At 41.2% G+C, this 72,089-nt stretch overlaps 2 protein-coding genes and 1 pseudogene across 2 annotated transcripts in view; 2 read left to right on the forward strand and 1 right to left on the reverse strand.

The window, feature by feature from the left end:
• Positions 1 to 9,766: 9,766 nt before the first annotated feature.
• On the forward strand, positions 9,767 to 30,784 carry IFNGR2 (interferon gamma receptor 2). Its single transcript, XM_007469149.1, is given in 7 exon segments — positions 9,767 to 9,803; positions 11,485 to 11,617; positions 18,361 to 18,569; positions 22,880 to 23,025; positions 26,699 to 26,858; positions 27,258 to 27,415; positions 30,578 to 30,784. Coding segments are annotated over 7 exon segments (1,050 nt in total).
• A 6,401-nt stretch (positions 30,785 to 37,185) lies between these two features.
• Positions 37,186 to 37,568, forward strand: LOC103079828 (histone H2A.Z pseudogene; annotated as a pseudogene).
• Positions 37,569 to 46,897: 9,329 nt separating this feature from the next.
• The window catches only part of TMEM50B (transmembrane protein 50B), a 34,470-nt gene continuing 9,278 nt past the window's right edge, over positions 46,898 to 72,089 (reverse strand). The window contains exons 2-7 of the mRNA XM_007469144.1: positions 62,094 to 62,233; positions 60,573 to 60,685; positions 58,656 to 58,723; positions 54,530 to 54,622; positions 51,551 to 51,608; positions 46,898 to 48,341 (exon numbers count right to left, since the gene is read on the reverse strand). Coding sequence (XP_007469206.1) covers positions 48,296 to 48,341; positions 51,551 to 51,608; positions 54,530 to 54,622; positions 58,656 to 58,723; positions 60,573 to 60,685; positions 62,094 to 62,192 — 477 coding nt within the window. The 5' untranslated portion in view covers positions 62,193 to 62,233 and the 3' untranslated portion in view covers positions 46,898 to 48,295. The remainder of the gene's footprint in view (positions 48,342 to 51,550; positions 51,609 to 54,529; positions 54,623 to 58,655; positions 58,724 to 60,572; positions 60,686 to 62,093; positions 62,234 to 72,089) is intronic.

Raw genomic sequence — 72,089 nt, forward strand, 5'->3', positions numbered from 1 at the left:
GAAGCAAGTAGAGTGGGGCTTTGTACACACTACTTAGGACTGTGAGCTTTTATCTTGTAGGAGCTGGGGTGTCATTAAAGGTGTGGTGTCCACCTCCAGGGACTGTATTAGTTTCCTGTTGTTGCTGGAACAAATGACTACCAACTTGGCACCTCAAACATGTTCGCCGCCTAACTAATTGGCCATCAGGCGATTTTGCTCTAAAAGATAAAATAACTGGTTGATAGTTTGGTTTCAAGTGGTTGAAATGTGTGAGCATTTCTTCCAGTTAGTGAAGTTACTGATGACTTTATCAAGCTGACCGATGATGATGATTTGTTTTCTGATTTTGAAACACACTACCTTGGAAGAGAAAGAGACCAACGGCCTTAAAGGTGCAGCATTGAACCAATGTTTCCCATAGAACTAAACGTTTATCAAGGGACATGTGACAATATGCCAAGACCACACAATAGTGTAGAGGCTTTCACAACGCAGTACAAAGCTCAGTTACAAACATGCGTCCCAGTGTTCAGAAACTGACACCTCGCTTAATGAAATACGAAATCTTAGTGAAAAAGAGAAAGCATGAAACAAGTCAATATGCAAAAAACAAAATAAAACAAAACAATGTATAATATGATGAACGAAAGACTTTGAAGACAAGGGCTTTGTAAAGCCCACAAAATAAAATCAGTTGTTTGCGCAGTATTGCCATGCATCTACACACATTTTCAAGGGATTCAGATATTTTGTATTTTGCAATAAAGTCTTCCAAGTTTTGTTATCACTTTTCATGTTTCATTATGTCTTACGTAGTGTCTCTCTTTTATTTTTCATTATTTTACTTTTTAGAGCTAAATTGCCTTATGGCAAATTAGTTATTTGGCAAAAATGTTTGCAGTGAAAATGCTGTGGCAAAAACGTCTACGGCAAAGAAGCTTATGGTGAAGATGCCTAGAACCAAATTTAGTGTCTTACAGCTCTGGAGGTCAGCAATCAGATGCAGCTTTCACTGGGCTAAAATCCAGGTGTTGTAGCGATGTGTTCCTTTCTGAGGGTTCTAGGGGAAGAATCATTTCCTTGCCTTTTCCAGCTTCTAGACAAACATCCTTGTGGTGATGTTGGGTCCACCCAAATACTCCAAGATATTCTGTTTTTAGGTCTTCTGATTAGGACCCTAAATTTCTTTCTTTCTTTTTTTTTTAACATCTTTATTGGAGTATAATTGCCATACATATACATACATCCCCATATCTCCTCCCTCTTGCACCTCCCTCCCTCCCACCCTCCCTATCCCACCCCTCTAGGTGGTCACAAAGCACCCAGCTGATCTCCCTGTGCTATGTGGCTGCTTCCCACTAGCTATCTATTTTATGTTTGGTAGTGTATATATGTCCATGCCACTCTCTCACTTCATCCTAGCTTCCCCTTCCCCCTCCCCATGTCCTCAGGTCCATTCTCTACAGCTGCGTCTTTATTCCTGTCCTGCCCCTAGGTTCTTCAGAACCTTTTTTTTTTTTTAGATTCCATATATATGTGTTAGCACACGGTATTTATTTTTCTCTTTCTGACTTGTCTCTAGGTCCATCCACCTCACTACAAATAACTCAATTTCGTTTCTTTTTATGGCCGAGTAATATTGCATTGTATATATGTGCCACATCTTCTTTATCCATTCATCTGTCAATGGACACTTAGGTTGCTTCCATGTCCTGGCTATTGTAAATAGAGCTGCAATGAACATTGTGGTACATGACTCTTTTTGAATTATGGTTTTCTCAGGGTATATGCCCAGTAGTGGGATTGCTGGGTCATATGGTAGTTCTATTTTTAGTTTTTTTGAGGAACGTCCATGCTGTTCTCCAAAGTGGCTGTATCAATTTACATTCCCACCAACAGTGCAAGAGGGTTCCCTTTTCTCCACACCCTCTCCAGAATTTATTGTTTGTAGATGTTTTGATGATGGCCGTTCAGGCCGGTGTGAGGTGATACCTCATTTTAGTTTTGATTTGCATTTCTCTAATGATTAGTGATGTTGAGCATCCTTTCATGTGTTTGTTGGCAATCTGTATATCTTCTTTGGAGAAATGTCTATTCAGGTCTTCACCCATTTTTGGATTGGGTTGTTTGTTTGGGTTTTTTTTTAAACTAAATTTATTTATTTTACTTATTTATTATTTTTTAGCTGTGGTGGGTCTTCGTTGCTGCATGTGGGCTCTCTCTAGTTGCGGCGAGCAGGGGCTACTCTTTGTTGCAGTGTGCAGGCTTCTCGTTGCGGTGGCTTCTCTTGTTGCAGAGCACAGGCTCTAGGCAGACGGGCTTCAGTAGTTGTGGTGCGCAGGCTCTATAGAGCAGGCTCGGTAATTGGGGCACACGGGCTTAGTCGTTCTGCGGCATGTGGGATCTTCCCGGACTAGGGCTCGAACCCGTGTCCCCTGCATTGGCAGGCAGATTCTTAACCACTGCGCCACCAGGGAAGCCCTGGTTGTTTGATATTGAGCTGCATGAGCTGCTTGTATATTTTGGAGATTAATCCTTGTCAGTTGCTTCATTTGAAAATATATTCTCCCATTCTGAGGGTTGTCTTTTCGTCTTGTTTATGGTTTCCTTTGCTGTGCAAAAGCTTTTAAGTTTCATTAGGTCCCATTTGTTTATTTTTGTTTTCATTTCCATTTCTCTAGGAGGTGGGTCAAAAAGGATCTTTCTGTGATTTATGTCATGGAGTGTTCTGCCTATGTTTTCCTCTAAGAGTTTGATAGTGTCTGGCCTTACATTTAGGTCTTTAATCCATTTGGAGTTTTTGTGTATGGCGTTAGGAAGTGTTCTAATTTCATTCTTTTACATGAAGCTGTCCAGTTATCCCAGACCCACTTATTGAAGAGACTGTCTTTTCTCCATTGTATATTCTTGCCTCCTTTATCAAAGATAAGGTGACTGTATGTGTGTGGCTTTATCTCTGGGCTTTCTATCCTGTTCCATTGATCTGTATGTCTGTTTTTGTGCCAGTACCTTATTGTCTTGATTACTGTAGCTTTCTAGTATAGTCTGAAGTCAGGGAGCGTGATTCCTCCAGTTCCGTTTTTCTTTCTCAGGATTGCTTTGGCTACTCGGGGTCTTTTGTGTTTCCATACAAATTGTGAAATGTTTTGTTCTAGTTCTGTGAAAAATGCCAGTGGTAGCTTAATAGAGATTGCATTGAATCTGTAGATTGCTGTGGGTAGTAGAGTCATCTTCACAACGTTGATTCTTCCAATCCAAGAACATGATATATCTCTCCATCTGTTTGTATCACCTTTAATTTCTTTCATCAGTGTCTGATAGTTTTCTGCATACAGGTCTTTTGTCTCCTTAGGTAGGTTTATTCCTAGGTATTTTATTCTTTTTGTTGCAATGGTAAATGGGAGTGTTTCCTTAATTTCTCTTTCAGATTTTTCATCATTAGTGTATAGGAATGCAAGAGGTTTCTGTGCATTAATTTTGTATCCTTCTTCTTTACCAAATTCATTAATTAGCTCTAGTAGTTTTCTGGTAGCATCTTTAGGATTCTCTATGTATAGTATCATGTCATCTGCAAACAGTGACAGTTTTACTTCGAATATGTTGAATAATAGTGGTGAGAGTGGGCAGCCTTGTCTTGTTCCTGATCTTAGTGGAAATGCTTTCAGTTTTTCACCATTGAGAGCAATGTTGACTGTGGGTTTGTCATATATGGCCTTTATTATGTTGAGGTAAGTTCCCTCTATGCCTACTTTCTGGAGGGTTTTTATCATAAATGGGTGTTAAATTTTGTCAAAACCTTTTTCTGCATCTATTGACATGATCACATGGTTTTTCTCCTTCAATTTGTTAATATGGTTTAATCACATTGATTGATTTGCATATATTGAAAAATCTTTGTATTCCTGGGATAAACCCCACTTGATCATGGTGTATGATCCTTTAAATGTGCTGTTGGATACTGTTTGCTAGTATTTTGTTGAGGATTTTTGCATCTATGTTCATCAGTGATATTGACCTGTGGTTTTCTTTTTCTGTGACATCTTTGTCTGGTTTTGGTATCAGGGTGATGGTGGCCTCGTAGAATGAGTTTGGGAGTGTTCCTCCCTCTGCTCTATTTTGGAAGAGTTTGAGAAGGATAGGTGTTAGCTCTTCTCTAAATGTTTGATAGAATTCGCGTGTGAAGCCATCTGGTCCTGGGCTTTTGTTTGTTGGAAGATTTTTAATCACAGTTTCAATTTCAGTGCTTGTGATTTGTCTGTTTGTATTTTCTATTTCTTCCTGGTTCAGGTTGTCCATTTCTTCCAGGTTGTCCATTTTATTGGCATAGAGTTGCTTGTAGTAATCCCTCATGATCCTTTATGTTTCTGCCGTGTCAGTTGTTACTTCTCCTTTTTCATTTCTGATTCTATTGATTTGAGTCTTCTCTCTTTTCTTCTTGATGAGTCTGGCTAAGGGTTTATCAATTTCATTTATCTTCTCAAAGAACCAGCTTTTAGTTTTATTGATCTTTGCTATCATTTCCTTCATTTCATTTTCATTTCTTTCTGATCTGATCTTTATGATTTCTTTCCTTCTGCTAACTTTGGGTTTTTTTTGTTCTTTCTCTAATTGCTTTAGGTGTAAGTTCACGTTGTTTATTTGAGTTGTTTCTTGAGGTAGGATCATATTGCTATACACTTCCCTCTTAGAACTGCTTTTGCTGCATCTCATAGGTTTTGGGTCATCATGTTTTCATTGTCATTTGTTTCTAGGTATTTTTTGATTTCCTCTTTGATTTCTTCAGTGATCTCTTGGTTATTTAGTAGTGTACTGGTTAGTCTCCATGTGTTTGGTTTTTTTACAGACTTTTTCCTGTAATTGATGTCTAGTCTCATAGTGTTGTGGTCAGAAAAGATACTTGATACAATTTCAGTTTTCTTAAATTTACTGAGGCTTGATTTGTGACCCAAGATATGATCTATCCTAGAGAATGTTCCATGAGCACTTGAGAAGCAAGTGTAATCTGCTGTTTTTGGATAGAATGTCCTATGAATATCAATTAAGTCCATGTTGTTTAATGTATCATTTAAAGCTCGTGTTTCCTTATTTATTTTCATTTTGGATGATCTGTCCATTGGTGAAAGTGGGGTGTTAAAGTCGCCTACTATGATTGTGTTACTGTCAATTTCCCCTTTTATGGCTGTTAGCATTTGCCTTATGTATTATGGTGCTCCTATGTTGGGTGCATAAATATTTACAGTTGTTAAATATTCTTCTTGGATTGATCCCTTGATCATTATGTAGTGTCTTTGTCTCTTATAATAGTCTTTATTTTAAAGTCTGTTTTGTCTGATATGAGAATTGCTACTGCAGCTTTCTTTTGATTTCCATTTGCATGGAATATCTTTTTTCATCCCCTCACTTTCAGTCTGTATGTGTCCCTAGGTCTGAAGTGGGTCTCTTGTAGACAGCATATATATGGGTCTTGTTTCTGTATACATTCAGCCAGTCTATGTCTTTTGGTTGGAGCATTTAATCCATTTACATTTAAGGTAGTTATCGATATGTATGTTCCTATTACCATTTTCTTAATTGTTTTGGGCTTGTTATTGTAAATCTTTTCCTTCTCTTGTGTTTCCTGCCTAGAGAAGTTTCTTTAGCATTTGTTGTAGAGCTGGTTTGGTGGTGCTGAATTCTCTTAGCTTTTGCTTGTCTGTAAAGATTTTAATTTCTCTATTGAATCTGAATGAGATCCTTGCTGGGTAGAGTAATCTTGGTTGTAGGTTTTTCCCTTTCATCATTTAAAATATGTCCTGTCACTTCCTTCTGCCTTGCAGAGTTTCTGCTGAAAGATCAGCTGTTAACCTTATGGGGATTCCCTTGTATGTTAATTGTTGCTTTTCCCTTGCTGCTTTTAATCTTTTTTCTTTGAATTTAATTTTTGATAATTTTATTAAGATGTGTCTTGGCGTGTTTCTCCTTGGATTTATCCTGTATGGGACTCTCTGCATTTCCTGGACTTTATTGACTATTTCCTTACCCATCTTAGGGAAGTTTTCAACTATAATCTCTTCAAATATTTTCTCAGACCCTTTTTTTTTCTCTTCTTCTTCTGGGACCCCTGTAATTTGAATGTTGGTACGTTTAATGTTGTCCCAGAGGTCTCTGAGGTTGTCCTCAACTCTTTTCATTCTTTTTTCTTTATTCTGCCCTGTGGTAGTCATTTCCACTATTTTATCTTCCAGGTCACTTATCCGTTCTTCTGCCTCAGTTATTCTGCTATTGATTCCTTCTAGAGAATTTTTAATTTCATTTATTGTGTTGTTCATCATTGTTTGTTTGCTCTTTAGTTCTTCTAGTTCCTTGTTAAACATTTTTTGTATTTTCTCCATTCTATTTCCAAGATTTTGGGTCATCTTTACTATCATTACTCTGAATTCTTTTTCAGGTAGACTGCCTATTTCCTCTTCATTTGTTAGGTCTGGTGGGTTTTTCCCTTGCTCCTTCATCTGCTGTGTATTTCTCTGTCTTGTATTTTGCCTAACTTACTGTGTTTGGGGTCTCCTTTTCAAAGGCTGCAGGTTCGTAGTTCCTGTTGTTTTTGGTGTCTGCCCCCAGTGGCTAAGGTTGGTTCAGTGGGTTGTGTAGGCTTCCTGGTGGAGGGGACTAGTGCCTGTGTTCTGGTGGATGAGGCTGGATCTTGTCTTTCTGGTGGGCAGGACCACGTCCGGTGGTGTGTTTTGGGGTGCCTGTGATCTTATTATGATTTTAGGCAGCCTCTCTGCTAATGGGTGGCGTGTGTTCCTGTCTTGCTAGTTGTTTGGCATAGGGCGTCCAGCACTGTAGCTTGCTGGTTGTTGAGTGGAGCTGGGTCTTAGCGTTGAGAAGGAGATCTCTGGGAGAGCTTTCGCTGTTTGATATTACATGGGGCCGGGAGGTCTCTTGTGAACCAGTGTCCTGAGCTTGGCTCTCCCACCTCAGAGGCTCAGGCCTGACACCTGGCCGAGCACCAAGACCCTGTCTGCCACACGGCTGTGCACGCCCCGCGTCCTCCTCAGAACCCTAAGTTTCATCCCCTCCCAAAGATTTCTGTGTTCTGTGAATACATTAGGACACAGACATCTTTGGGAGGGGCCACTGTTCTGCCTACAGCAGGGTCAGACCATTGAATACAGTGATCAGCATGGGGCTGGGCCCCCTGTTGGTGGTCGCTGAAGACAGGGTCTGGGTATCGGGTTGCGGCTCGCCACCTGCAGAAGCATCCATCCATCAGATCACCCTGAAATGGGCACGTCTTAAAAATCACACTTAGGCAGCAGTGTCTGCTTTGCCTTTCATTCGTGGTCCTGCATTTGCCCCTCACTGCATCTCTGGGAGAGATGGTATCATTTCACTATTCATGGGGAAACTGAGGCTCAGGTGGGGTCGTGGTAGGATCCCATGGCTCTAGGTGGCAGGATCAGGATTCTAGCCAAAGCCCTTTGTCCAGAAATTCTCTTCCCTTCCCACAGAGCCTTTGTCAACACTGTTGACAGCAGGTGCTATGGCCCTAAATACGTTGACCCTTTAGAGCCATCCAGATAAGTCCATAGTCCAGAGTTATACCCACTCCCTGCCCCAGCCTCTGAGACCAGAGAAAAGGCAGGACTTACACATAAAGCAAGGAAGAGAAAGAGAGAGTGAGATTAGCGTGGGTTTTGGGTGGACAAATGCAACACCGAGGACACAGAAACTGGCTACATAATCCCTGAAGCAACTCAGGCCACTGGCCTGCAGGCCACTCGCTCCCCAGATCCTGCGTGCCTGGTCCTCCAGGCACTGGGGATGAAACAGCCCCCAAGTGTGGCAACACCCAGCCCTCCTGGAGCTCGCTGCTCTAGTGTTGGGGGAGACTGTCAGTGAGCTGCTAGCAAGGAGGAGGGGAAACGATCACGTGGTGCTCGCACTGTTCTCAGCACCGCATGTGAAATTAACCCACTCATTCCTCATAATAACCCTTTGAAGTCTGCACTGTTTTCGTTTCCGTTTTGCAGGTGAGACAACCGAGGCACAGAGAGGGAAACAGCTTGCTCAAGGTCCCGCAAAGAGCGCGTGGCTTTGAACCCAGGCAGTCAAGTTCTGGAATCCATGCCTCTCACCACTGGGGTGTAAACAAAGGACGCAGGTGGTGGGAAAGCCAGGAGAAAAGGAAAGCAGGAATTGGGAGTCCCCTGCCCTGGGCTTCGTAGGCAGGAATCTGCTCTGATAAGGTGGCATCTGAGCAGAGACATGAAGGGAGCGGGGGAGAGAGCCTGGCACAGGGGGAGAGAAGGCTCCAGAGAAGGGCAGCAGCAAGGGCAAGGCGAGGTGGGAGGGTGCCCGGCGCTTCCCAGGAACAAGGAGGAGGCCACGGGAGGCCGTTGAGGGCCGCGCCTCCCGAGAGGCGTGCAGAGCCGGGGTTGAAGCCGTTGGTGTTGATGAGCGGGCGGCCTCCGGTAGTTCACTGTGAAATCTACAGCCGTAAGACTCATTTTCTTCTCTGAACGTGGGGAGACAGGGGAGTCCTAGAAACTCAAATACGAGAGCAAAACTGCAGGTCTTCTCTCCACGCCTCAGTAAAATGAAAGTTGAAGAAAGTGGAAGACTTATCTGGAGACCCCAGCTTTTCCAGAAGGCTTTCTTCTGGTCCACGTGCCAGTTGGGGTGGAAGACTTCGCTGGTCCCCTGTCGTTCCCTTTCTCAGCTGAATGTTTAGACGGGGAAGAGGGTGCCAGGAGAAGGGCGGAGGGAGGGGGAACGTCTCTGGCCCCTCCCCAGAGATGGGGAGGTGGGGAGGAGTCCTGGGTCAGGCTGAATAAGGGTGTCCACATCCTCATCCCCGGAACCTGTGACCACGTTATCTTACATGGCAAAAGGGATTTGGCAGACGTGATTAAATTAGGGGTCCTGAGCTGGGGAGATTATCCTGGATTGTCGGGCTCTGTGGGCCCAGTGCAATCACAAGGGTCCTTGGAAGATGGGAGAGGGAGGCAAGAGAATCAGAACCAAAGAGACGACAGCACAAGAAAGACTCAGCCCAGCATTGCCGGAGGCAGAGGCCATGAGCCAAAGAATGTGAGCAACTTCTAGGCAAGGAAAAAGGCAAGCTTCCAGAAGGAACAGAGCCCTGCCGACACCTTGACATGGGCCCAGTGAGACCTACTGCAAACTTCTGACCTCCAGAGCTGTAAGAGCATAAATCTGGGTTGTTTTAAGAAACTACATTTGGGGTCATTTATTTCAACATCAGTAGGAAACTGGGGACCTCCCTGGTGGTGCAGTGGTTAAGAATCCGCCTGCCAGTGCAGGGGACACGGGTTCGAGCCCTGGTCTGGGAAGATCCCACATGCCGTGGAGCAACTAAGCCCGTGCGCCACAACTACTGAGCCTGCGCTCTAGACCCCGCGAGCCACAACTACTGAAGCCCGCACTCGTAGAGCCCGTGCTCCACAACAAGAGAAGCCACCGCAATGAGAAGCCCACGCACCACAACAAAGAGTAGCCCCAGCTCGCCACAACTAGAGAAAGCCCGCATGTAATGAAAATCCAATACATCCAAAAATTAATTAATTAATTAATTTTTTTAAACTAGAAAACTAATATAGACAGTAGAAGGTCTCCGGGATGCTCTGATGGGTGCCCAGTCCTAACCAAGCACTCACCCCTGAGACCCTGCACATCCCTCCCTGGAAGCAGAACTTCATTTCTCAGCTCAGCTTTGGCATCCACTGGGCTATAGCAGCCACAGTGAGTGAGATGGGCCTGACCAGGAGACCAGCCTCCCGCCATGCTGCGCCTTTGGCCCAGCTTCCATGAGGCCTGGTGTGAGTTGGCAGCAGTGCTGGTGAGCTGCTTGAATTAAGATCTAGAATGGAGGTCAGCCCAAGGTCATAGCTGTGAAGACAGTGGACATTCTGTAAGTAAACAAGTGGCCACAGACTCTAGGTAATGTACCTTTCAGAAAAGAGTAGCAGGCCAGGCTATCAGCTGATCCGGGCATCCTTTTTTCTTTAAGATTGGATGCATTTACTGAAATTGTGTGGTTTGAGTTTCCTGCTTTGAATTCTGGAACGGCATGTTTTTCAAACTTTACTTTCCACCTCTGGGTGTTTCTCATTAATGTTTTTTTTTGTTTTTTGTCTGCTGCGTCAGGTCTTTGTTGCTGTGCGCGGGCTTCCTCTAGTTGCAGCGAGCGGGGGCTACTCTTTGTTGCACAGGCTTCTCGTTGCGGTGGCTTCTCTTGTTGCGGAGTACAGGCTCTAGGCACGCAGCCTTCAGTAGTTGCAGCACACGGGCCCTACAGCTCACGGGCTTCAGTAGTTGTGGCGTACAGGCTTAGTTGCTCTGTGGCATGTGGAATCCTCACGGACCAGGGATCGAACCCATGTCCCCTGCGTTGGCAGGCGGATTCTTTACCACTGCGCCACCAGGGAAGTCCCCATTAAGCTTTAAATCTCAGAGAAAGTCTACCATTACAGTCTGTTTTCTTACTAGAGAAAAGGCTCCCGTGCGGGCAGCCTCTAGCCCAATCCTGTAAAGCACCTGCTTGGAGTTGTGTCTCCCAGGTCACCCCAAAAAGGGGGATTCAGATCTTGGTGGCAGTTCCCTGGGGAATGTGTTATTCTATCGTTTGTAGTTCTCAAACTTCAGTGTGCATGAGAATCAGCTGGGAAGCTTGTTGAAAATGCAGAATTCCTGGTCTGGGGTGGTGCCTGGGAATCTGCATTTTAACTTCAGTGCTTGTGATGTTGGGGGGTCTTTGAGAAACACAACGACTCTGATGAAGCCCAGAAGACAAGTCCTCACCCTCCCAGGTGTCTGTGGGCTTTGCACGCCTGGTTTGGGGTGTGTTTCTGTGTGTGTGTGTGTGTGTGTGTGTGTGTGTGTGCGCACCCATGTTTGTGGAAGTTTACCAAACACTCCTTTGGTATAAGTCTGGGTCTAATGCATGTCAAGTGGTCATCAAGTTAATTTTCTCCACGGCCTTCTGCAGTCTACTGTTATTTATTCCTTATTCCTGACGAAGAAACAGAAGCCCGGGCTGTTAAGTTACCCACACTTACTAAACATAAAACAGGCATTCTGGTTCAGCCAGACCCCATACCCAGGACCCATTCATAAGGACTGGAACCTGCAAGTGGAAAGGCAGCCCCAAGCCCCCCTTTTTCCCACGGTCTGTGTCAGTAGTGCCGTCTTTAGTCAAAGGCTAAAGGAGTAGGGGAGAACGGGTAATACCAAAAACCGAGGCGTAATGGGAAGGAAATCCAAAAGAGGGGATATATGTATATGTATGGCTGATTCATTTTGCTGTTCAGTAGAAACTAACACAACATTGTAAAGCAACTATACTCCAATAGCAATTAGTTAAAAAAAAAACAAAAAACAAGGCATAGGAATGGTCTGGTAGAGTGCATTGGAATATTTTTGTAATCGATTTTTCTCCTCTTGACCCTCCCTTTCTCTCCCGCCTCTCCCCGCCTTCTCTTATTCTCTGTCCCTGTCAAGACACTCCCTTCCAGCTGCCTGCTCCTCAAAACCTGAAGGTTCACCTGTACAACGCCCAGCAGGCTCTGAGCTGGGAGCCCGTGTCCCTGAACAATGACACAAGGCCGGTGGTCTACCAGGTGCAGTATAAATAGTAAGCGACATTTCTGTTGGCATTCTTACTGGGAGCTGGGGTTGGGAGGTTGTTACGGAACCTGAGGCCAGCTCCTTGTTCTTGCCTCTTGGCAGGATTGTAAGCAAATCCATGGGAAGCAGATAGTTCTCTTGTGCTTTTTACATCTCCAAGGACAGAGATTTCACAACACCCCACTTATCTGAAGGCTGAAAGGACACCGGCCATCAGAGAACTCAGCTGTCTAACCACATGACTGCTTAGTTTGGTGAAAGTTGATTCATCAGTTTCAAGAGAAGATGTATAAAAAGCCTTCCTGTCTTGAAAGGGCAAGAGGCATCTTTTGGTCTTCATCTTTTTCAGGTGTCAAAATCTGGTTTATTTAGGCTTGTGGGCCAAATTTGGTCTAATAAGGAAGTTATTCATCTAATGAACTATTAATTCTCAGTTTCTAAACTGGTGTTCCATTTTGCATTTTATTCCGGCCCCTCATTCTGTCTCTCACCTTCTTTTCAAGCTTTTTTACAGTTTGCCATCACTTGATTTGCAGTATAGACGCATAGGGGAAGAAGAAAGACAAAATCCAAGTCCTTGTTTACCTTGTTAAATGAATTAAGTGGGGACTAAGTTAAAATTATTGTGGGAATTCCCTCACGGTCCAGTGGTTAGGACTCCGCTTTTCCAATGCACAGGCCGTGAGTTCAATCCCTGGTCGGGGAACAAAGATCCTGCATGCCACATGGTGCGCAAAAAAAAAAAAAAAATTTATCGGCGAAGTCATTTTTAGATTACTAAATAAGCAAACTTTTTAAAAATAGGAATGCTGGGGGCTTCCCTGGTGGCACAGTGGTTGACAGTCTGCCTGCCGATGCAGGGGACACGGGTTCGTGCCCCGGTTCAGGAAGATCCCACATGCCGCGGAGTGGCTGGGCCCGTTAGCCATGGCCGCTGAGCCTGCGCGTCCGGAGCCTGTGCTCTGCAACGGGAGAGGCTGCAACAGTGAGAGGCCTGCGTACCGGAACTAAGATCCTGCAAGCCACGTGGTACAGCCAAAAAAAAAAAAAAAGGAATGCTCAGTGCTTTTGAGAATGTGGCTGGTGGATACAGTGCTGGATCAGGATCAATTATGTGCACAGCCCCCTTAGAAAATAATTCTACTCTTCACTTTGTCGTAGGGATGTCCATGTTACTTTTATCCTAGGCAGACAATACGACCGCCCCATCAGGAAAAAAAAACAAACTTATATTCATGAAGATATACTGATTCATTGAAGTGTCTATTCATGTCCATTAGCAGGAAGGTGGCAAACTGTGTCAAGTTTTAACTTATGGATGAACCCTTAGGTGACCAGTAAAAAGAGTAGTTATGTGTCACATGACAGCAGGTGCAACTGTATGCGACATGGAATGAGTCTGTGGTCAAGAACAGGCAGGCAATGTAGAAAAATTACAGACGGTTAATTTGTTAGAGGAGTAGTTTCCAGATGACTTCGTTTTCATCATGAACTGTCCATTGTAACAATACTTGCTTAACAAAAATAAATTCTGAACTGGGATTTGAGTACTATCTCTGGATCGCATTTATCTGAATAAATTACTTCTGAAGTAATTATAAATTACAAACATGATCATCTGTAATAAAAGGACCAGTCCATGAGGACCGGCTACATAATTTGTGGGGCCCGGTGCAAAATGATAATGTAGGGCCCCTTGTGCAAAAAGTATTGGGAATTTCAGGATGGTAAAGCAGAGCTTCAAACCAGGTGCCCTCCTAGGAGTACAGCATTGTGCCACTGCGCAGGTCACATGCCCGTGAAGGTGGCCCTGCTTGGCATTGAGTAAATATGGTATCCTAGAGCCACACAAAAAGATTTCAGTTAAGGGGAAGTTACAGCTGATCTGTTGACTAGCATTCCTTAGCCTTGACTGGGGAAGTGTATTTGTGGGTTGACAGAGCACCTCTAAATATTAGAAGTATTTGTTAAAGCCTTTGACAGTTTCACATCACAGACCAACCTGTTTCACTGTGTTTTCTATTCGGAAAGTATTTTGTAGATATTTTATCAGGTTAGAGGTTGGTTTTGGATGTGATGTGTTGAATGTGAATGTCCCTATTTGTAAAAGCTGAGGGGGGGTCACTGAAAACTCAAACAGCAGTTAATTTTGTTTTCTTTTCCAATTACAGATTTGATCATGGAAGAGGGCCTTTGCTTTTTTTGTTGGTTTGTTTCTAGATACTTTCACATGTTTAGGACATTTTAGTTACATTAAATAATTTAATTTTGAGGCTCCGGGGACTTAAAAGTTTCCATTCTGTTTCTCTCCAGTAAAACATCACTATAATTATAAATAAACGTGCCTCTGTTTTTTGACAGTCACAGTAGCAAAGCCAAAATTACATAGAGCACTTTGTGGGCAAATTTTAAGTTTACATCAGAAGTTGCAGATCATGTGGCCTAAAGTCTGTGTTTGGTCCACAGTGTTTCATTTTTTTTTTTCCAATTAGTGCCGACATTTAAACATCTGGAGATTTCACTTAAATAAAAAAAAAAAAGAACCGAATTTCTGTTTTTTCTTGAAAATAAAGACAGGCAGACAGCAGGGCCCTTTCTAGGTCACATCCCACTTGCCCAGTCTTCCCAATGCATTTTTAAAATTTCATTGTTTTATAATTTTAATAGCAATACATTTTCTTTATAGAAAATGTGGAAAACCCAGAAAAGTAAAAAGAATAAAATTAAAACAACCTGCTGTCCAAGAAAAATCACTATTCTCATTTTAGTGTATTTCTCTCTAGACGTTTTTTTCTAAATACATGCAGTTGTTTGCAAATGTGCCAGCATTTGTGTAAGACTGAAACAAAACTGGGGTTATGCTTCTGGGTCCTGTTTCCTTTTTTTCTTTCCTTTTAACTTAATGTAGTTAAGCATGTAGCCACTTTTTTCATACAGTTATTTCTGTGTGAACATTTTTATTCTATGTTCTGTTATATGATGTATCACTCAGGATTTTTTAAACTTTTCCTCACTCACGAGTGGTATAAATAGTTGACAGTTTGTGACTGTTATAAGTAATGATCTCAAACATAAATTGTGTCGGATTGTTTTCTTACATTTCTGGAAGATGACTTGCTGGGTTCAAAGGGAAAAAACTTCATCATTTTTGGAAGTGATGTAACAGAGGCTGGACAGTGAAATCATCGGTTGCCCAGGTGTTTAACAAACATTGAGATGGTGCTTACTAGGCACCAGGCCCTGATCCAGGCACTTTCCTGGTGTCCACTGTTTCAACTGTCAGGACAACCCTGAGAGTCAGATGCTATAGTTCATCCCATCTTATAGATAAGAAGACTGAGGAACAGAGAAGTGAAGTAACTGGGATTTGAACCCAGGTAATCTGGCCCCAGAGTCCATGTGTTCAATCATTATGCTGTTCTCCCTCTCATGATGAGGTTGCTTTCAAAATTAGGTAAAAGGGACAGAGGCCATCCACATGAGTACATTGCCAGGAGCCAGGACTACTTGCTGGGTAAGGCTCAGACTGGCTGATTCAACATAAGCCTGGGCAAGAGGGTGGGAGTCCAGACATGGGGCAGTGCCATGCTCGTGAGGCTGTGTCCATTTCATTATCCATTTAAATGGGGCCCACAGCACCTTATTTTTACCCTTTGCAATTAGATGGGGAGGCCACCTTCCAGAACTCCACTCCCCCCCCCCAAACTGCTGACCTTCATGTGTCAGCTGTCATTTAAATTTGGATGGCTTGTGCCCTTTTAAACCCCTTCTTTGAGAAACACTTTTAAAAAGTAGTTCTGAAATTCAACGGATTTCTGTGTATTGATTTTGTAACCTGCAACTACCAAATTCATTGATGAGCTCTAGTAGTTTTCTGGTAGCGTCCTTAGGATTTTCTATGTATAGTATCATGTCATCTGCAAACAATGACAGTTTAACTTCTTTTCGAATTTGGGTTCCTTTTATTTCTTTTTCTTCTCTGATTGGCTAGGACTTCCAAAACTATGTTGGATAAAAGTGGCGAGAGTGGACCTCCTTGCCTTGTTCCTGACCTTAGAGGAAATGCTTTCAGCTTTTCACCCTTGAGTCTGATGTTAGCTGTAGGTTTGTCATATATGGCCTTTATCATGTTGAGGTAGGTTCCCTCTACGCCCAGTTTCTGGAGAGTTTTTATCATAAATTGGTGTTGAATTTTCTCAAAAGCTTTTTCTACATCTATTGAGATGATCCTGTGGTTTTTATTCTTCAATTTGTTGATATGGTGCATCGCACTGATTGATTTGCAGATATTGAAAAACCCTTGCGTCCCTGGGATAAATCCGAAAGGGGCAAGCTTGGAGGTGAGGGGAGGAGATGGAACATGGGTGGTCAGTTCCCTGGCAAATCAGGGAGAGGGCCTTTTGCCCCAGTTCAACAGCTGGGATTGGCAGGGAGAAGGTTATAGTACCTTTAAGTATCTGTATAACTTAAAAATCACTTACCCCCTTGTGAAGCACACCACCCCCAGACTGAGAGGGGGTGCCTGTGGTTTGTGGTCCCTTCCCCCATTAGGGCCTGTGACCCCAGGGCGTGGTGGTATGTGAGTATGGTGGGCATCTTCTGTGGAATCCCTGGCCACACATCTTGATGTGGCTTTCATCTGGTCACCCGCCACATTAGCAGAAGATAAGTCTCGAGGCAGCGTCAGAGGTACACTTAGAAGCACATGTGTTGTGTGAGAGCTGGTGGCCGTGACCCCCCAGCCTCATTTCTCCTGTCTCCCCTGGCCTTGCTTTCCAGGCCAGAGTTGCTGTCCAGGGCACAGCCTGTCCCGAGAGGGGACAGTGCCTACTGCCACACTACTGAGGCTTCTAGAGCTACCTTCCTGCCTTTTCTCAAGTCAGTCACCTAAGGACAGAGCTCAGAGTCAGCGAGTAGAATCCCACATAGGCAGGTGGCATTGGGACTCTGGGGAATGCATTCTCACTTACAAGGATGCATGGCCTTACATTTGGCAAAGTTTTCATGTGGCCAAGACTCTCTTTAAATGGGCAGCTATGGGGTGAAAACAAACTCTACACCAGCAGGAAGTATGGGTATGGTTTGTATGAACACAGTATCATTCCTAAGACATAGGCTACAGAGGCTGAGTTTGAAGCATTAAAATCAGCTGTAGAACAAAATGGCAGAAAATGTTTGCAAATCATATATCTGATAAGGGACTTGTATCCAGAATGTATAAAGAACTCTTACAACTCAAAATTAAAAGGCAAATAACCCAATTAAAATATAGACAAAGGATTTGAGTAGACAGTTCTCCAAAGAAGATATGCAAATAGCCGATAAGCACATGAAAAGATATTCAACATCATTAGTCACCAGGGGAAATACAGCCACTTGGATGGCTACAATAAAGGCATGGGCTTCCCTGGTGGTGCTGTGGTTAAGAATCCGCCTGCCAATGCAGGGGACACGGGTTCGAGCCCTGGTCCAGGAAGATCCCACATGCCGCGGAGCAACTAAGCCCGTGCGCTACACCTACTGAGCCTGCGCTCTAGAGCCCGTGAGCCACAACTACTGAGCCTGTGTACTACAACTACTGAAGCCCGCGCGCCTAGAGCCCTTGCTCCGCAACAAGAGAAGCCACCGCAATGAGAAGCCTGCGCACCGCAACAAAGAGTAGCCCCTGCTCGCCGCAACTAGAGAAAGCCCGTGTGCAGCAATGAAGACCCAATGCAGCCAAAAATAAATAAAATAAATAAATTTATTAACAAAATAAAATAAAAAAGGCATAATAACAAGTGTTGGTGACAATGAGGAGAAATTGGAACCCTCATACATTGTGGGTGGGAAGGTAAAATGGTGCAGCTACTTTGGAAATCAGTTAAAAATAGAGTTACCATATGACCCGGCAAGTCCGCTCCTAGGTATACACCCCACAGAACTGAACATAGTTCACAAAGAAATTTACATGTGAATATTCTTAGCATTATTCACAATAGCCATAAAGTGGAGACAACCCACGTGCCCATCAGCAGATCAGTGGATAAACTAAACGTGGTATGTACATACAATGGGACATTATTTGGTCATAAGAAGGGATGAAGTACTGATACCTGCTACAACATGTATCACACTTGAAAACATACTAAGTAAAACAGGCTAAGTGAAGGGCACTAGTCACAAAAGACCACATAGTTTATGATTGTATTTCTATGAAATGTCCAGAACAGGCGAATCCATAGAGATAGAAAGTAGATCAATGGTACCGTAGGGCTTGGGGGGTGGAGGAAACGGAGAGTGATCGCTATAGGTGCAGGGGTTTTTAGGGGATGATGAACATGTTCTGAAATGGATTGTGCTGAGTCTGCACAACTGTGTGAATTTACTGAAATCCATTGAATTGTACACTTTAAATGGGGGTAGTGTATGGTATGTGAGCAATGTCTCAATCAAAAACATCGAATTAAAAACTCATCTCTGGGGCTTCCCTGGTGGCGCAGTGGTTGAGAGTCCGCCTGCCGATTCAGGGGGCGCGGATTCGTGCCCCGGTCCGGGGAGATCCCACATGCCGCGGAGCGGCTGGGCCCGTGAGCCATGGCCGCTGAGCCTGCGCGTCCGGAGCCTGTGCTCCGCAATGGGAGAGGCCACAGCAGTGAGAGGCCCGCGTACCGCAAAAAAATAAATAAATAAAAACTCATCTCTGGGGAAACTGTTATATGTGATCAAAGAAGAGACTTATGCAAAGTAAAATCCTTATTCCCTTTGCAGCAGCAGTAGTAGTACCTGGTATGACGTCAACAGAAAAGACAGCAGGGTGGACTGTACGAACCTCACCGGGACAGAGTGCAACTTTACCGCAAACAGCCTCTCAGAGGGCTTCCCACGGCATTTCAACATCACTTTACGCCTCCGAGCTAAGCTGGGGGACCTCGTCTCTGCCTGGGTAAAGGCGCCTTGGTTCGAACACTATCGGAATGGTAAGACGACTTGGGTACAAACTTCCTTTAACGTTTGCAGGTTTTCTTCACTTTCCTCTTCGCTGAGCGGTACTGACTCCATGCCCCTCCGTCCTGCCTCTCACCCTAAATAACCAGCACCCAGGTGGGTATGATGGTCAAACCAGAGTACTGACCACGGAAGCTGGGGCTAGGGGAGGGTGATTTGCTAGGCCTGGGTGTTGTCACACCGCAGCCTGCAGGTCAAATCCCGCCTGCCAACCGGTTTTTGTAAAGTTTTATTGGAAAGAAAATGTGTTATATATGTACAATGGAATGCTACTCAGCCATAGAAAAGAATGAAATAATGCCATTTGCAGCAACATGGTTGGACCTAGAGATTATCATATAAGTGAAGTAAGTCAGAGGAAGAAATATTGTATGATATCACTTACATGGGGAATCTAAAAAAATGATACAAATGAACTTATTTACAAAACAGAAACAGACTCACAGACATAGAAAACAAACTTACGGTTACCCAAGTGGAAAGGGGGGGAGGGATAAATTTGGAGTATGGGATTAAGATATACACACTACTATATATAAAATAGATAAACGACAAGGACCTACTGTATAGCACAGGGAACTTGTAATAACCTATAATGGAAAAGAATCTGAAAAAGAATACATGTATAACTGAATCACTTTTCTGTACACCTGAAACTAACACAATATTGTAAATCAACTATACTCCAATAAAAAAAAAAAAGTTTTATCGGAATGCAGTTTCCCCATCTTTTCATATACTGTCTATGGCTGCTTCCAAGCTGCAACAGGCGAGCTGAGTAGTTGCAACAGGGGCTGCGTGACCAGTCAGAGCCTAAATTCACTCTGGTGCTTTACTGAGAAAGTTTGCTAACCTCTGTGCTGGAGGGAATACTAGCATATTGGCTTCACTGGTCACTGTTACATGGCACAACTTCTTTTCCGTTCAGGAAGGATTTTAGTTCAGCCTTGAACAGTACCTGGCATATAAGAGAAAATATCTGTGGAATGATTGAATGAACAGATATGCTCCCAGATGTTGGAAGGGAGCATGAGAGTCGTCAGACACTAGTTTATAGATGTGTTCCTTCAATTATTCATTTTTCACATGGTCAGCCGTGCCTAATGTTTCTCCGGTGTCTATGCAAACACAAAGTATGGAACTTCGTGGGATCCTGATTCAAATTAAACAGAGGTATAAGACAATTGGGGAAATGTGATCACTGTCTAGATCTTTGATGATTTATAAAGCAATTGTTGCTAATATACTTTAGGTGTTGTAATGGTATTTTGTTATGTTTTTTTAAAAAGGCGGGGAGTCTGGTCTTTTCAAGATACATACTGAAGTATTTACAGATGCAATGATGTAATGTCTGAGATTCCTTCAAAATAATCCAGAGAGTGGGAGGGGCAAGGTGGTCCTTACAAGGTGGATGGGCACAGGAGAAACAAAACTGGTCAGGACTTGACGGTTGCTTTAAAGTTGGGTGATGAGTACATGAGCTTTGTTTACAGTCTTCTCTCTACTTTCTATATGTTTGAAAATTTCTGTAATAGAAGCTAAGAAAGGGACTTTCCTGGTGGTGCAGTGGTTAAGACTCCACACTCCCAGTGCAGGGGGCCCGGGTTTGATCCCTGGTCAGGGAACTAGATCCTACACGCATGCCGCAACTAAGAGTTCACATACCGCAACTAAGACCCAGCACAACCAGATAAATAAATAAATTTTTTTAAATTATTTTTTTAAAAAAGCTTTTTGCTAGCAATTTGAGGGTGGTCGAGAAGACAGTGCAGTCCCTGCTGGCTGGTCTTCTGTGGACAAGTTATTTGTCCTTGAGTGGAGAACCATCACACATCTGAGCTATCAAGCATTACCTAAGTGGGAATTAGTGGAGAAAAAAGTAATGGTGGTATCAGAAGCAGGACCTGTCATGAAGTCGCTGGTCCAGAGTCAGCCAGCTGCTGCTCTCTCTCCTCCCGGCCAGAGTTGGGCAGCCATGTCGTCGGTTAGTTACTGGTGGGGTGTCACTGGTAAACTTCAAGACAGTGGTGTTCTCAGAGCCCATCGCTGCTTTCAGCACTTGCGGTCGAGTCAGGATGGGTAACCAACTTGAAGATGCTTTACTGAGGGTAGAGGGATGAGATGGTGCCTGAAGGGGGTAGGCTGTGGCATCACATAAACTTGGGTTCGAATCCCAACACTGCCAATTACCGGCTGTTACTCTGGGCAAGTAATGTCCCTCTGGGCTTCAGTTTCCCCCTCTGGGAAATGGGGATGGCCTTCTGTAGTTGTTACATAGATCTGTGTGGACACGGATATAAAGTCCGTGTTGCCAGGTTTAGAGTGATCGCTCAGTCTGTGGACACTGCTATCAGTAATGACCCATAGATCCACTGAGCCCTCCTTCAGGGCCCAGAGAAAAGGCAGACTGTCCGCCTTCGAGAGACAGACTCATCACGTAGGTATCAGATTCTCCGTCTGGCACGCCCTTCAGAAAGGCAGGTCTTTCAGTGCTGACCTTTCAGCGGTTAAGTGATTAGTCATCCGGGCTCCCATGCCCACTCCGGTGGGTAAGTCACAGAAAAGTCTAGAGAATCTGCTCAGCGGGGCCCTGGGCCTGCAGGTCCACATGTTGTTCCATGCTCCAGTCACTTCACTTTCAAAAGTGTAGCTTGAAGACGCGAGTGCCAGCATCTGTGAGCGGGTTTAATGAGAGGTTTTTGTCATACACAGCTAATCCACTAACATCGCTGTGGCTTGAGGTGGGCCAGGCCCGACCCTTTATCTGTCTGGACTTAGTTCCTCCACCAGAACAAAGGAGATCAGAGGGCATGAGTGCAAACCCTGCAGGGACCAGTTACTTTAACACAGAGAGAAAGGTGACCAGAACACATGCCTAACCCTCCCCAACCTGGGAGAGCCCAGGGCGGAGTGTGGAAGCGAGAGAGAAATCCAGCCCCACTTCGGTGAACGCAGAACTGTTCACCGTGATATGATCATCTGTGTGTATAGAAGGTGCAGAAACAGGCCTCTTAGAACTTGGAGGACACAACCTGTATTTTGATCTGAGTTGCTCTGGTTAATTATACAATTTAAATGCTCACCTGATAAATGCTGTGATCTTTCTTCTAAGAGCATGTTATGAGCCATAGTCCTTGGCTGTCCTGTGACTTATATGAAAAGCCTTAACAAATAGACGTATGATGGTAATATTTCTCAGTTATTATATTTAATCATTGTATTAGAAAAAGCTAGAAAGATACACGTATTTAAAAGTTTGTAAACACCACTTTTGGTAGGCTAACAAAATCTCTTCCCTCTCTGCATGAAAATTTGACCTTTGGTTAACCTTCCAGCTCTCTGGAAACCTGATAAAGGTGGCATATGAACCACATTATTTTTTTTTTCTTTTTCTTTTTTTATTGGGGTATAGTTGTTTTACAATGTTGTGTTAGTTTCTGCTATACAGCGAAGTGAATTAGAGTTCCCCATGCTATACAGGAGGTTCTTATTTGTTATCTATTTTATACATATTAGTGTATATACGTCAATCCCAATCTCCCAATTCATCACACCACCACCCTGCCACTTTCCCCCTTGGTGTCCATCCGTTTTTCCTGTACATCTGTATTTCTACCTTGCTAACCGGTTCATCTGTACCATTTTTCTAGATTCCACATATATGCGTTAATACACGATATTTGTTTTTCTCTTTCTGACTTAGTAGCATTGCTTATGGTCAGAAGGACCTCTGGTTGGTAAATAGAACTTCAACCAGGCCAGTCTTAACCACCTGGTAGGAAACCGTGTCTGGGGCATTGCTGAGTGAAGGGGTTCTTGTAACTGGGCATGTCCCTTGTGGGGACTCTGGAAACTCTTCTTGTGGAATTGTGATGAGAAATACTGGCTCTTGTGGTTGAGCCAGGGAGTGCCCTGTACCTGCCCGATCCTTGCACCTGAGCTGTCTCCTGGGGGTGGGCAGGCGTGGCCATGTGGACAACTGTGAGGACCCTTCCTTCCCCCGAAGGCCAGAAACCCCTGGGGCCACTCTGTAGCTCCACTGGGCTATCTGCCCCGGAGCCTTCCAAGTAAATCTAGTGCCCAGAATAGCCTCTGGTAGTCTGAGTGCAATCTCATTGCATATATAAATATATGCATGTGTGTACCATACTAAATATAATTACATGTACAATATACATATTCTGTACATATATATATGATGTACACGTGTATGTATATATATGTATGTATCTACGTATACACATAGACTGATGGATTGATTTTGTTTGTAATTCTATTGCAGCCACCATCGGACCTCCAGAAGACATCTGGGTCACCCCAGAAGAAGGTTCCCTTATCATCAGCTTTTCTTCTCCCTTTGATGTCCCTGCCTCCGTGGCCTTTTTCCAGTATTATGTCTACTACTGGGAAAAGGGAAGAATCAAACAGGCAAGAGAATTTTTCTTCTTTGTTTTTGATTTTCATTTCTTTGGAGTTTCTGGATAGCAAAAGAAAGTCTACTTTAAAGTGGCCAAGGACACCAGGGTATCCCGGTATCCCCTTAGGGGCTGAGCCTTAGCGGTTTTGATCTTTCTCTTCAGGACCTCTGCTTCTACTCACTGTGCTGAGACTCCCCTCCCACCAGACCCATCTGCAGGGCCCTCTCTGCCTGGTATCACATGGTCCCCATGGTCTGGGTCTGGACTCAGCCGGTGCCCATGGTGCCTTTGCCACACTCCGGAGTTTGGGGAGCTTCTGTGGGCCTGTTTCTACAGCAATGAATTTACTACTGCAGTCTGCAAGGTTTAACTATATGAATTCTCTGGTTTGCATGGTTTGCAAAGAGGGCAGTATGAATAGGTGAAAAGTCTACTGGAAGGAGAGAGAGTGTTCTAGGGAGAAGGGCCAGTAGGTTTGAAAAGGCTCGGCACATTTGGGGAACTGCACGTGCTCGGATCCTTTAGAAATGCAGGCCACGTGAGGGGCTGGGGCAGGGTAAGGTTGACAAAGGTGGGTCAGACCAAAAGGGGTCTGGTCAGCCCTGGGTAGCACAAGAAAAAACTGATGGCCTTTAATCACCTCCAGTATCTGCTTATCCAAGCTACATTTTTTTCCCTCTATTTTTTGGCCACGCCGCACGGCATGCAGAATCTTAGTTCCCCAACCAGGGATCGAACCCACACCCCCTGCAGTGGAAGCGCGGAGTCGTAACCACTGGACTGCCAGGGAAGTCCCTCCAAGCTACATTTAATGATGTTTTACTACCTGTGTAAATTCGTGATTTCCTAAGTTCAACATTATTATAATTTTTTATAAGAATAAGAGCTTATGTTTATCCAGAGCTTTCTTTGTGTCTGGCACCTGGCCCAGGCACTTTAGATACATCATCTCATTTAACCTTTACACCCACCTGTTTCACAGGGAGGGAAACCAAGTGGTTAAGTAACTTGCCCAAGGCCAGCAACTGATAGCAAAGCAGAGGAGACATCTAGCCTCAGGGTCCATGCTCTTAATTGCTGTTTCTCTTCCACATAGTTGATGTTTGCACTTGCTCTTCATTTCTTTGTGGTGAGTGTAAAAACACCAAGGAAGGCAGAACTCACTGAAGAACAGACTCTTAGCAAATAGGGAAGAAAGAAATAATCGTTTCCCGAAATCCTGAGGTCAAGGTCTGGTCAACTGGAATAGAGAAGGCCTGGAAGAATGCAGAAGGGATTCCCCTTTCTCCCTTTCAGCCAGAGCATGTATACTTTGGACTTTAATGAACAAAAGATTCCGGGGCTAAAGTAACTCTGAAAGCCACCTGTACGATCTCCATTCCATCTGTGAGTCTGTATGTCAGGGGTCCCCAAGACCAACCCCTAGATTTGCTCGAAGGATGCATGGGACTCAGTGTATAGTTGTACTCAAGGCTGTGATTTATTTCCAGAGAAAAGACACAAAACAAACTCAGCAAAGGGAAGAGGCACATGGGGCAAAGTCTACTGGAATCCAGGCATAAGCTTCCGAGTCTTCCCCTGGAAGTCACCCAGGACACACTTAACAAGAGTGGCGTGACAGCACGTGTGAAATCTTATCTACCAGAGAAGCTCGTTAGAGGCTCAGTGCCCAGGGCTTTTATTGGGGGCTGGTCACACAGGCACCCTCTGCCCAACATAGACACCAAAACTCCAGACTCCCAGAGGGAGAGCAGGTGTTCAGCATAAAGAGCATTGTTTACACACTAAACCACCCTTATCAGTCAGGGAATGGTGGAAACACTCCTCAAATCCAAGTCCCAGATGCCAGCCTTGGGTCAGCCTTGCAAGCAAGCCTTTCTAAGGACAGCGGTCTCAGGCCTGAATGGTAGCTCTTCTCTGCAGTCTGTGATTCTAACTTTTGGAATAGCCGACTGGCTGCCAAAATAAACTCAAAAAGAATGTTGTACTCAAAAAGAATGTTGTCCTTAAAATTGCTTTATGTGGCATCAGGAGTAAAAATTTTCCTCCTCTGCCATGGCAGTCATCATTTCAAATAGGAGGAAAAAAAATTAAAAATCATCTCTAATCCTACTATTCAAATATAATATGGTCATTTTGTATTTTTAAAAATAAGATCATGAGACTTCCCTGGCGGTCCAGTGGTTAAGACTCCGCACTTCCACTGCAGGGGGCGCGGGTTCAATCCCTGGTCGGGGAACTTAGGTCCCGCAGCATGGCCAAAAAAATAAATAAATAATAAGATGATGTTCTATATACTGTTGAAAAATCTGCCTTTTTTCAGTCAACATATGTAAGCAGCTTCACCTCCACGTTCCGGAGTGTGTGTGATATTCCACCATTTCAAATGGCTATAGTATATTCTACTGTAGTATCTCAAAATCAGAAAGCAGTCCTGGGACTTCCCTGTTAGCGCAGTGGTTAAGAATCCGCCTGCCCAGGGGCTTCCCTGGTGGCACAGTGGTTGAGAGTCCGCCTGCCGATGCAGGGGACACGGGTTCGTGCCCTGGTCCGGGAAGATCCCCCAGGCTGCAGAGCGGCTGGGCCCGTGAGCCATGGCCGCTGAGCCTGCGCGTCCGGAGCCTGTGCTCCGCAACGGGAGAGACCGCAACAGTGAGAGGCCCGCGTACTGCAAAAAAGAAAAAAAAAAAAGAATCCGCCTGTCAATGCAGGGGACACAGGTTCGATCCCTGGTCCGGGAAGATCCCACATGCATGCTCGGAACTACAGAGGCCACACACCACAACTACTGAAGCCCGCGCGCCTAGAGCCCACGCTCCGCAACAAGAGAAGCCACCGCAATGAGAAGCCCGCGCACCGCGCAAAGAGTAGCCCCCACCCGCCGCAACTAGAGAAAGCCCGCACGTAGCAACGAAGACCCACAGCAGACCAAAAAAAAAAAAAAAAATGAAAGCAGTCCTTTATGAGAAATCCTATATAGCTGTAATATAGTGGGTTTTTTTCTCCTTTCCCTGTGGAACAGTGACAGTTTGTCTGAGGTGAGAGTGAGGGACCATTGAGGTGACAAGACCCGAGGGAGGGTAGCAGCAGGGAGGGAAGGAGGGGACAGAATCTGCCAAGAATTTGGGACCCAACTCTTTCCTGATGACATAAATCACTCAGATCATTTTGACCAAAACTATAAAAGGAGTCAGCACATTTCAGTGAAAACCAGAAGCAGATTGGGAACCAAAGGAACATTATTTCCTAGAATGACTTTTTTCCTTTATTTGTTGACTAACTTCAAGTGTCTAGATGAGATTAACCATGAAATACAAAATGTTCATTTGAAAGGAGAAAATTTCGTCCTAGAAACTGGGATTTGCTAAATTCCAGCTTTGGACCCTCCATTGCTGTGATGGGGCTTCGGTTGGGCCCTCGGACCTCACAGCCAGAAACACAGCTCTAATGCCATCAGCATCTTTTTTGACGTTCCTAACCGATTTTCACATATAAAATTTGTCTGCTATAAGCATATGTGATACATATAAAATTGGTATTCTCTTTGTTTAGAAACAGAATTACCTTCGTCTTTGGTTATTGTGTTCAGTGTGAATTTGAGGAAACATTGGAGAAGCTGGAAGGGGCTTGACCATGTCTATGTGGGTGATTTTCAGGTGTGGTTCTTGGTGTATTTTACGTAGGTGACACACCCTTTCAGGAGCAACTTCATCACCTTGAATGATTTAAAACCCCTAAGAGTATACTGTTTCCAAGTCAAGGCAGAACTGTTTTTGGCAAAAGAAAACATCTCTAGACCTGGGCATTTAAGCAACGTATCTTGCTCCGAAACAACAGTGGATGGTAACGTATGCTTTCTTAAGTCCTTTCTGAGCTGGGAACAGATCACTCCTAAAGTAGTGCAATCAGGGATTGCTTATTAGGTGGAGGGTGGTGTGGAGGGTGGTGAGAGTGCGGAGGCCCAGAGAGAAGGGGCTAGGACAGCACTTCACTGAAGAGATAACAAGCTGGTGCTGAAGTCTCCAGTAGCAAGAGCTGCCAGACAGCTAACACTTGCTTTGTTTTAGGATTGCCTTTACTAACTATTAATTAAAGCATAGAGGGCTGGGTCGGGGAGGGGCAGTATCCATCCAGTTTACTGGGACATGAACTCTATTTATTGCAGTGGTGGATGAGAAATTACCCGATGTTTGTATCGTGTGTAGGCTGGTCATCTTGTTCACTTTTATGTCACCTGTTTAGCCACCACCAAGCTTCAACAAGTCATCCTGATCTCTATGGGAACCTTTTTGTTGCTGTCAGTGCTGGTGGGGGCCTGTCTCTTCCTGGTACTGAAATACAGAGGCCTGGTTAAATACTGGTTTCACTCTCCACCAAGCATCCCATCACAAATAGAAGAGGTATGTGTGTACACATTTAAAAGGGTGACGTGTCAGCCTTTCATGCCCCACTAGTAACACCTAAGAGTAGAGCAGTGGACAAAGCCATGACACAGAGATTTGAGTTAAAAGCAGCACTTGGTTATTTGTACACCCATGTTCATAGCAGCATTATTCACAATGGCCAAAAGGTAGAAACAACCCAAGTGTCCATCGATAGAGGAATGTATAAATAAAATGTGGTGGGAGTTCCCCGGCAGTCCAGTGGTTACGACTCAGCGCTTTCACTGCTCTGGCCTCGGGTTCAATCCCTGGTCAGGGAACTACGATCCTGCAAGCCACAGGTGCAGCCAAAAAAAAGAGATGTGGTATATACATATGAATGGAATATTACTCAGCCTTAAAAAGGAAGGGAATTCTGAGACATGCTACAACATGGATGAACCTTGAGGACATTATGATAAGGGAAATAAATTAGTCACAAAAAGACAAATACTACATGATTCCAGTTATATGAGGTGCTTAGAGTACTCACATTCACAGAACCAGAATGTAGAATAGTGGTTGCCAGGGTCCGGAGGGAGGGAGGAAATGGGCAGTTAATGTTTAACGGGGACAGTTTGTTTTGCAAAATGAAAAATGTTCTAGGGACTTCCCTGGTGGTCCAGTGGTTAAGACTCCACACTCCCAATGCAGGGGGCCCGGGTTCAATCTCTGGTCAGGGAACTAGATCCCACATGCTGTAACTAAGACCCGGCACAGCCAAATAAATAAATTAATTAATTAAAATGTTCTAGAGACAGATGGTAGTGATCATTGCCCAACAATGTGAATAGACTTTACACTACTGAGCTGTACACTTAAAAATGGTTAAGATGGTAAATTTTATGTTATGTGTATTTTACCACAATTTTAAAAAATTGGGGGACAACTTCCCTGGTGGTCCAGTGGCTAAGACTCGGCGCTCCCAATGCAGGGGGTCAGGGTTAAATCCCCAGGGTTCAGGGACCTAGATCCCACATGCCGCAACGAAGATCCCACATGCGGCAACTAAGACCCGTCACAGCCAAATACATTAATTAAGTAATTAGTTAAATAAAGTAAAAAAAAATTTTTTTTTTTTTAATTTTTTTAATGGCACGAGGTTGGCCAAAAGGTGGCCTGGTCTGGCCCGGACAGGAGATCGGCCGCAGTAGATCCCTCTGGAGACAACACGACAGTCCCGGGCTTTTGAAGCCTGGCTGGAGGGGACATGGACCAGTGGGGACAGCAGTCAAGAGCACGAGCTTTGGGTCAGACAGTGTGCAGGCAGGAGGATTCTAGAGTAAACACACCCAGAGCCGTGAGTTCAACGCCTTGCACGCCGAGTACACAGGGGATGTTACTATTTTAAAGGATTTAAGAAAGAAAAGTGGAGTGGGTAGGTCTTATGGAAAGTCTTGTTTTCCTGCCCAGCTCCAGCGACCCCCTGAGGCTCTGCGAGGGAACCAGGCCCTCTGAGGAGACAGCCGGGACGTTCTTGGGATTAGAAGCTAGCTGATACAAGCATATTTAGAACTATTTGCTTCTGGAGGTTTATCATTCTGCAGTAAAATCAGGGTAAAAGTACTGGAAACAGAACCTTATGTTGTTGTATCTAGTCTGTAAAGACAGAGTGGTGCTTCTAGAAAGAGCTATAGTCACTTGTTTTCCTTCATCTGTCATGAGGTGTTTAAAGTACACAGACGTTATGCGAAGCACGTTATATTCCCTACTGGAACCTCCATACAAATGCTGCAGGATTCCACTTCTATCAAGAATCTAAATAGAATAATAGTCAAACTCATAGAAGCAGAGAGTAGCACAGTGGTTACCAGGGGCCAGGTGGCAGGGGGAGCAGGGAGTTGCTTTCAAATGGCATAAAGTTTCAGTTATGCAAGACGAATAAGTTCTGGTTCCTGCTGTACAACATTGTGCCTGTAGGTAGTACTGTGTTGTGCACTTAAAACTGTGTGAAGAAGGTAGAACTCATGTTAGGTGTTCTTACCACAAAAAAAAAAAAAAAAAAAAAAAAAAAAAAAAAAAAAAAAAAAAAAAAAAAAAAAAACAAAAAAAAAACAACCTTCCCTGGTTAATACTGTCCCAACGTAACAGCTCTCAACTCAGAATTTTACTTGCATCAGTAATGTCTGTCTCGGGACTTCCCTGGTGGTCCAGTGGTTAAGGCTCCGAGCTTCTACTGCAGGGGGCACAGGTTCAATCCCTGGTCAGGGAACTAAGATCCCGCATGCCACATGGCACAGCCAAAAAATTAAAAAAACAAACAAACAAATAACTCTCTCTCACAGAACTAGCAGCAGGACCCTAGTAAGTGAATTTACCACTAGTTGTTCCTTTGGTGCTTGAATCTAAAACATAAAGTCTTTCGGTTCACTTTTCTGGGAAAGTGTGAAAAGTCTATATCAAAGGTCACTGAAGTTACATGAGAATAATGAATCAGGTTTCACTTATATTTTTGAGGTTTCACAAGTGCGCGTGATTCGTGGTCATTCGTCTTCTCATCAGCCAGCTCTAAGCTGACCGTATTTCAGTATCTTTCAGCATTTCCAAGAGCCAGGCAGTTGGTTCTTGGTAACTTGCTAATTGATGGCTAAGCCCAGAGCCGAGGCAGGAGGGCCAGGGCAAGTTAAGGCCTGTGGACCGGCACTTTGCCTTGAGGACCTGCGCTTTCTGGTTTGCCCAGGGCTGCATAGCGCAGATCCTCTGCACCCCGTGTTTTGTGTGTAGAACCAACCAGTGGATGGAGTGGTTGCGAAAAATGCTCGTGAACTTTCCCTCTTTGCCCCCATGGTAGTTGAACAAGAGGCTCCATTTCCTCCTTCCCTGAAAAGTTAGAATTCCAGAGACATTTTAGGATTGATAATCCACAAGCCCTCATCCAGTGCAGCAAGTCAGAACTTGCTTTTCCTGAGTTACGCCCTTTCATGTTCTCAGAGTATTCCCTGGGTTGGCCCTTGGATTCGTGTGAGTTATTGAGATGGAGGGGTGAACAGGGGTTCCGGTTTTAGAAGTTGCTTCGTTGGTGGACAGAATTGGAAGTTATACCTGAATGAAATAGGATTATGCCAACTAAAACTAAAGTATGAAGTTCTGGTATTTGGAACTGATAAACAAATTATGGTAATGGTGTTCAACCTTTTCAAGTATTTAAAGGATCCAGCTCAGCCCATCTTAGACGCCTTGGATAAGGACAGCTCGCCAAAGGATGATGCCTGGGACTCTGTGTCCATCGTGTCGTTTCCAGAGAATGAGCGAGAAGACACTTTGAACCAAAGCACCGATCCAAGCCACCAGCCTGTGGAAGGAGGACCCTGAGACAGTGAAGCTGCGGATGTGCCTGTCAGGACTTGATGGAGCCCGCTACTCCTTATTCCTGTCGTGAAAAGACCCGGGGGTGCCTGGGGAGAGGTCTATATGGTCCCGTGGGAGAGAATAACTTACTTTTTTTTAACTAAGAATTTCCTAAAGCCTACAAGTTTCTAGACCGATTCTACATACCAAAAAAATTAAGGTTTCTCTTAAACACTAAAAAGGCCCATAATTATTTGTTATCAAAATGGCTGTGGCACCCCTCTGATATTTTGTACATTGTGGGTGGGGCCAGGCGGTCAGGAGACGGGGTCCTTTCCTGGCTATGGCAAGGAGCTTGGGCCCCTTGGGCAGGTCACCTAAGCTGTCCCAGCCTATCCCAACAAGGGACACAGAGTGTCCTGGCTTAAAATGTGATTAATCCTGTAAATAGTTTCCTATTAATTTAAGGGTCATTTTTTTCTTTTCAAGCTAGAAATAAAAGATTGTATAGTTAACTTTTTAAAAGTCTGTGAAGTTTTTCCTCTTCACCTTCTTTATTTTGGTCTATTTTCTGCAAAGTTTCAACTTTTAAAAATGACTATATCTAAATTTTTGTTTTCTTAAATAACACCCAGTAGAGCTACCCAGAGGCCTCATGGTCACGCAGCAAGAAATTTTGACCTGTGTCACTTGATTCCTTGAAAAGTTAGGAAGGGGATTCTCAGAAGCTGCATCAGCACTGCATTTGTACGTGATATGTCACATGTGTTGAGCAAGGCGTGTAAAGAGAATTAGGCAATGGGCAATAGTGATAGCCACTGGGCCTGCAAGTCTTCTGACAATGCAAGTACTGATGAGTTATTTTGTTCAGAGGATATTAATTAAAAATCCATTTATATGGGGGCTTCCCTGGTGGTCCAGTGGTTAAGACTCCACGCTCCCAATGCAGGGGGTCCTGGGTTCGATCCCTGGTCAGGGAACTTCATCCCACATGCCGCAGCTAAAAGATCCTGCGTGCCACAACTAAGACCCGGCACAGCCAAATAAATAAATAAATAAATAAAAGAAAATATATTCTAAAAAAAAAAAAATCCATATATATGACTCAACGTTTAGGAAATGGATGCGTAGCTTCACTCCTCCCCTCCAACACGCACATAAAGTGACATGTTGCCGTAAGGTTGCTTGAGAAAGAAGCCCCTAACCTTGACAGTGGGAAGAGGCGATGCTGACAGGAGGTATATAAAGCTTCCAGCACCGGTCGATGGAACCACCTTCTGTGTCTCCGTTGGGGCCCTGTGCCTCTGGTGAGGAATTGGCTCTTGGGCTGACTTTCTAACCAATCATTGTGCACCCTTCCATCCAGGGTGACATGAGAGAAAAGGACACCCACCCACCCCAGGCGAGTCCGCTTGTGAGATGTCTATTGATTAGGTGCACCTTGAGTTGGGACAGGTTTGGAGAAAGAGTTAGTAGAGAGAAATGGTAAAGACCTCCCTCAAATCATTTAGGAAATGTAAGATAGAAGAGCTTCCTCTGTTGAGCCACACGAAGCAGCCCAGTGAGTAGAGGAGGACACGTATACAGCAGGAAGAGAACGGGTTAAGGGTTTGAACCCAGCAGAAAGGGGGACAGATCAGCTCTGTTAGGAATAAGCTCTTCTGTGCCACCCTCCATAAAAGGAGGTGCCAGCTAGTCGGGGGCAAGCAGGCTGGCCGTGGGGACCAGATTCTGATAAGGCTGCACTGGGTTTGGGGTGGAATCAGTCCAGTGTCCTGGGGAAGACTGGGGTTCAGGCCCAGAAAGGCCCTTCTTAATTGCAGGCAGCAGCTTCAGTGAGTGACAGACTCAGAGCCCAAGCCCAGGGCCAGCGCTATTTCCAGGTGCCACTCAGGGGCCAAACACTACAAGGTTATTTCTTTACAGGGGAGGGGCTACACTGACACCCAACTGGGTTCACCAAGCGTCCAACCATGCTGCTCCTCTCAGGCCCGCGCCATCCTTCCTCAGTAAGCATCCCCAGGAGGCATGGGGCTGGCCTGTTATCCAGCCCCAGGGAGAGAGGACAGGAATTATTTGAGTAAGTAAGATACTCCTTTTTAATAGTATTTTCCAAAAAGAAACACCTGGTTCTACCTTGTCAAATAAATGACTAAGCAATGGGATTAATACTTATACTAACTTGGGACATTAATTTCTAGTCAAGCTAAGTACATAATCATGTTTGACCTGGAAAGAGTCTATAAATTACCTATAACAGGGCAAACTGCCGCCCACATACCAAATCCAGCCTGTTCCCTGTTTTTGTACAGGCTGTAAGCTAAAAATAGTTTTTACATCTTTAAATGGTTGAAAAAATCAAAAGAAGAATAATATTTCATCACACATGAAAAGTATATGAAATTTACATTAGAGTGTCCATAAGTAAACTTTTATTGGGACCCTATGGCTGCTTTTGCACTGCAAGGTAGAATTGAGTAGTTGCAACAGACTGTTTGCCTACAAAGCCTAAAATATTTACTACCTGAACGCTTACAGAAAGAGTTTGATGACCCCTGATCTGTACAATGCAGTGTTCATTGTATAGGGGAAAACAGACTCACTTCCATTATTTAGGTTTATACAGTTACAGAAGGTCCCTACAAGACCCCATTTGATACTGAGACTGTTTAATTCAAGGTTCATATATTATATGGGAGGAGGGGTATTTGATTCTTGCATGTATTCTATAAAGCACATTATGGACTATGTACCCTGGATACAATTTAGGAGTATGAAGATCAGTGGAGGAAAGTAGGCCCTACATCAATAATAGGTCACCCAGAGATGATGGGTGAGTTGGATCAAGGACGCTGCCATTCCATAATGTACCGTTATGTGAATTAGATAAGACACCCATCTTTCAAGACACTTTGATTTGTGCCACGATTTTCTTTTTAAGTGAACATGCCATCTCCTGCGCCTCAGTGTGAATAGCGCCCCCTGGGGGTTCTGCAGCGCTCAGCTTGCAGATTACAGACAACTTCAGCGCCCTGGGTCAGGAAGCTGCTGCGTGAAGCCCTCTTGTTCTGGATGGTGCCAAGGCCAGCGGGGCAAGGAGCTGAGGGACATGGTGGTGGAGAGGGGAGGCCCCCAGGGGGGAGTTGGAGGAGGGATAGGGTCAGAGAAGGTAGACTGTCTTCATATCTGTAGGTCACTGGCTGGTGTACTGTAACTGGAGAAACTGCTGCTGCCCTCTCACCAGAAGCTACCAGCGTGGAGAACAGCACAGGTCCTAGCCCGTGATTGGGGCATCTGCCTTTGTGACTTTTATTTCACTTACCATCACTTATCTCTGTCCACAGTGTTTTTTAGAAGTCTGCATAGTCACTAGTTATGCAGCTTTCAACTACTGGGAAACAACTGTGTATCCCTAAGGTGCCCCAGGGCCCTCCAAAATAACTTTGCTTTATGCCAGAAAGCCTATATTTTAGGCGAGAACATCCTAAACCATCCCAAATGTTTGGTGAGAGTTTGAATCCACACAGGCATCTCCCCATGGAGCAGTCAGACCTCCCACTCCTCAGTGCTCACAGGCTCTCCTAAGAAGCAACAGCTGGGGATGATGGGGATACAGTAAAAGTGACCTCTTCCTCCTTGCTTCCAGCTTGTGGTGAGGGAAGATGGCCAGCTGCCTCGGGAGGGCACAGAAGCTGGTCAGAGTGGATACTTGGAGCAGCACTTGGCTCCGGGGAGGGATCTGGTCAGTGCCATTTGCCGACACTCTAGGAAGACTGAGATGCCACCTAAAATTTCAAACCGATAATGAAATACAGGCAGGAGTGGCTTCTCCAGGCCCCCCATTTATTAAAAAAAGGGGGGAGGCAGAACCCCCCAGGGTTTCTTTACGTACATACCCCTGGTTAAAACATAATCACTTGCAAAAGACATTAACTACTTTTCCCTTGTAATTAAATAGTGCTGTGAATAACAATTTATAATAAATATGAATTGGACTTGTTTCACTTTTGCATTCAAATGAATAGAACTATTTGATATCGTCCCTGTAGATAATAAGTGTACTTTTTGTAGTTGAGAGCATGAGAGAAGGCCTAAGCCCTCCAAGAGCTGATGAGTCCACATAGGACTCTGAGGCCCTTGCCAATGGGCAAGTAAAGGGCCTGGCATAAAATTCAATTAATCAATTAAACCAATATGCTTCTTTACTAGCTCCTTTCTGAAGTGTTGCTGTGAACCTTAGTATGACTGTGTGTAACTCCAGCTACCCCAAACACTTCTCAAGTGGCCAGCCCCATGCTACAACTAAAAGATGAACACAGCACCAATAGTCAGGGCCATGTGTACATTTGTATAGGTTGTGCACTGTACAACCCCAGGGGTGCCATTTACATACACAGAATACAAATGTATTTGGTTCCTTTGAGATTTAGAATTTCCTCATGAAAAACTGTCAAAATTAATGGTAAGGTTTCCATGCTAACTTGCAAAATCAGTTTTAAAACTTGTTACACACCAAAAAGCCACTAGTAGACTTTAGATGGTAACATGAATTTCTTTTTACTCTATGTTTTCCAGCGATTTTCTAGAGAATATTCCTTTTCATAATGAAATAATGGGAATTCCCTGGCAGTCCAGTGGTTAGGACTCCGAGCTTCCCCTGCTGGGGGCGTGGGTTCAATCACTGGTCGGGGAACTAAGATCCCGCAAGCCATGCAGGGATAAAATAAATAAATAAAATAAAATTGGATGAAATAATATCACAAATTTTGTATAAAATGAAAGCTCAGTGCTCTGGTCCAAGAGACACTGGGATGGAAGAGACTGAAAACAGGCAGATTTCGGGATAAGGTTATATACTCCCCCTCTCCCCCCACATCTGGGTTTTTCTTCAACCAGACAAGAAGCATTTATATATGTAAAGATTATAATTTGTTACACACAAATTGTATATCTCCTCTGTCATATCACAGGACCACTTTAGTTCAAGCCTACATACTGCTGTTAGTAAAAGGTACAACGAACATGTTCTGTTTGACTTATTAATCAGTCTCTCTCCACACAAGGTACTTTAATAATTATAAAGGAGAAAAATAGCTACTTTACAGTGGAGACACCTGGTAGACACCACTTTGGGCATCAAGGCAGGCAAAGTTAAAATCACCAGTACAGATGTGTGCTTGCTTTGATGTCCTGAAAACATAAGCTCTGTGTTATTCCTGCCCAAACTGTATAACCAGAATCTACTCCTGATGGGACATCAGACAAACCAAAATTGAGGGCATTCTACACAACAGCTGGTCTGCATTCTTCAAAAATACCTAGTCATGGGCTTCCCTGGTGGCACAGTGGCTAAGAATCCACCTGCCAATGCAGGGGACATGGGTTCGAGCCCTGGTCCGGGAAGATCCCACATGCCACAGAGCAACTAAGCCCGTGAGCCACAACTACTGAGCCTGTGCTCTAGAGCCCGCGAGCCACAACTACTGAGCCCACGTGCCACAACTACTGAAGCCCATGCGCCTACAGCCCGTGCTCCGCAACAAGAGAAGCCACGACAATGAGAAGCCCACGCACTGCAACGAAGAGTAGCCCCTGCTCACTGCAACTAGAGAAAGCCCACAGCAATGAAGACCCAACACAGCCAAAAATAAAAACAAATAAATAAATGTATTTAAAAAAAAAGAAAAAGAAAAACTAGTCATGAATGACAAAGGTTGAAGTTGTCCAAAGTTAAGAGCCACTAAAGGGCCATGACAACTAAATGCAATGTGTGATCACGGACTGGATTCTGGAACTGAAAATAACTTATTTTTCTTTACTATAAATCATACTAGTGGGGCACTTGGCAAAATTTGAATGAAGTGCTTAGTGCTGTATCAACGTTAACTTCCTGATTTTGGTATTGTACAGCAGTTGTGATTTGGGGAAATATACACGGAACTATTCAAGGGTAAAGAGTCATCCTGTCTGCAGCATATTGTCAAATGTCTCAGAAAAAAAATAGACTAAAGCAAGTGCGGCAAAATGTCAACCTTTGGGGAATCTAAAGGTTATACAGGAATTCTCTGAGTTATTTCTGTAACTTTCCTGTAAGTCTGAAGTTATTTCAAAATAAAGTTAGTCAATCTCTACGTTGATAACTTTCATAACAGGAAGTAAATACACTTAGCCTCATACTGAATCCCTTTTTGTCACCTGGACGAGGTGCTCCTAAATCAAAGATCTGGTGATCTCTGCACTGACATAATCCATGGGGGTCTAGAAGGCTTGCCCTGCCACACTGACATGTAGAAATTTAAAATATCCTATTTGCTGCAGCTTAAAGAATTGAAGAGGCATATACTATCATCTAAAAACCCTACGTAGCAGTTTGAATCGTGGCGCGACGAAGCCGTGGGCGGCAGGTTCTCGCTGGGTGTCTGACTAGTCCTTTCTCTGCCTTGCTTGTTTGAGCTTCAGCAGAATTCGAAATGGCTGGCGGCAAGGCTGGGAAGGACTCCAGAAAGGCCAAGACAAAGGCGGTTTCCCACTCGCAGAGAGGAAATACGGTGGGCCGTATTCATGGGAACCTGAAATCTAGGGCGACCAGCCATAGACGTGTGGGCGCGACTGCCGCTGTGTACAGCGCAGCCATTCTGGAGTACCTTACCGTGGAGGTACTTGAACTGGCAGGAAATGCATCAAAAGACTTGAAGGTAAAGCATGTTATCCCTCGACGCTTGCAACTTGCTATTCGTGGAGATGAAGACTTGGACTCTCTCATCAAGACTGCGATTGCTGGTGGTGGTGTCCTTCCACACATCCACAAATCTCTGGGAAGAAAGGACAACAGGAGACTGTCTAAAGGATGCCTGGATTCCTTATTATCTCAGGACTCCACATATTCTAACAGCTGTCCAGTGCTGGTGATTCCAGTGGACTGTATCTCTGTGAAAAACACAATTTTGCCTTTTTGTAATTCTGTTTGAGCAAGTTGGAAGTTTAATTAGTTTTCCAATCAACCAAATTTCTGCATTCTAGTCTTAACCATATTTAAGTGTTACTGTGGGTTCAAAGAAGCTATTGATTCTGAACTAGTGGGTTTTGATTGAGATGACTTTTTAAAAAACTGTTTGGATTTTAATTGTGATGTAGAAGTTACAGTAACAAACACTGGGTTTTGTACTGACATTATTTCCACTCAGGTGGATAAGCTCAATAAAGGTCATATCCCCCCCCAAAATAAAATAAAACAAAATAAATTTTTAAAAATAAAAAAAAATTAAAACCCTATGTAAAATGACTTTAGCTGTGTTAAATCTGCTACCAAAAAAAAAAAAAAAAGACTGGCAGGTTCAAAACAAAAACCAACTGACTCCAGATTCTTTTTAAGGTGGCATGCCACCTTGTGACAAAAGGCCAAAAAGCCATCAAATGAGAAAGGAAAAACCACTGCAGGCAAAGCCACCAGGGAAAGAAGGACCCAGCTTTATTGATCACTTACTGTTTCCAGGCACCACAAGGCATTCCCTCATGTTAATTCTCAAACCACACTTGCAGAAAGACAAACAGCCTCGGGGTCACATAGCTAATAAATAGCAGTGGCAGAATTAGGGAAAAGCAAATCAACCTAAATTTATAGTCCCCCAAGAATCCCAGCTCCAGCACCAGAAATCTCCAGTAACAATGCAATTGGAAATACTCTTCCTCCTCTCTCCATCCTCATCTTTTCTATTGTGCATGTCAGGCTGGCCACTGGCTTTTCCCAAGATCACAACACCCACACCTAAGTTTCCCTCTCCTTTTAATTCCCTGCATTCTATCTATTCTTCTAAAGTCACCAGAGCCAGCAGTTTCCCCCAATTTTATTTCTCAACATGTTCCAGGAGATAAATTTCCAGGACTCAAGGATGGAAAACACCGTAGAATTGACACTTCCTTCCTAAAAACATACAAGACATAGTGTATAAAAAGCTCTAAGAAAAAAACTTTACAGGAAAAAAAAAATGTTTTAACCTAGTTCAGCCAAGGGTCTCCCAAGGTTCTCTGACCAGCGTGCACTTTTTCCTAAAGCAACACCAAGGTTCTAGGGCTGCTCGGGAAATGCTGACTGTGAGAAAAGCAGGACTTCGCCCTCAGGAAGAAAAGGCCTGAGCTGTGATTCCGATCCATGGGCAAGTCACTTCACCTCTCCAGATAAAAGTTCCCACCTCCAGTTGTGAGGATGGAATGAGACAATACACAGCACATAGAAAGTTCTCAATACAAGTTAGCAATCAGCATTGAGCAGAAAAATGACATGACGAAATAGGACCCTCCAGTGGGAAGATTTAGCTGACGGCAGAGTATTAAATGAGGAAAGAAATGATGGACCATGATAGGAATGAGGATGAAAAAATGCTACGCTAAAGGAAGATAAGGTCAATCAGAGTTCTTTATAAACTGCGGTCGAACTTCAGTATTTGCAAGTTCACTTACTTGATAAAACATTTATTTGTAACTCCCAAGTCAATACTCATGGCATGCCCTGGTCATTTTCTGACATGCTTCGAGTGGTAATTGAGGTCGCCTGACCCACAGATTCCCAGCTGAGGTGGAACGAGATGAAGCTCTGCCTTCTTGTTTCAGCACTCATGCTGTAATGTGTCCTTTCCACAGCCTATTTTGTGCCACGTTTTTCACATTTTTATGTCTTGTTACTGATTTCACGGTGTAAAATGACCCCCAAGACTGGAATGGGCCTTACGGAAAAAATGCATGAGTTAGAAGCTTCCTTGGGGCATAAGTTATAGTGCTGCTTTGAGCTCAAGCTTATGAATCAACTATATTAAACAAGGTTTGCTTGTGTTTTTTTTACTAGTTATCCAATACACAGTTATATTCAAGTGTCTCCAATTGTCCCAATAATATCCTTTGTACTTTGGGGGGGTTTCTTGTTCTGTTTTGTTTTGTTTTTTTAATACATCTTTATTGTAGTATAATTGCTTCACAATACCATGTTGGTTTCTGTTGCACAACAAAGCAAATCAGCCATATGCATATACATGTCCCCATATCCCCTGCCTCCGAGCCTCCCTCCCACCCTCCCTATCCCACACCTCTAGGTCATCGCAAAGCACAGATCAGATCTCCCTGTGCTATGCTGCTGCTTCCCACAAGCCAACTATTTTACATTCGGTAGTGTGTATGTCAATGCTACTCTCACTTCACCCCAGCCTCGCCCTCCCACCCCATATCATCAAGTCCATTCTCAATGTCTACCTCTTTATTCCTGCCCTGCAACTAGGTTCACCAGTACCATTTTTTTTAAAGATTCCATATATATGCGCTAGAATACAGTATTTGTTTTTCTCTTTCTGACTTACTTCACTCTGTATGACAGTCTCTAGGTCCATCCACCTCACTACAAATAACTCAATTTTGTTGCTTTTTATGGCTGAGTAATATTCCATTGTATAAATGTGCCACATCTTCTTTATCCATTCATCTGTCATTGGACATTTAGGTTGGTTCCATGACCTGGCTATTGTAAATAGTGCTGCAATGAACATTGTGGTGCATGTCTCTTTGAATTATGGTTTTCTAAGGGTATATGCCAGGTAGTGGGATTGCTGGGTCATATGGTAATTCTGTTTTTAGGCTTTTAAGGGACTTCCATTCTGTTCTCCACAGTGGTTGTATCAATTTACATTCCCACCAACAGTGCAAGAGGGTTCCCTTTTCACCATACCCTTTCCAGCATTTACTGTTTCTAGCTTTTTTGATAATGGCCATTCTGACCAGCATGTGGTGATACCTCATTGTAGTTTTGATTTGCATTTCTCTAATAATTAGTGATGTTGAGCATCTTTTCATATGCCTCTTGGCCATCTGTATGTCTTCCTTGGTGAAATACCTACTTAGGTCTTCCACCCATTTTTTAACTGGATTGTTTTTTTTTGATATTGAGTTCCATGAGCTATTTGTATATTTTGGAGATTAATCCTTTGTCTGTTGTTTCATTTGCAAATATTTTCTCCCATTCTGAGGGTTGTCTTTTTGTCCTGTTTATGGTTTCCTTTGTTGTGCAAAAGCTTTTACGTTTCATTAAGTCCCATTTGTTTATTTTTGTTTTTATTTGTTACTCTAGGAGGTGGGCCAAAAAAGATCTTGCTGTGGTTTATGTCAAAGAGTGTTTTTCCTATGTTTTCCTCTAAAAGTTTTATAGTGTCTGGTCTTACATTTAAGTCTAATCCATTTGGGGTTGTGGGGGGGGGGTGTTAGGTAGTGTTCTAATTTCATTCTTTTACATGTAGCTGTCCTGTTTTCCCAGCACCACTTATTGAAGAGGCTGTCTTTTCTCCATTGTATGTTCTTGCCTCTTTTGTCGTAAATTAGGTGCCCATATGTGTGTGGGTTTATCTCTGGGCATTCTATACTATACCATTGATCTATATTTCTGTTTTTGTGCCAGTACCGTATTGTCTCAATTACCATAGCTTTGTGGTATTGTTTGAAGTCAGGGAGCCTGATTCCTCCAACTCCATTTTTCTTTCTCAAGATTGCTTTGGCTATTCAGGGTCTTTTGTGTTTCCATACGAATTGAAAGATTTTTTGTTCTAATTCTGTGAAGAATGCCATTGGTAGTTTGATAGGGATTGCATTGAATCTGTAGATTGCTTTGGGCAGTACAGTCATTTTCACAATATTGATTCTCCCAATCCAAGAACATTGTATATTTCTCCATCTGTTTATGTCATCTTTGATTTCTTTCATCAGTGTTTTATAGTTTTCTGAGTACAAGTCTTTTGCCTCCTTAGGCAGGTCTATTCCTAGGTATTTTATTCTTTTTGTTCCAATGTTAAATAGGAGTGTTTCCTTCATTTCTATTTCTGATTTTTTGTTGTTGGTGTATAGGAATGCCAAAGATTTCTATGCATTGATCTTGTATCCTGCAACCTTACCAAATTCATTGATTAGTTCTAGAAGTTTTCTGGTGGCACCTTTAGGATTTTCTATGTATATTATCGTGTCATTGGCAAATAATGAGTTTTACTACTTTTCTTCCAATTTGTATTCCTTTTATTTGTTTCTTCTCTGACTGCCATGGCTAGGACTTCCAAAACTATGTTGAATGATAGTGGTGAGAGTGGACATCCTTGTCTTGTTCCTGATCTTAGAGGAAATGCTTTCAGTTTTTCGCCATTGAGTATGATGCTTGCTGTGGGTTTGTCGTATATGGCCTTTATTATGTTGAGGTAGGTTCCCTCTATGCCCATTTTCTGGAGAGTTTTTATCATAAATGGGTGTTGAGTTTTGTCAAAAGCTTTTTCTGCATCTACTGAGACGATCATACGGTTTTTATTCCTTAATTTGTTACTGTGGTGTATCACATTGATTGATTTGAGTACACTGAAGAATCCTTGCATCCCGGGGATAAATCCCACTTGATCATGGTGTATGATCCTTTTAATGTGCTGTTGGATTCTGTTTGCTAGTTCAGGATTTTGTTCAGGATTTTTGCATCTATGTTCAGCAGTGGTATTGGTCTATAATTTTCTTTTTTTGTGATATCTTTTTCTGGTTTTGGTATCAGGGTGATGGTGGCTTCGTAGAATGAATTTGGGAGTGTTTCTCCCTCTGCAATTTTTTGGAAGAGTTTGAGGAGGATGGGTGTTAGCTCTTCTCTAAATGTTTGATAGAATTCGCCTGTGAAACCATCTGGTCCAGGACTTTTGTTTGTTGGAAGATTTTTAATTATGGTTTCAATTTCATTACTTGTGATAGGCCTGTTTATATTTTCTAATTCTTCCTGGTTCAATCTTGGAAAATTGTACCTTTCCAAGAATTTGACCATTTCTTTGTGGTTGTCCATTTTATTGGCATATAGTTGTTTGTAGTAGTCTCTTATAATCCGTTGTATTTCTGCAGTGTCAGTTGTAATTTCTCCTTTTTCATTTCTAATTTTATTGATTTGCGTCCTCTCCTTTTTTTTCTTCATGAGTCTGACTAAGGGTTTATCAATTTTGTTTATCTTCTCAAAGAACCAGCTTTTAGTTTTATTAATCTTTGCTGTTTTCTTCATTTCTATTTCATTTATTTCTGCTCTGATCTTTATGATTTCTTTCCTTCTATTGACTTTGGGTTTTCTTTGTTCTTCTTTCTCTAGTTGTTTTAAGTGTAGAGTTAGATTGTTTATTTGAGATTTTTCTTGTTTCTTGAGGTGAGATTGAATTGCTATAAACTTCCCTCTTGGAACTGCTTTTGCTGCCTCCCATATGTTTTGGGTCGTGTTTTCATTGTCATTTGTTTCTATGTATTTTTTAATTTCTTCTTTGATTTCTTCAGTGATCTCTTGGTTATTTAGTAGTGCACTGTTATTTAGTAGTGCACTGTTTGTGCACTTGGTTATTTAGTAGTGCACTGTTTAGCCTCCATGTATTGTGTTTTTTACAGCTTTTTTCCTGTAATTGATTTCCAATCTCATAGCCTTGTGGTCAGAAAAGATGCTTAATACAATTTCAATTTTCTTAAATTTTCTGAGGCTTGATTTGTGACCCAAGATATGATCTATCCTGGAGAATGTTCCGTGTGCACTTGAAAAGAAAGTGTATTCTGCCACTTTTGGGTGGAATGTTCTACAAATATCAATTAGATCTGGTCTACTGTGTCATTTAAAGCTTGTGTTTCCTTATTTATTTTCTGTTTGGATGATCTATTGGTGTAAGTGGTTTCATGGCTGTTAGCATTTGCCTTATGTATTGAGGTGCTCCTATGTTGGGTGCATAAACATTTATAATTGTTATATCTTCTTCTTGGATTGATCCTTTGATCATTATGTAGTGTCCCTCCTTATCTCTTGTAAGTCTTTATTTTAAAGTCTATTTTATCTGATACAAGTATTGCTACTCCAACTTTCTTTTTATTTCCATTTGCATGGAATATCTTTTTCTGTCCCTTCACTTTCAGTCTGTATGTGTCCCTAGGTCTGAAGTGGGTCTCTTGTAGACAGCATATATATGGGTCTTGTTTTTGTATCCATTCAGCCAGTCTGTGTCTTTTGGTTGGGGCATTTAATCCATTTACATTCAAAGTTATTATCAATATGTATGTTCCTATTACTATTTTCTTAATTGTTTTGGGTTTGTTTTTGTGGGTCTTTTTCTTCTCTTGTGTTTCCTGCTTAGAGAAATTTCTTTAGCATTTGCTGTAAAGTTGTTTGGTGGTGCTGAATTATCTTAGCTTTTGTTTGAAAAGCTTTTGACTTCTCTGTTGAATCTGAATGAGATCCTTGCTGGGTAGAGTAATCTTGGTTGTAGGTTTTTCTCTTTCATCACTTTAAGTATATCCTGCCACTCCCTTCTGGACTGCAGAGTTTCCACTGAAAAAATCAGCTGATAACCTTATGGGGATTCCTTTGTGTGTTATTTTGTTTTTCCCTTGCTGCTTTTCATATATTTTCTTTGAATTTAATTTTTGTTAGTTTGATTATATGTGTCTTGGTGTGTTTTTCCTGGGGTTTATCCTGTATGGGACTCTCTGTGCTTCCTGGACTTGGGTATTTCCTTACCCATATTAGGGAAGTTTTCCACTAAAATCTCTTCAAATATTTTCTCAGACCCTTTCTTTTTCTCTTCGTCTTCTGGGACCCCTATAATTCGAATGTTTGTGCATTTAGTGTTGTCCAAGAGGTCTCTGAGATTGTCTTCAATTCTTTTCATTCTTTTTTCTTTATTTTTCTCCTCAGCAGTTATTTCCACAATTTTGTCTTCCGGCTCACTTATTCGTTCTGCCTCCGTTATTGATTCCTTCTAGTGTATTTTTCATTTCAGTTATTGAGTTGTTCATCTCTGTTTGTTCTTTAGTTCTTCTAGATCTTTGTTAAACATTTCTTGTATTTTCTCAATCCACGCTTCCATTCTATTTCCAAGATTCTGGATCACCTTTACTATCACTACTCTGAATTCTTTTTCAGGTAGATTGACTATTTCCTCTTCATATATTTGGTCTTGTAGGTTTTTACCTTGCTCCTTCATCTGTGACACTTTTGCCATCTCAATTTATTTATTTATTTTTTTAAAGAAGATGTTGGGGGTAGGAGTTTATTAATTAATTAATTAATTTTTTGCTGTGTTGGGTCTTTGTTTCTGTGGGAGGGCTTTCTCTAGTTGTGGCAAGCAGGCGCCACTCTTCATCGCAGTGCGTGGGCCTTTCACTATCATGGCCTCTCTTGTTGCGAAGCACAGGCTCCAGACACGCCAGCTCAGTAGTTGTGGCTCACGGGCCTAGTTGCTCCATGGCACGTGGGATCTTCCCAGACCAGGGCTCGAACCCGTGTCCCCTGCATTAGCAGACAGATTCTCAACCACTGCACCACCAGGGAAGCCTTCCATTTTTTTTTTTAATGTGTGGGATTGTGTTCCTATCTTACTGGTTGTTTGGCCTGAGGCTTCCAACACTGGGGTTTGTAGGCTATTGAGTAGAGCTGGGTCTTGGTGCTGAGATGAGGAACTCCATGAGACCTCACTCCAATGAATATTCCCTCGGGTCTGAGGTTCTCTTTAGTCCAGTGGTTTGGACTCGGAGCTCCCACTGCAGGAGCTTAGGCCTGACCCTGGGCTCGTGAACCAACATACCACAGGCCACCTGGGGCAGCAAAAAAAAAAATGAAGTAAAAAATAAAATAGACTAGGAAACTAACAGATATTTTAGGAAGAATATAAAAATATAGACGAATCAACAACCAGAAGGTATATCAGTACTATAATAGTAAAAAAGAGGAGGAGGGAAAAGAAAAAAAACAGGGGAAATGGCCTTGGCTGTGGAGGGCAGGGTGTAAGCAAGGGCGAGGTTTCGGCGGTGGCGGGGCCAATGCTCAGGACCCACAGGGCTGGAAAAGACCCTGGGGGCTGGGGGGCGTGGGCCTTAGGCTCAAGGAACAGAAGGGGCCCAGGCGTGCCCCCCACCCCTGGTGTCAGATGGCGGGAGACCTCACCTGGGAGCCCAGCAAGCTTTCTGGGCCCGAGTGGGCGGGGCAATCACCCTCTGCTCCTCTCCTGCTCCTCCTGGTGGGCCCCTCTCCCCTGCTTCTCCTTAACTCCCCTCAGCCTCCTTCCTATGCCCCCAGGACCAATGTGGCCAGGGGGAGCGGGGTTGGGGGGCCTTGGAGGGCAGGGGACCAACCTGGGAGCTCATCAGGCTCCCTGGACCTGAGTGGGTGGGGCAAACACCCTTCACTCCTCTCCTGATTCTCCTGGAGGGCCCCTCCCACCTGCCTCTCCTGATCTCCCCAGCCTCCTTCCTATGATCCCAGGACCAATGTGGCAGGGGAGTGGAGGGAGCCTTGGAGGGCAGGGGACTGGCCTGGGAGCTCAGTGGGCTCCCAGGGCCCGAGTGGGTGGGGCAAATGCCCTCCACTCCTCCCAGAGGGTCCCTCCTGCCTACCTCTCCTGAACTCCCTGGCCTCAGGGGTGTGGATCCTGTCTGGCCTCCACTTCTCCTACCCCTTCTGTCCCTCCACATCCTATCAGTTGACTTGGGGGTTCCTCCCATCTCCTTGGGCATCAGGGTCCCCCACCAGTGGCCAGCAGGCACCCTAGTTGTGGGGAGACGCTAATTTGGCATCTTCCCACACTGCCAATCTTGACTCTTCCCCAGGAGACCTTTATATTAAGGGAATCACATGTATCTTTAAATGATTACAAAGGACTCTATTCTAACTTACAATGTCTGATAGGAGTGGATACTAACATTATCTTTTATTTTTTTAATGAGGAAACAAACAGGGAAATTAAGTGATTTGCTCACAATTAAAAAACAAATTCGTGACAGAGTCAAAAACAGAAAAAACAGCCACTAGGCCTTCTGGACGGCCTTCATTAGCCTTCACATTAGCATTTCACAAATCTGAGTATAATACAGTTCTCCTGGAAATTTCCTGCTGGTCCAGTGGTTAGGACTCCGTGCTTTCACTGCCGAGGGCCCAGGTTTGATCCCTGGTCAGGGAGCTAGGATCCCACAAGCTGCATGGCATGCTCCACCACCCCCCACCAAAAAAAAAAAAAAATATATATATATATATATATATATATATTTCTCTTTATTTTATAAAGGGAAACTGCTTCTTTGACCAGGTCCACTTGAGTAACTGCAAAATGAACAGCCAACCCAGTTTTATAGTTCATTTTCTCCAACAGATTTAACAATACCAGAATGTGTGAGAAGTAATATTTATTGCAAGAGGTTAAAAGGGAGTGGAAACAAGTAATCAGTCTTAAAATTTGTTGGAAGCAAGACAGTTTTTTTGAGGAAAAAACAACAAAGAAAGAAGTAATTAAGATGGTATCTAGACAAAGGCACAGCATTCCACAACTGCTTCATACTCTGTGCACAGTAAATCCTCAGAGAGGAGAGACATTAAGCAAAATAAGGCTTATATTAGAAGCTGCATATAATACCACTGATATTATTCTGTCTTACAACAAAAGGCTCTAGAAAAATCCCTTTGGAGGAAAAAAGTGCAACACAAGACCTGTATAACAAAGGAAAGCAAAATTAGAAACAAAGACCCAACTATCCCTCTGAAATCTCTCATGGGAATACACTCAGTGCAAATACAGTATTTCAAACTCAGCAAAAGACGTTTTTGACTGGAGTAAGAACTTTCAGGTTAAAGATGTATTCTGCAATAAGAGTTCACCTAAAGCTTGAGAGCTAGAGCAAAAAGACACTTGCAGTCAGTAACTGAGTGGATGAAACGCCTAATTTTTCACTAGGTCATAATAATCCCCTTTGGGAAGAAGTGCTTTATCTTGAAACTAATTATTCCACTTTTTGTTGTATGGTTCATGCTTTTAAGCTGCAGTTGTCTCAAACTTGCTTGATATAGAATTTTGTAATGTCAGATAATAGTAGGCTGTCAAAAGAGAACCATTTAAGCTGCTTTTGTAAGAAGCACGTTGCTGAGCTGCCTTACAGTCTTTTTACATCAACCATATAAAACTGAGCTTATCTGATCATGTATTAACCCTTCTCAAATAAAGTCATATGAGAGGAATTGTTTTTAAAAGAGGCTTTCAAACTAGTCCTTCAGGCATTTTTTAAAATCTTCATATAAAAGTCCACTTTATACATAAGAACAAACATTTTTCCTTTAAAAAAACAATCTCATTTTTAAGCCAAAATAAATTACAACTTGCTGAAATACCTTTTTTAATGGCTCAGCGCTTATTTCAGGTATATGGAGCTGTATTTTTTGCACATTTTGAAAATCAGAGATACTGAGACAAAGTAGTTAACTCTACAATTAGATGATGATACAACCCTGGCTCAGGGAACAGATTAAGCTTTAAGTCTTCAAGAATAAAAAAACCGACATGGATCATCTCATCTATATAGTCTTATACTATGTACATATTAACAATCTATTCAATGAAAAAAAAAAGGACAGAAATTTCATAAAACTATTTCAAAACTCAGAGCATAAAAGTGTAAAGAAACAAAACATTTAATGTACAATCTATTCCATTTGGCAATGTGTAAATTATATTGAGAGATAAAAACTTATCTACAAATAGAATATAACAAAAGGAAAATGTGATTTGAGAAGTGATCTCAGGTCCATAGCTCTTCAGTTCTTCCAAATTTATAGATCAGAGTGCTAGAAAGATATTAAAATAAATCATGAGGTAAAATCACACAGAAACGCAAAAGAGAATTTATTTTCTAAATATGCTTTGATGGGTAACTCACTGATCCCTTTGTATCAATTTCTAAAATTAAAGATTGTGGTGGTGTTGGTCTGAATTTTCTTGTTTTATAAAGCAGTTTGTTGACCTTGATGGTTGAGCTTAATTGAATATCTTTTCTTAAAGCCTGAGGTTACTAGATAGGTCACTTGTAAGGAAAGGGGGCATTTCTCATAGTAGCCGGCATGAGGGCCACTCACATCTCTATGATCCTACAATGTCTGAGCTACAAACACTGAAGCATCCTAACAGACCATGTTGAAATTCTTCGTTCATTTAACAAATAATTACTGTACAGAGTACTGGCTGGGCACCAGGCACCTAGCTAAGCACTGGGAATGTGACTGTGAGTCAAAACAAGACAAATGTGCTCACTAATAGGAGACAATCAAATTCCAACTCAATGACACACATGGTACCAAGAGAGGGAAATATAAGGATCTGATCTAGTTAGAGGTCAAGAAGGTTTTCCTGAGGAAGTAGTGACTGAACTGAGATCTAAAAGAAGAGTGGGAATTATCTCAGCAAGGTATAAGGGAAGGAGCGGGGCAGAGAGATGGGACACTCTGGCAACGTGAGTTTGAGTTGTGGGTACGCTGGAGATGGTAGATTTGAAATGTCAGCCACCCAAGAGGGGATAAGTAAGAATCTAGATATGTGGTTTAGACGTGGAGATAGACAGCTGTGACTCACTGGCATATAGGCAATAACTGAAGTCCCAAGCAAAAAGGACCTCACCTAGAGAAAGAACGAGTTGAGAAGAGGCTTAGAACAGAACCTTAAGAAACTTCAAAAGTTAGCGGCCAGAGGGTGGAGGATCAGCCTGCAAAGGAAACAGACGAAGAGTGGCCGGAGAAGTAGGAGTGCACTCTGGTACTTAGAAAAGGCCTGGCACACAGGAAGCACACAGCTGGCTGGATAGCTTGCCGGTCTCTGCGCATAGTGCATCGCTGATGCAGTGGTCACTGCCCACGTAAGCACAGGCCTTTACACATACAAGGTTTCTGTTCATCCAACTGTCATTTATATAGACTCCTCTACCACTGTAAAGGGCTGAATCTGAATTTAAATTTGATCTCTCAACAGTGCCTAAGTTGTCTTCATGAAAATTCACTGTATTCCCAGAAGGCTGTCAGTCACATGCCAAGAAATACAATCATAAGACAGCAGAAACTGTTGAACATCTTTCAAAACCAAGAGTGTCCAAGGCCACAGTGCAATAAGAGGGAACCCAGGCAGGGCACAGTGGTCTCCCTGAGTTGAGGAAACAGAGTTGAGAGTTCAGGGAGGCCAAGTGGCTGGAGTGTGCAAGACGGGATACAGTGAGCTAGAGAGGGGGCGCCCAGGAGATCGGTAGGGGGTTCCCCTTGAGGCTTCTGCTGAGTGCTGACAGCAGATGCATGTGAGGAAACTACCCAAGAAAAGGGCAGGAATCACTGGAAAGAACAATTCCCAAAGCTCCCACAGGGCTGGGATGACTTCAGAATCTCATAGCAGAGTGGAAAACCTCAGACTACATGGAGAATCAGGAAGAATACTCAAAAGCGTACTGCCTTAGTAAGGGGACATATTAATCCCAGACTAAAGCTGCTTTGGTCCTGCCTAATGAAGCTTAAAAGCAAGACTCGAAAGGATTGAACTGTTTCCAAGTGACTGAGCTGCATCCAGAACAAAGCTCAAAAGCATTTAAAGGAATACGACAAAGTCCAGCCCCCAATCAGCTTCATGCAAAGAAGCAAACAGGGGAAAAGATATCCAGAATGAAAAACATAAGTAGAAATAATCAATAGGAACAGACTAAGAACTGACACAATCAGACAAGGACACTGAAATAGTTATAAACATACTTCATATGTTCAAGAAGGCAGAGGAAAGCATAAGTATGTTAGGGAGAGATGTGGAAATTTTAAAAAAAAAAATCAAGCTAATAGAGATGAAAAATACAATGTCTAAGATGAAAAACATACTGGATGGGAGTAATAGCAGATTAGACATTACAGAGGTAGAGATTAGTGAACTTAAAGATATGACAATCTTTAACTATCCCAAATGAAATACAGAGAGAAAACAAGAAAAGAGAATACTTGATGGAGCAATGGGGTAAGAGTAGGGGTGGAGAGGTAGGGCAAAAAAAAACATGAAAAGAACTAAGCACCAGTGAGCTGTGGGATGACTTCCCACAGCCTAATATACATGTAATTGGAAGCCAGAAGGGCGAGGTGGACAGAAAAAAATATCTGAAGAAATAATGTCTGAAAAGATTCCCAATTTGATGAAAACTATAAATCCACAGATCCAAGCAACTCAATGAACCCCAAACAGAAGAAATATGAAGAAAACTACATCACAGCACATCATAATCAAATTGCTTAAAATCAATGACAAAAACAAATTTCTTCAAGGCTTAGATCTTAATGCTTTTGTGAGAGGGGTATGGGGTAAGGGATATAATTTTATAAATGATGCCTAAAATACCTATCTTTACACTAAAAGACATTTCATTCTGGAAAGCAAAGGCTACAGGGCCTCATTTTGGAAGCTGTTTAGAAGATTGCCCCTAAAAAATACTTTTGATAGTCTTTTATTTTTATACTTACTTTAAGTTATCTTAAAAACTTAATACAAAATCCAATTCACCAACCAGGTTTTGTATACGACATGCATAGTATGTATTAATTCTAATTTCTTTTTTTCTTATTTTATTAAAGGTACATGATATGGTTTCTTAACAAAACACAGGCTATGGAAGCAGCAGTCTGGGTTCAAATCCCCGTTCTGCGTTTGCTAGCTAAGCGGCCTTAAGTAAGCACTGAGTCTTATTTCCTCATGTATAAAATGGGAGCACCACCTGTTTTACATACTTAAGATAATTAAGTGGGAATTTAAAAGATAACATATATAAAGCATCTAGCTGAGGTCTTGGCACATAGCAGGGCCCCTAATTAAATGGCTTGTGTACGCTTTTATGCAATAGTAGAATTTTCACCTTTTAAAAGAAGTTCAATACATTGTAACTAATCCAAGAGATTTATACATGTTCCAGTGCCTGTGCTGCTCTTATAATAAAGATGATGTTTCTAAAAATGTTATAGGTGTATAGTTAAAAAATTAGGCAACTTACCTAAAAAATATAAGTGCATTTTGAAAAAACACAGCTAGTCCTGGATAAACATCAGTATCTGCACACACAAAGTAAAACAGATCAGATAATTACAAAAGGGAAATGGCAGTAACTAAGTATTCATGCCATTCATAATGACATGCTCTGTATATTATAAAACACTACTATTATTCATTAACTCTAGGAAATCCACAATGAAATTGAAGTAAGAAAATGACAATCTCATTCTCCCAAAACAAAGGATTACTCTCACTCTGGATAAAAGACAATGAAATTATTAGGTTTTCTTTTTGTCTAAAGTAGTTGCTATGGTTCTAGCTGCATCGGAACTGCCAAGGAAGCAGCAGCTCACCCCTTCATTTCCTATGGCCAATACAGAAACACACAATGTTAGAAAGATACAAATTAAATTTTTGATGATGTAACAGTCTGTTCATTTTATTTTCCTTCATGAATTCAGGAGTTTTATTGCACAAATCTGACATATATGAAAAGAATCATTATAATTCATCATCATATTCTCCTGGAGAAAACAGTCACTATCTTCATAGGAAGGAAAAAGAAAAATTTGGAAATTACTCAAATTTTTGTGGATATTTAACTTTTATAAAACTATCAATGTTGATCAAAAATACTAGTTGGGATGAAGAAATATTCAATTTGTAGCCTTTGATATCATAGCAAACAATATAGCTGCATGGTTAAAAGCCCCAAGTTTGAGCCATACCCCTGGATTTGAATCCTAATGCTACCACTGACTAAATGTATGACCATGGGCAAATTATTTAACCTCATTATGCCTTACTTTCCTCATCTGTAAAATGGGCATTGTAACAGCACCTGCCCCACAGAGTGTGAGATGTGGACTATGCATAGTGCTCAGAACAGTTCCTGGCTCATAAAGTGCTATATAAATGTTAGCTGCTGCTATGATTATTAACAGTGCCAGAAAAATCTGTACAGTAAAAGATCTGAAATATGTGTTAGAAATGCTCTCTGAAGTCAGTTTACAAACTAAAAAGTATATGTAACGAGCAACGCTGTAGAAATATGAAGATGAGATCCATAATTTAGAAACTTCTCAGTATGTACTAGTTCTTTAAAGATTAAGATACGACCACTGAGGGAATTCCCTGGGTCCAGTGGTTAGGACTCTGCGCTCTCACTACCAAGGGCACAGATTCCATCCCTGGTTGGGGAACCAAGATCCCCCAAGCTGCATGGCACAGCCCCCAGAAAAAAGAAAGAAAGTAAAAAAAGTACTTTCCCTCAAATAAGTTTCATGCTAGAACTGTGTGCTCCAGGGTATTTTTAATTAACTAAAATAACACATTTTAGAGTAGTATTAATTAAACATTAGGCAACCACTGTCCTCTTGTACTGACTTATTTTGTGCAAAATGAAGGACGAAGGTATTCCCAAATCTTATACTGATCAATCTATGATACTTAAGGGATCCTATCAAGATATTAAAAGGTCAGCTGTGGGTCAGGACAAGATGTGACAGTTAAGGAGAGTGACGAAGAGATTCCAAAGATAGAGGCATCAGAAGATGAATAAACTGTTATCTGAAACTTATTCCTGTCTTTGGAGTGAAGGGAGAGAGCCAGTGAAAGAAGTTCTTCTGATGCTTCCAGAAGCACATGCTAAGCACATGCTAAGACTGGGTCCTGCTTTTCAAAACCTCTCGCCATCCCCGTGATGAAAAGCTATGGTGACTGGAACAGTCACAAAACTCAGAATGGGATACTAAGAGCTCACTCCATTGCATCACCAGTTTCAACATGAAGGCTACACACGTTTTCAGTCTTGCACTTAAAAAACTCCCCTTGTGAACTGGCAGTGCTTCTCAGCACCTCTGCCCCCTAAAAAAAAAAAACCTCCCCTTGTACCTATGAATGAAAAATTAGAGGCTGGGGTTGGAGAGAAGATGTATCAGTGGACAGAAAGATACTGGGGTCCACAACACCTTACCTTGAAATCCTTGGGGCAAGGTATGTTTTGGAACTCAGGATTTTTCAGATTTAAAAATGGTAACACAGGGGGACTTCCCTGGTGGCTCAGTGGTTAAGAATCCACCTGCCAATGCAGGGAACACGGGTTTGAGCCCTGGTCCGGGAATATCCCACATGCCGCGGAGCAACTAAGCCCATGCACCACAACTACTGAGCCTGAGCTCTAGAGCCCGCGAGCCACAACTACTGAGCCCATGTGCCACAATTACTGAAGCCCACGCACCTAGAGCCCATGCTCTGCAACAAGAGAAGCCACAGCAATGAGAAGCCTGCGCACCGCAACGAAGAGGAGCCCCCGCACCCTGCAACTAGAGGAAGCCCATGTGCAGCAACAAAGACCCAATGCAGCCAAAAATAAATAAATAAATAAATTTATTAAAAAAAGAAAAACGGTAACACAGGGCATAATATTACATAGCACCCCCAACTATGTTTGGACCAGCATCCCACAATCAAATACAACCACATTCCTCTAATAAAACATTTGAATACTTATTAAATGAAATAAAGACTATAATGAGCCCTGGATCATTAAGTCAGGTTTTGCTGCCAAACTGGTTATGAAAAACCTGACCTTCAGCACTTTTGTGGATTTTAGAATTGTGTATAAGGGGCTGTAGCCCTGTACAGATTTCTCACTTTTACCACTACAACGCTCAGTAAAAGGCCTCTGGTATAGAGCCTGGCTATCTGGGGTAAGGAAGGAAATCAGAACCTCTAGAGACAGCTGAGAGTTACCTGGTCTTGTCAGTGGCTTGGATTTCCTAACGAGGCTATCCCACTGCACTAAATGACCCCACTGAGAAGTTTTATTAAATAATTTATATCTTCAAACAGAGTCTTATCTTCAAGCTAACTGAATTATTAAACTAAATTTTACTCCACGGGGAGTTAACAGACTAAGCCAAATATAAAGGACATATCTGAATCTTTCCTATGAAATAAAAGAGGAATAAATACTTACTTTGGGTAACATATGCACCAAAAAGAATCCACATAGAAGCAATAAGTGACCCAAACATCAACATGAAACCAATGAAGAGCCAAACTCGAGCACCTGTGTGAAAAATAGGCTTTATGATTTTGCTCATTTCTACAGCTCTATGCCTTAGGAATACATAACACTAGAACACTGCTCATCTAATATATGCTATGCCTATCAAAGACAGTCACGTATTTATATACACCTGCTAAAACATTTAACTGAATGAAGATTGAAAAAAAGAAACTAAAACTAAAAGGTGTTAAGCGATACTTGGAAAGGGAAAAAGGGTAAGTTACCATTCTACTGGCTAGAGAAACTAACAGCTGAGTTAACTAAAGTAGGAAAGTTTCAGAAGTAATTATTTGACTAAACTGATTAATTAAACCCTAACTGAGGGTATCCCTGGTGGCGCAGTGGTTGAGAGTCCGCCTGCCAATGCAGGGGACACGGGTTCGTGCCCCGGTCCAGGAGGATCCCACATGCCGTGGAGTGGCTGGGCCCGTGAGCCATGGCCGCTGAGCCTGCGCATCCGGAGCCTGTGCTCCGCAACGGGAAAGGCCACAACAGTGAAAGGCCCGCATACCGCAAAAAAAAAAAAAAAAAAAAAAAAAAAAAACCCCTAACTGAAAAATTACCGTGTTGTATATATTATCAAAGTAATTGCTCTATTAGAAGTAGCAAATGTATTTCAGATAGCCATTACCACACAGGAATGAGAGAATGCAAATGAATAAGGACCATATGACCTCTTTTCATCAACGTTAACATCATGGTACTACTCAACATGGTACTAACAGCAACCATATATTCAATCTCTCTTATTCAGCCAAACTGTACCACATACCCTTGAAAAGTTCAAGGACGAAAGTATCTCTTCAACCCCCTACTGTATAGAATTTTAGAAGTTATACAACAGAATCTCAATAAAGTGATCATCTGGACACCTGAGTAGATTCAATACATTTTTAGGAAAGCAAGTTAGCATTTGTGCCAGACCCTGATCACAGGTATATTGACAGCCTGTCACCCTATGGAAGGGGAATATAGCTCCCCTGAAGTGAAAATAAAATCCAAGCCAATTTCCATAATAGAAAGCTAAATTTGCCTCAATTTCAGATATTCTGTTACTAACTGAACAGAAATTCATATATTTTAGACACCAGATATAAAGGAAGCTCAAAGCTCAGAATGGGTAGAACAGCTGATATTTGAGAGAAATGGGTCCCTAGGTTATCTAAATTTTATTATAATACTAAGCAGATCTCCAGAAATATACAGCAATGTTTACTTCCTTGGAGGAAAACATCCTCCAAATTCAATCACAGCTTTTACCTAAAGTGAATGAAAGGAAGTATCAAAAATACTTGTAATTATTTTCCTTCATGTCCTTTATATATGACCACACAAAAATTTTTTAACAAAACTGAACAAGAAAAAAACTTCCCTTGAAAAATGAGTACGCTTTTGTTTAGCAAAAAGTAAAAAACTGTAACGTTTTCCCTTTTTTGTTTTGACTACCAGGAAGCTCAGAGTCAAGGTTAATAATTAAGAGTATCCATTTTGTCCTAGAGTCTATAAGTATCAATACATGATCTTCTTTCTACCTAGTTCCTGTTCCTTCTTATTTAACAGTTCCATTTGTAGTATATTTATTACGTTAATAACTTTCCTTCAAATTCCTCTGGGAATTAAATGGGAATAAATTACACATAAACCATTTAAGTAGTATGAAAGCTTAGTGTGGCAAGAGCTGAGCATGCCTACAAGATAGTTTGCCCTGAATTTTTGAAGCACTAGACAGAACTTGCACTAAAGGTACCACGTATAAATGTAAACTGATGTAAGCTGACTGTGAATTTTAACTGGGTAAGAAATAATCATGGAATAAAATGTTATAGTCACTACTGAGAGTAAAAAGTATGGGCTTTGGAACCAGACAGACTCAAGGCACATACAAGTTCTACCTTTAAGCTAAAAAGTTTTGGGTAAGTTACAATGAAATTTTCTACAGAAAATAGATAATAGTAACATAATCCACAGCACTGCCTGTGGAATATTTTTGAAAGAAAAATGATCAAATACATTAATGTGTGCTCTATGCACAACATCACTTGCTAATACATGCTTTTTTATTCTTTACTCTCACTCATTCCTGACATTACCTGCTGAAGCTGGGGCACAAGGCATGCATGTGTGTGTAAACATGCATGCACAGACACACACAATGCACTTTTAACTTAGGTTCACCTGTCATTTATCACTATTCCCAACCTCTCCAATTCTTCAAGGACCACAATGGAAGTGAAATTATAAAATGTGCATCAGCATTTAAAGCATCAGGTACAAATGAAAGCTAATTTGTCCCCCTGTAACTGGCTTATTTCACTTAGCATAATGTCCTCCAGGTTCACCTCTGTTGTCACATATGGCAGAATTTCCTTCTTTTTTAAGGCCCATTCCCCTTATGTGAGGTATCTAAGAGAGTCAAATTCATAGAAACAGCGGGTACAGTAGTGGTTGCCAGGAGCTAGGAGAGGGGGAAGTGGGAATTGCTGTTCAACGGGTATAAAGTTTCAGCTACACAAGATGAATAAACTCTAGAGAGCTGCTGTACGACACGGTGCCTACAGTTAGCAATATGGTATTGTGCATTTAAAATTGTGTTGAGAGGAGATCTCATGTTTAGTGTTCTTACCAAAAAAAGAAAATTTTTTTAAAGCTAAGCTTGTCAGCTCCTTGATTTGGTTTAATGTCTTATGATACTTATGATACTTATGTCTTATGATTCCATTTATATGAGATTCCAGAAAAGGCAAAACTACAGTGATAGAAAGCAGATCAGTGGTGGCCAGGAGGTGGGGGAAAGGGGATTAACTACAAAGAGATATGAGGGAACTTTCTGGAGTAATGGAAATATTCTACATCATGATTGTAGTGGCAGTTACACAACTGTATACATTTGTCAAAACTCATCGACCTGTACGCTTTAAATTGAATTTTATTTTATATTTTATATAAGTTATCCTCAAATACACTGACAAATATATATATATATATATATATATATATATATATATATATATATATAATACTGTAGACAAAGAGACTAAATGATTCTCGACTGGATACAAACATAGCATGGTGGCCAAGAGCATGGGCTCTGGAACCAGATTGACAGTGTTCAAATCCTGGTCCCACCACTTATTTGCTTTATGACTTTGGACAAGTTACTTAAGCTCTCTGTGCCTTAGTTCCTTAATCTAAAACTGAGGACAAGAGTGGTTACCTTATAGGACTATTGTGACAATTAATTGAGTTAATGTGTAGAGCATTCAGGACAGTCTTTGGTACACACTAAGCATTCTACAAGTACTTACTATTATTCTTAACCATCCTTCAAACTTCCTCCCCCACCTACTCCAAATTCCTGCTATAACCACAAGTCACCCCTCCTAGTCCTTAAAGGCCGGAAATAGAATGTCTAGTCCTGAGCTTTTTATATACAGCATGGAAATTCCACTGAAAACAAACCCCTGGATTCTAATAGAATGTGTTATAATCTGAACAAAAGAACAATACTGTTGGATGACAAATCAAAAAAAATTCAAACTCAAAAAAATATGTATATGTAGACAAACAGCATGTTTCTTCGAAATACTTCTGTTGTAGCCTATGGGGGGTTACTCAGGTGATCAGAACTGAATGTGAAAAACACTGTAGTCCTAAGTTTGATCTCTTAATGTGTCCATACTTTGCTGTTCAGTAATCACGGTCAGCCATCTTGTAAGTAATATTATTGGTCAACATTTGGGATAAGAATAAATCCATCATTAACACAGGAACAGTCAAGATCCATTGATTTTGCCTGGTAACATTTTATCTATATACTATGGGCAATATAACATGACAAAAACCAGTAACCTCTGGCAGTAACTTTCACTTTCTTAAAGTTTTAAATAACAACAGAACATTTTTAAAGGTAAATTTTTTAAAATCCTGCATAATCATTAATCATCCCTAAATAAAGACTCACTAGAGGCTTTGTTTTTTCTGCTGATAAATCCCTCTTTTGCCAGCATACATTAACAACTCAAAGTGCCCTTACCTGTTCTTCCTAAACAGCCGCTTTCATAGCTGTCACCTCTCACCTGAGCATTGGACACGGCATTTATCCTAGAACAATACAAAATCATCTAATAAGCTTTCATGCTGCTAAAATATTCAGAGATATTTATATATCATTTAGAAGGGAAGCATTTCCTATCTAAAGCCAGTATCTGAATAACTGAACATTATCTTTTAATTTAAATATCCTAGTGGATAGAAATACTATGCTAGTCTTATTTTCCTAAAGTACACCAAGAAAACATACTTAATATTTTTTATATCAATGTTTTCTATATATTGGTAATAAATATGTTGAAAACAAAATTAAGAAAACATTTCCATTTATAATAACATCAAACAAAAACATACTTAATTTTAAGCGATTACTATCACTTGTCTCCAAAGATTATGAAAGAGACCAATTTTCTGAGTTCTTTGTCTATTTTATTTTATATTTATATATGAATGACCCACCATGAGTTACCCCATTTTAAGGTTCTCATTATAACCAAGAGTTCAAAAGTTTCTCTTTGCATTAAAAGCCAAGTGATTTTCTCTCATCCATTTCTCAAATTCAGAGAACATTTGGTATAATAAATAGGCCTACTTTATTCAGCTTCTCTTTCCATTCTTGTTAGAGCGGGTATATTTGTAGCAGGAATTGTCTTTTCTAAGCATCCTGAATGAATATAAGTAGTTCCATCTTCTACAATTTACCTTTTTGAAGCTCCTGACAGTATAAGAAAATTACGTAATCTTAATGTTTAACATATTTTTTAAAATTATTAAAAGACATCCATGAAAAGCTTCCAAACTCTTTTATGAAGTGAGATAATGGCTAAACCTAAATATGATTTAATAAAAAAGGAAAGCCATAGATCAATCTCATTTAACGCCAGTCCTGCCCTCCCTCCAATACTGGCAAATACAGTTAAGTGACACACTTAAAAAAAATAATACTCCATGGTAAAAGTTGAATGTATTAGATACTCAGTGCTCTCTGGTGACCTAAATGAGAATGAAATCTGAAAAAGAGAGGATATATGTATACGTATAGCTGATTCACTTTGCTGTACAATATAAACTAACACAATATTGTAAAGCAACTATACTCCAATAAAAATAATACATTTTAAAAAGGATTTTTAAAAAGTTGAATGTATTAGAGTATTCAAGGATGACTTCCTACTAAAAAATCTAGAAATATAACATACTTCATTAAACCTAAGATGCCAATGATTTTTAAGATGCACCATTATTTTTTTATACTGCCAAGAAGGAAAAAATATTATGAATTATAAGGTACCAATGACTACAAGAAGCAGCACACTGACATTCAAAGATATTAAAATACAAAAAAAAAATCTTAAGATCTATAAAACATAGTAATTTGTCAGTTTAACAAATATAAGAACAAAAATCACATGATAATCTTTATAAAGTATAATAATATTCTCTGACTAAATTCAACACCTTTTTAAAAAAATTTTTATTGGAGTATAGTTGATTTACAATGTTGTGTTAGTTTCAGGTGTACAGCAAAATGAATCTGTTATACAAATACATATACCCACCTTTTTTTTTTTAGATTCTTTTCCCATATAGGCCATTACAGAGTATTGAGTAGAGTTCCCTACGCTATACAGCAGGTTCTTATTAGTTACCTATTTTATATATAGTAGTGTGTATATGTCAGTCTCAATCACCCAATTAATCTCTCCCCCCCAAATTCAACACTCATTCTTGATTTTAAAAATCTTAATAAAATGGCAATATAGATATATACACATATATTTATCATGTTAAATAAGAGTCAATCAATGAAATTAAAAAGTTATTCCAGATAGCATTAAACTTTGAGGAAAAAATGTTTTTAGAAAAATAATCTTGAATTGAGAATTACCTTCATACTTACATGAAGAAAGCCAATGTGGAAAATACACCACATGTGTGAAAGGCATGGTTCAGCTGTTCTGGCTTAGGATACACCACGGCTGCATCAATCATTATCCACCAACCTGTAAAAAACTTGAGAAAGAACCCATGTCATTAAAATAACACTAATACTTTGGCTTAGCATGATACCGTTCCTTAACATTCCACGTTTTCTATGGACCATATAATTGAAACATAAAATATGTCTACTTTGAGTTTTAGATGTTGAAATATAAAAAACAAGAATCCCTTGTTTACTTATTCTTTATAGCATATGAGGTGACTCTAATCAAATCCGTGTAAGATTCAAGTTCTGCTCTTAATGCAAGATGAAAAATTTATTACCTAGGAATGAATTATCTGCTTCTTTTATCCACTATAAAATTATATACAACCAAAGCTCTCTTAACTAACCTCCAACTAACCAGCTCCCTGATTACCTGATGTGTTTCACTCTCTCGTTCATATTAAAAAGAATGTGGAACATTCTTTTTTAATATGCCCAAGCACTTTTGCTTCCACAAATGAGCTGCCATGTCTCCAAAAAATATCTACGCTTGCTATAATTTTAATTATGTAATTTGATTAAATACTGCAAAACTGACTAAACATGAGTTTGCAAAATGTAATGTTTCTATGTAAACTAAGCTGAATAGAACTAAAGTAGACAAGTTACTAAGGAATTTCATAGACAAATTAAGTGCAGGCGAGGTGACCACAGAGAGCAAGAAAAACTTGGAAACACCTAAAAGAATTCTGCATGCATATTGCTTCACAATTCTAAGATGTTATGGAAAAACCTGAACGAACTTTTTGGCCACCCCAATATCTTTAGTTCCTGCTCCACTTTATTTCTTTATTTATCTTTTCTACTGAACTTCAGGTATAGAACTATATACTGGAAAAGATTAATTTAAATTAAGTGGAACATATACTGAAATTTGCTTCAAAAAGTGCAGTGGGGGCAGGGAATGCTTGATGGAATGCTAAAGCAAGATTGGTCATGATCTGACTTTTTTTTTTGAAACTCAATGATAAGCACAGGGGGTGAGAGAGGACTCTACACCATTCTCTCTATTTTTGTGTATACTACTGATATTTTCAATAATAAAAAGTTTTTAAAAAAATATTGGAAAAAAAATTAAGCAGTAGTCTCCTCCACAAATTTCTTCCTCTCGCTTCCTGCCTGTGCTGCAGCTGGGGTAAGAAGATGGCAACCCTTCCCTAAAGGGCTGCAGGGCTTCAGTTCTAATGCAGCCTAAGGTTGTTACTACTGTCTGCACATCCTGAATTTCAATGAGTCACAACAATATTATTAGTTACATCAAATTCTGAGCCTTTGAGGATCCTAAAGGAATGATACATATTACATAATTTACTTAAAAAACTACTGCCTTCAAAAACTGTATTATCATGGGTATTCACAGTTCAAAGGAATCAAGATTAATTTTCAGGGCAAAAAGTGAGGTATAAATGTCACCAACCAGGCTTTTTCACTTACCAATATACCTGCTACTACAGAAGCCACTGCATTTCTTCTCTCACTCCAGTCGATACATTCACATTCTGGCCAACGGAAATTATCTAGGAAGCCTGCCATTTTCACCACTTAAGCATGGACTTTTCATTAAATACTATATTCTACAAATAACAAGACAAAAAGATAATCTATCTAAGGAAATGTTTTTAAGAAGTGAAATATCTTACTCCTTTCTTAAAGCTTTAAACACAAATTTAACTTTAGGTCTAAATCTACTATAGTTAAGAAGAAAAATTCAATACGACAATGAATATCTATTGAGATATACATTAAGACTGTCCTAGGACACAGAAGGAGCTTACTATTTGTTAAATGAGCATGGTGGTTTTAAAACATGTCTGACATAGAGAATGGGCTTGAGGACATGGGGCGGGGTCGGGGGAAGCTGGGATGAAGTGAGAGTAGCATGGACATATATACACTACCAAATGTAAAATAGATAGCTAGTGGGAAGCAGCAGCACAGCACAGGGAGATCAGCTCGGTGCTTTGCGATGAGCTAGAGTGGTGGGATGGGCGGGGAGGGAGGCTCAAGAGGGAGGGGATATAGGAATATATGTATGCATATGGCTGATTCACTTTGTTGTACAACAGAAACTAACACAGCATTGTAAAACAATTATACTCCAATAAAGACGTATTAAAAAATTAAAAATAAAAAGTGTCTGCAAAGTCTTTGACACTTCTCCCATTGAGAGGTGGATCTATGTCCCTACCTTTGAATTTAGGTCAACAATAAACGCTGGTTCACTGATAAAGTAGAGAAAGTGATGCTATGTAACTCTGCCATACAACTTCTCAGACTAGATCATAAAAGACAATGCAGCTTTCAGGTGGTTCTCTGGAACACTAACACTAGAGCCCTGAGTTGCTTTGTAAAAAATCCAAGGCCACAGTGCTGTGAGGAGACCACGAAGAGGTGTTCTGGCCCACAGTTCCAGGTGGCCAGATGTGACTGCTGCTCCAGTTATTAGCATTACCCCCACACTTTAAGCCTTCCCTGACGAGGCCCCAGGTATACGGAGCAGACACATGTCATCCTGGCTATGATCTTTCCAAATTCCTGACCCACAGGAACTGTAAGCGTAATAAAATGGCTGTTTTAAACTACTAAGTTCTAGAGTTATCTGTATGCAGCAACAGATAACTGGAAGGAGAAAAATCACGTGCATAAAAAACTATATAAGGGTACAGCATGCTGTGCGAATTTTCAAAACAAAGAGAGTATGTTCAGATGTGATGATTCAGGAACACCTTAAGTTCCAGAAAGAAAAGGGGAAAAAAAACTATTTGAAAGCACTGAAGAGTGCTGAAGAGCAGGCAGAAACTTGAGGGCATTTACCCCTTGAAAGAAAACACAATGAGCAAAAGATCCACTTTAATACAGCTTTTCCCCCTGAAGAATCCTCTAACCTCCCACTCCCAGCCAAGTGAGTCCCTGTGGTGCAGAATAGCTAAAACTTGAGCAAAAAGTCAGTCTTTCTGGCTTGAGGTATCAGAGGTTGAAGTTCAGGATGACAAGAGCAGCTGGAAATTGAAGGGGAAATCTTGGAATGGGGTAAGTCCCAAGCGGGAGCCCCAAACACTAATATAAACTCTCTTAAATACCTGACTAAACCCTGAACAGCACATGCATGAAGGAGATTCCAAGGACCTCAGCAGAAAAAAATATCTGGAAGGCTAAAAGAACTAAACAGGTTTCAGCTGCTGTCCCCTGCAAGGCATTTTGGAATTTGAGTTCCACCAGGTCAGAGATTAGTAAACACCTTGGGATTTCCACATACTCCAACAAAGTATAAAACCAAATCTCCACAGTTTCAGGGTGATCAGTCAGTATTTTAATTGCCTGTTGGAACAAAAAGTAACACTCTTCAGATGAAGACAACTGATCCAGAGTGTCTATAATCATCCACAATTTCCAATATACAGTTGACCCCGGAACAACATAGGTTTGAACTATGCAGATGCACATATATGTGGATTTTTTTCACTAAATACATACTACAGTACTACACAATCCATGGTTGGTTGAACCCACAGATGCAGAACTGCAGATACAGAGGACCAATGTATAGTTAAACATGAATTTCTGACTGCACGGAAGGTCAGCACCCCAACCCCTGTTTTGTTCAAGGGTCAACTGTATAGTTAAAAAAAAAAATTACTAGACTTTTACAGAAGCAGAAAAAATGTGATTTAACTTCAAGGAGGAAAAAGAAGCAGTCAATAGAAACAGACCCCCCCCATAATTCAGATATTGAAAATTAGCAGACAATGACTTTAAAGCAGCCAGTATAAACACATTCAAAGACAAAGGAACTTGGTCAAAATAACTGAGTTAATGGAGAATCTCAGTAGAGAAACTTTTAAATGTAAATTTTAGGACTGAAAATTATAATATTTGAAATTTAAAATTAACTAGATGGGCTCAGTAGGCGATTAGAGACAGTAGAAGAAAAGTACAGTAAGCTTGAAGAAAGATCAAAAGAAATTATCCTATCTAGAGAACAGGTTTTTTTTCTTTTTAATTAGGGGGAACAAATGAATAAAGCTCTAGGAAACTCAGGAACACTAATAACTGGTCTAATATATGTTTAATTGGGTCCCAGAAAAATAAAAGAATCAGGAAGAAAAAATATTTAAAGAAATAATGGCTGATAATTTCCCAAATTTGGTGAAAAATAATAATTTGCAAATCCAGGAAGCTCAGCAAAGTCCAAGGAGGATAAACACAAGGAAAACATCATAATAAAACTGCTGAAAACCCAAAATAAAAAGAAACAAAGCAACGTTAGGGGGAAAAAATAATCAACACATTACATACAGGGGTAGTAGAACAATATGGCTGACTTCTCATCAAAAACAATGGAGGCCAGAAGAAAATGGAAGGACATTTTTTGACGTGCTTTTAAGAAAGGCAATCATGAGAATTCCCTGGCGGTCCAGTGGTTAGGACTCCATGCTCTCACTGCCGAGGGCCCGGGTTCAATGCCTCGTCAAGGAACTAAATTCCCACAAGCCACTCAGCACGGCCCAAAATCAATCTCAAATGCTATATCCAGCAAAAATATTCTTCTAAAGTGAGGGTGATGGCAGTTCTACCCCTATCTATCTACCCAAGAGAAATGAAAACATATGTCTACACAAAAACTTGTACACAAATGTTCATAGCAGCCTTACTCATAATAACTAAGCAGTGCAGCAACCCAACATATGTCAATTAATGAATGAATAAATAAAATGTGGGATACCATACAATGGAATACAAATTCAGCAATAAAAAGGAAATACTGATACATGATACAACACAGATGAACCTCATAAACATTACGCTAAGTGAAAGACAACCACGTATTGTATATTCCATTTATATAAAATGTCCAGATGAGGCAAATCTATACACAGAAAGTAAATTAGCTGTTGCCTAGTGATGGGCAGGGGAGAGCAGAGTGTAATAGGGAGTGAGTACTCATAGGCATAAGGTTATAAAATTAGACTGTGGCGATTACTGCACATAATTATACTAAAAATCACTGAACTGTACACTTAAAACAGGTGACTGTTATCATATCTTTATTGTATCTCAAAAAAGCTTTTTTTAAATGAGGATAAAATAAAAATATTTTCAGGTAAACAAAAACCAAGATAATTCATCACCAAATCTGCACTAAACAATGCTAAAGGAAATTCTTCAGGTTAAAGGGAGATGACACCAGATTAATCTCAGATCTACAGGAAGGAATGAAGAATACCAGAAATAATCAATATGTGGGTAAATATAAAAGACTATTTTTTATTCCTTCTCTTTATTTAAGACAACTATTTAAAGCAAAAATTGTAACATTGTATAGGATATCCACAAAGATAAACTTTCTAAATAGCATGTCAGTTACATTTTCAAATAATATGCTTAATTATGGATTTAGGCGAAATACCTCTAAATTTAAAGTAATGGGTCTAACTGTTAATCTGAAAAGAAGTACTATAAATATACTACAGAAGGTCCAAACACTGGAAACACAGATTGGGAGACAATATTTGCAAAACAAGTATCTGACAAAGGATTTGTACCTACAATATAGAAAGAACTCTTAAAGATTAATAATAAAAAAAAACAAAATATAGGCAATAAAAAGTGTGCACAAGAGTTGAACAGACTTGAAATGGGCAAAGGACTTAAAAAGACAATGACCAAAAAGCCTCTAAATAGGTATTCAACATCATTAATCAGGGAAATGCAAATTAAAGAAATATCATCACATCCACTAGAATGCCTAAGATTATAAAGACTGACTGTTGGAAGCAGAACAACTGGAAATCTCATACACTTCTGGTTGCGGTTTCTTACAAAGTTAAAAATAATCCTCCCTATAACCCAGCAACTCCATCCCTAAGTATTTACCAAGGGAAGTAAAAACGTATGTCCACACACAAAAAGACTTTTACAAGAAAGTTTATAGCAGGTTTATTCATATTAGTCCCAAACTGAAACAACCAAAATATTCATCAACAGAAGAATGGATAAACAAATTATGATGGATTCATACAATGGAATACTATTCAGCAACAAAAGAGGATGAACGATATATATAACCACACAGAAAAAAATATCTCAAAAACCTGATTTATGTGAAAGAAGGCAAACACAAAGTAGTATATACTGTATGATGCCATTTAAAATGAAGCTTAGGAAGAGGCAAAACTAATCAAAAGTCCCAGAGATCAGAATAGTGGTTGCCAATAGAGGCTGAGGATTGACTAAAAGGGAACTTTTTTGGGGTGATAATAATGTTCTATATCTTGGTTGGGATAGTGATTATGCAGGTACATTTATTTATCAAAAGTTACTGAAGTGTACACTTAAGATCTGTGTATTTTACAGTATGTAAATTTTACCCACAAAAAAGATTTTAAAATTTTATCATTTAGATATGCTTCAGCTTCACTAAAGCCTTACTATGTACGCATTATGGGCACATTTTATCAAGATAGTCTGCAGACACAGAGATGAACTGTTATCAAAGATTAAATATTAACTGGTTAAAAACAAGTTTAGGGAAGGTCGCCATGAATTTAAGACAATATCTGAAGGTTAAAACAAAAGTCATGGGACTTCCCTGGTGGCACAGTGCTTAAGAATCCGCCTGCCAATGCAGGGGACACAGGTTCAAGCCCTGGTCTGGGAAGATCCCACATGCCGCGGAACAACTAAGCCCGCACACTACAACTACTAAGCCTACGTTCTAGACCCCACGAGCCACAACTACTGAAGCTTGCGCGCCTAGAGCCCGTGCACTGAAACAAAGAGAAGCCACCGCAGTGAGAAGCCCACGCACTGCAACGAAGAGTAGCCCCCGCTTGCCACAACTAGAGAAAGCCCGTGAGCAGCAACGAAGACCCAACGCAGCCAAAGATAAATAAATAAATTTATTTTTTTAAGTGACATTATAAAAACAAAAGTCATGTTTCCTATTATAAAATTCATTTTGTATATATTAACCTATTTATAAATAGTTCTATAAGCAGAAAACATACAGTCGCCCCTCAGTATGTACAGGGGATTGGTTCCAGGACCTCCCTCGGATACCAAAATCTGTGGATGCTTAAGTCCCTTATATAAAATGGCATACTATTTGCATATAACCTCCTTTATATACTTTAATATCATCTCCAGATTACTTATAATACTTAATACAATGTAAATACTATGTAAATAGTGATAAATACAATGTAAATGCCTGTAAATAGCTGCCAGCACTCAGCAAATTCAAGTTTTGCTTTTTGGAACATTCTGGAATTTTTTTTTTCCTGAGTATTTTTGATCCCTGGTTGGTTGAATCCGTGGATGTGTAACCCAAGGATACAGAGGGCTATTTCCACACACTAATTTCTGAAATGTCATGGTCTTCTCCCTCCTGGAGCTTAAATTGGAGGGTCAGGGGTTTGGGTGGGGCAGAGAAACATCAAAATAATACAAACAGTTACTATGAAGGAAATGCACATGATCCTGATACAAAATAAGGGAGATCTATTTGAGAATGGTCAGGGAATGCCTCTCTAAAGAGGCAACACGTGCTAAAATTTTAAAACACACTGAAATTTAAAAGCTGAGTAAAGTTAATGAAATTAAGGAGAAGCAAAAGAGGCAGAGCAGAGAGAGGGAAGATTACATACAAAAGCCACTAAGTCCCTTTGATACTAGCAAGGAAGAATTAGCTGGTACCAAAGAGAATAAGAATATAGTAAGTTAGGGGAGGAAGTAGCTTGGAATAAATATGGAGAGAGACAGGTAAGTACCAGATCACCTTGCAGATTAATGTGGACTTCATGATGGATTTGGGGTTTCACCAAGTGCAACGGGAAACCAAGTGAAGAACGTTAGGATAAAAGGAGCAAAGGCACCAAGATGGTCACTATGGTAAACATTTAGGAGAGGGCTAGTATATTAAGAACTAACACTCTGAACTGAGAAGGCTGACTTTCATATGGGTTTTCTTAATGATATTTACCAAAAAATAAGCATATTTTATCATGACAGTCTTGATTTAATAACAGCAATCGACAATACTAACACTGATCCCCTGGCTTAAAGTGGAGATAAGTATATAATATTTAACTTAAGATAATAAGCCTTTGGAGACTTAATGAAGGCAAAGACTACTTAGAGGAAATCTAAATGTTCAATAATAGAATAAATGTTTAAGTAAAATAGTTTACTTAATGCAGATATTTAAAAATCTATTTTTGAGGGACTTCCCTGGTGGTCCAGTGGTTAAGACTCCATGCTTCCAATGCAGGGGGTGAGGGTTCGATCCCTGGTCGAGGAACTAAGATCCCACCATGCCATGGGGCGTGGCCACAAAAAAAATTTTTTTTAATCTATTTTTGAAAAACATTTAATGGCATGAGTAAATGGTAAGGACTAATACCACGTGAAAAAAACAGGTTATTAAAACTGTATCTAGGGCTTCCCTGGTGGCGTAGTGGTTAAGAATCTGCCTGCCAATGCAGGGGACACAGGTTCGAGCCCTGGTCCGGGAAGATCCCACATGCCATGGAGCAACTGGGCCCGTGAGCCACAATTACTGAGCCTGCGCGTCTGGAGCCTGTGCTCCGCAACAACAGAGGCCGTGATAGTGAGAGGCCTGCGCACCGCGATGAAGAGTGACCCCCACTTGCCACAACTAGAGAAAGCCCATGCACAGAAATGAAGACCCAACACAGCCATAAATAAATAAATAAATACATTGTGTATTATTAACCACGTGAAAAAAACAGGTTATTAAAACTGTATCTAGGGCTTCCCTGGTGGCGTAGTGGTTAAGAATCTGCCTGCCAATGCAGGGGACACAGGTTCAAGCCCTGGTCCGGGAAGATCCCACATGCTGCAGAGCAACTAAGCCCATGTGCCACAACTACTGAGCCTACGCTCTAGAGCCCGCGAGCCCCAACTGCTGAGCCTGTGTGCCACAACTACTGAAGCCCTCGCGCCTGGAGCCCGTGCTCTGCAACAAGAGAAGCCACCGCAATGAGAAGCCTGTGCACCACAACGAAGAGTAGCCCCTGCTCTCCACAACCAGAGAAAGCCCGCACGCAGCAACGAAGACCCAACACAGACAAAAATAAATTAAAAAAATTTTAAATGTATCTATAGCATTATTTCCTTTTTAGAAAAAAGAATTAATAGTATATATATATATATAAACACATACATGCATAAAAATATTGGAAGGACGAATACCAGTACTTTCATAATATTATTTTATATATGGGTCACAGGATGGTGTGTTTTGCTTTCTATTTTCAAAGTTTGCTGCACTGAGCATGAATTACATTTTTTTTAATGCAAAGTGATTTTAAAAGTTATTGTAATTAACACAATGAATTGTTGATTCTTGCCTGTTGAGAAACCTCTTATATAATGTACTATGTAACTATTTTAAATAAACAAACTTTTTTGAGATCAAGGAATTTACTGGTATATTCTCCCGCAAAACTGACCCCAGGTACCAATTTTTAAAAAAACAAGATTATTGAACTGAAATAATGGACCCACAAGTCTTATAATACATTAGATAGCAACTATTCCTATTACTAGAGAGGCAACTCTTTATAAAAGGAAATGAGTCCTTTTTAGAGAGCATTTTAAGTGATTCAACTGTGAAAATTTCAAACACTCTGTTTAGGAAACCAAAGGATAACCTGCAAAAAGCAAGAGGAGAAAACAACTACACACTTTAACATATAAACATGGTCTGAGTGATTTCCATATGCATCAAAGTACAAATAACATACCTAATTCAAAATTTTTTCCTTTGACCAAACTTTCATGTTACCATCTGTCTGTTCATCCAGCTCTTCACTAGTTGTTAAATGCTGCAAATGTTAGGCGCTGTGTATACAAAAATGATTAAGACAATCAATGTAGAAAACAGTCTAGTTAGGGACATTGTCAGAAGGATAAATAACTGCATTATAAAATGTGCTATACTATACATACACAAAAGGGCTATAATAGAAATATGAGAAGAGTGTTATAGGACACTACTTCCCGGGAAGAGTTGAGGAAAGTTTGATAAAGGAAGAATAAACTTGGCTGGGTTTTAAAGCAAGAAGAGGAGTTTGACAGATGAAAAAGAAGGAATAAAATATGTGAAATTGGGGCTTCCCTGGTGGCGCAGTGGTTGAGAGTCCGCCTGCCGATGCAGGGGACACGGGTTCGTGCCCCGGTCTGGGAAGATCCCACATGCCGCGGAGCGGCTGGGCCCGTGAGCCATGGCCGCTGAACCTGCGCGTCCGGAGTCTGTGCTCCGCAACGGGAGAGGCCACAGCAGTGAGAGGCCCGCATACAGCAAAAAAAAAAAAAAAAAAAAAAAAAAAAAAAAAAATATGTGAAATTATGTAGGGTCACAAGACAACAGGGTAGAGTTTAAGGTATTTCAAAGAGTGATGCGATTAACATGTTTGGGACAAGATCATCAAGGATTTTTCAGCCTACACAAATCTGACCTCTGTTCTCTAAGCCAAGGGATTAGCAAACTTCTGGAAAGAACCAGAGAGTGTACATTTTTAGTTTTGCAGGCCAAACAATCTCTGTCACGACCACTCAACTCTGCTGTTATAGCATAAAAGCAGCCATAAACAATATGTGACCAAATGAGCATGGCTGTATTCCAAAAAAACTTAAATTTACAAAACAGCAGACCACCAGACTTGGCCCACAGCTCATAGTCTGCAGGCCCCTGCTCTAAGCACTAGGAAACTACCAGAGGCTTGTAAGCAGGGAAGTGACAAAATCAGCTCTGCGATTTAGAAAGACAATTCTGGTGGCAGCAGTATGGAGGACTGAAGGAAAATGTTAAAGACACCCTCTAGACAGGAAGAGAATAAGGGTGTAAACTGAGGCCATACTCATACAGGCTAAAGGAAAGGTTTTTATTTGAGAACTATTGATGTGGTTATCAACAAGCAAGGAAGAGCTAAGAATGACTGTTTGGGTACCCAACGGCTGGAAAGACACCATTAACCAAAAGAGGGAAGGGAGAAAGGGAGAGGAGAGTTTGAGCGTAATGTGTTTGATGCGACTGAAGGGCATCCAGGTGGAAATGTGTGTAAGACAGATGTACAGAAACCCCTGGAAGAGTGGTTTAAAGCAGAAATACAGATTACAGGCTGATAGTATTAAGTGGTAACTGAAGTCACAGGGGCAGCTAGGGTACCTCAAGGAGAAAATATGGAAGAGGGCTGAGGACTGATTCAGTGTTCATCTCTGACTCACTCCCTTCCTTGCATTACTGTCTGCCAGACATTACAGCAGCCTTACATATACAATGGTATTTAATCAGCACAAAACTCTTCTAGATCATGAATGAAATATTTACAGAACATGTCCTACAAGCAAGGCACTGTGGGGAAAATAAAGATGAATAAAACTTGGCCCTCATCATCAGGAGATTTA

Source organism: Lipotes vexillifer, unplaced genomic scaffold, assembly GCF_000442215.2.
Source record: "Lipotes vexillifer unplaced genomic scaffold, Lipotes_vexillifer_v1.1 scaffold829, whole genome shotgun sequence".
Classification (NCBI taxonomy): domain Eukaryota; kingdom Metazoa; phylum Chordata; class Mammalia; order Artiodactyla; family Lipotidae; genus Lipotes; species Lipotes vexillifer.